The sequence below is a fragment of the Sus scrofa genome, chromosome X (assembly GCF_054392235.1).
Source record: "Sus scrofa isolate SSC_HxYL_T2T_F1_AM1 chromosome X, Sscrofa_HxYL_maternal_Yorkshire_Landrace_v2.0, whole genome shotgun sequence".
Lineage (NCBI taxonomy): Eukaryota > Metazoa > Chordata > Mammalia > Artiodactyla > Suidae > Sus > Sus scrofa.
The window spans coordinates 42,825,228-42,897,316 of NC_139401.1; the positions used below are offsets into that span (position 1 = coordinate 42,825,228).

The 72,089-nt window shown below is 44.0% G+C and overlaps 1 protein-coding gene, 1 long non-coding RNA gene and 1 pseudogene across 3 annotated transcripts; 2 read left to right on the forward strand and 1 right to left on the reverse strand.

The window, feature by feature from the left end:
- Positions 1-5,015: 5,015 nt before the first annotated feature.
- Positions 5,016-32,718, reverse strand: NDP (norrin cystine knot growth factor NDP). 2 transcript variants are annotated; one of them, XM_021079373.2, is made up of 3 exons: positions 32,420-32,718; positions 17,636-18,016; positions 5,016-6,324 (listed from the first exon to the last, which is right to left on the reverse strand). In XM_021079373.2, exons 2-3 carry the CDS (start codon positions 17,807-17,809, stop codon positions 6,097-6,099), a joined length of 402 nt encoding a protein of 133 aa, XP_020935032.1. In that variant the 5' UTR covers positions 17,810-18,016; positions 32,420-32,718; the 3' UTR covers positions 5,016-6,096. The 2 variants fall into 2 exon arrangements, with proteins under 2 accessions (XP_020935032.1, NP_001106528.1); NM_001113057.1 differs by lacking the exon at positions 32,420-32,718 and having other exon boundaries at positions 6,097-6,324; positions 17,636-17,809.
- Positions 32,719-33,115: 397 nt separating this feature from the next.
- Positions 33,116-35,884, forward strand: LOC146394567 (uncharacterized). Its single transcript, XR_014835349.1, has 2 exons — positions 33,116-33,373; positions 33,964-35,884. It is a non-coding gene; the product is annotated as an uncharacterized LOC146394567 (long non-coding RNA).
- A 19,467-nt stretch (positions 35,885-55,351) lies between these two features.
- LOC100621560 (polyadenylate-binding protein 1 pseudogene) lies at positions 55,352-58,560 on the forward strand (annotated as a pseudogene).
- The last annotated feature ends 13,529 nt before the right edge of the window (positions 58,561-72,089 follow it).

Sequence of the window (72,089 nt, forward strand, 5' to 3'; positions counted from 1 at the left end):
AGGTTAAAAATGATGCTGATGCTCACATTTAGTCCTTAATCCATTGTGAGTTTATTTTTGTGCATGGTGTTGGAGAATGGTCTAATTCCATTCTTTTACAAGCAGCTGTCCAGTTTCCCCAGCATCACTTATTGACGGGGCTGTCTTTTCTCCATTGTGTATTCTTGTATCCTTTATCATAGATTAATTGACCATAGGTGGGTGGGTTTATTTCTGGGCTTTCTCTCCTGTTCCACTGATCTATATGTCTGTTTTGGTGCCAGTACCATCCTGTTTTGATTATTGTAGCTTTGTAGTATAAGCTGAAGTCAGGGAGCCTGATTCCCCCAGCCTTGTTTTTCTTCCTCAAGATTGCTTTGGCTATTCAGGGCCTTTTGCGTTTCCATGCAAATTTTAAAATTTCTCGTTCTAGTTTTGTGAAAATCGCCATTGGTAATTTGATAGGGATTGCACTGAATCTGTAGATTGCCTTGGGTAGTATAATCATTTTGACAACACTGATTCTTCCCATCCTAGAACATGGTATATCTTTCCATCTGTTTGTGTCATCTTTGATTTCCTTCATCAGCATCTTAGAGTTTTCAGAGTACAGGTCTTTTGCCTCTTTAGGGAGATTTATTCCTACACCTGAAACTAACACAATACTGTAAATCAACTATACTCTCAAGAAATGTTTAAAAAATCATTCTTATGCTGGTAACAACCATGACGATGACAGTGGTGCCACACAACTCAAACTGCTCCAAGGAAGCCATGTCTAACTCAACAATTTTAAAATAAAATATTCAACTTAACATGTATGTGTAATACTAGGATATTGAAGCTCTTTGGAAGAGTACAGTCAAATACGATAGGGTTTTAAACTCCTAAGCACAGCTTTGGTTTCAGATATAATGTGAAATGTATTTATTTTCTCCAAAAGTTTGTATTCGAAGAGTATATTCCTTTAACGTTCTATTGCTTCAAGGCCCTGTATGCTTTGTGTCAACAAACTCTTCACACTCTGGATTGGTAGTTTGCTAATGAGAACTGACAGATACCAACACAAGATGGTTTGGTGGTCCTATCCTTCTGCTTTCAAACTCTAGGAAAAAGGTAAAGAAGGGGTTCAGGAAGAGTGGAAAAAAAAAAAAAAGCACAGACTTTAAGATCAGAAGACAACCTCTGGTTTCTTATCTGTGAGATTTTTGTAATAATTCACTTACCTCATAAGGATGAGATACCATCTGTGCTAATGTTATACCAATATAATGTTATTACTGAAAGACACAGCCCCTCGTTTTTAAAATTGCCACCTTAGGAGTTCCCATCGTGGCTCAGGGGTTCATGAACCTGACTAGAATCCATGAGCGTGTGGGTTCGATCCCTGGCCTTGCTCAGTGGGGTTAAGAATCTGGTGTTGCCGTGAGCTGTGGTGTGGGTCACAGATGTGGCTCGGATTTGGTGTTGCTGTGGCTGTGACATAGGCCAACAGCTATAGCTCCGATTCAACACCTAGCCTAGGAACCTCCATATCCCAGGGTGCGGCCCTAAAAAGGCAAAAGACCAACAAATAAAATAAAATAATAAAATAAAATAAAATAAAATCGCCACCTTAAAACCAAGCACACAAGCTCATCTGCGTTGTGGATCATGTCTCTATGTCATCAGTGTTCTTAGTAGAGTCCTCTCTCACCCTCTCTAGATTGAGTACATGAGAAAAGGAAAGCCAAGGTTCTTTCACGTCCTTATCTCCAGCCTTTAGCATTCTAGTCCACACATAGTAGGTGCTGGTACATAGGTTTAAGTGCTGCATTTAAGGGAAGCAGAAACTTTGTTGATTTGAACCCTAAATGTTATGGGTCACTTGATGAGACAAGATGGCTTAGATGCACTTATTTCCTTTTAGAGACCAATATAAGATGTAGAAGTTACTCTTGCAGGGTTGGTACCCTGGAGTCAGAGCCTGAGATGGAGCTTGTGATGCAAACTATTTATTAGGGATTAGCACCTGTGGAAGATGAGGAGCGAGGCAAGCATGGGCAGAGCGAGAAGTAGAGCTGACCCGCCTCAGCCAACTCAGTTGGACAGCTCTGGAGGAAGGATTGCCTGCTAGAATAGTCTTTCATCAGACCCAGAGGGCCAGACCGTTCTTATTCCACTTACATCAGTCACTGGCTGTGAGCCACCTCTGGAAGAACATGCCCTTGGACAAGGTGACTCTGCAGTTGAGGCAACAAATCCTTCCTTGGTGGGGGCAGGTCCATGTTCACCATGGCCACCAAATTGTAAATGTTCTATCTACCACGTGAGCAGATGGCATTCATATTCAAGGGCAAAGAACGTCTTTAATCAATGAGAAATTAGGAATTACATTCATAACTGTGTTAAAGAAATTACCCATATTTTCATAGGTTTATGGTAGAATATACCAAACTATTTCATTAACAAAGCAAAGACTTCTGGGGAAGCGTTGATTTGTTGGCAGGGGATGTCATTTTGTCATGAAATATTGTCCTCCAGCAAGTAGTTGCTAGGTACCTGTTTGCACACTGAAACAGGCATTACGAAGCCTTAGTTTCAACATGCAAACACTTCTCCAGGGGTGTAATGATACAGCTGTAGGCAGAACCTCTCCTTCCAGATCCAAGCCTCTCCATTATTCTAGCTCCTAAAAGGAACAGGCATGTCTGTCCACCAGGATGTTGGCTGTGCCCTGGGATCAAAGCATCAGCAAGACATGGCTTCCCCTTCCGATCCAAGCCTTCCCATCCACCTGTCCCCCACGCATTCGGTGTTCCCTCCTGGGTAGCTCTCTTGCTCAAGTGTGTATATTTCCAAGGGGCCTGAAGAAATGACCAAAGGCAGACCTGTGCCTTCATTTCTCCAAGGTCACAAGGAAGATTTCAACTTATTCCAACAGTTCCCCAGTCATCATGTGTAGGCAGCCTGTTCTACCTAATAGAGAATCACATGTTGCGTGGATTAGCAAACACTTGAGTTTAGAAGAAAACTGACTGCTATTTCCTCAGGGCCAGGAAAAGTTCATTTGTCCTTCATTCTCAGCTTCTGGGCAAAGTTCAGGAGGTTACATGAATAAAACAGAAGTAATTGGTCTGGGAAATTGAGATTTCAAGAAAATCAATTTGGTCCATAAACCTCTCCGTTTTCCATTTCAGTATTGATTCATTGTTATTAAATGCTTATAAATAATGAGGGTAAGATCAGTTTGCAAGAGGCTTGCCCTCCCCCATGGTGGATTATCACACAGATTTTTCAGATGTGAGCTCCTAAGATTATAACATATTTTAACTTCCCTTTATTCATGCATAGCAAATGGGAGAGACATTCCTACCGCATTCCAGGACTAGTGTTTTAACTGATCAATGTTTTCATTGGGTTTTCTCGCAATCCTTAGGGGTAGACATTAACAGAAGGCTAAATATGTTTAATTTTTTAAAGCTATAACATAAATTCCATAGTAACTTAATATCCAATCATGTCCAAGTTCCCTCAGTTCTCAGGGCTATTTTTAGGTCACTAGGAAAGCGCTAACTCTTCTCCCTCTTTCTCAGCCTTGATATGCCCCATTCGACTTTACTCTAGTCTCACCGTACTTGTTTTCCAGCCCATTCACCATATTCAGCATCTAAGATTCTGAGAAGAGTGAGGCTCCCTTCACTGGCAAAGGGAAGGGAAGCACTCATGGCTGCGGAGAGCAGGAAGTCTGGGTTCAAGTTCCAAAGTCAAGACTAAGTGTGGGACTTGGGGCAAGTTCCTGGGTTTCTGCAGGCCTCCATTTGCTCATCTCTTTAAGGAAAGAGGAGAATGGAAGCTTTTCAGTAGCTCTTCCGATGCCACTATTAATAGAGAATCTATTCTATGATTCTCTCATGTTCCAAGCATATTCTGCTTTTTTTCTACGGGGGAAGCTTTGACTATAGACCATGTAATAGGACTCGAAGAGAATATTTTCTATGGCTTCTGGGAGAGTTTGGAAAACATGAGTCATATAACTGCCCCCTCCGGTCCCAAATCAGTAGTAAGGAAATAAATATTGGAGTTTGGGGCATAGGACTCTCAAAGCAAATTGAGTTTTCAAAGCCAGGAGGAGCTATTTTAAGACTAGAAGTATTATTTCCACTTTTTGATTAGTGACATAAAAGAGCAGTTATAAAAGTAACCAGCCATTAATACTTTCATTATCAGTTAAGAATCATAACCATTTAACTTTAGGTATTAAGTTTAATTCTTTTTTTAATGACAAAATTTCTCTCCATGTAATTGTCTAAATTACCATTTCACATTTGCCTTCAGAATGGGGAGTCCCTCCAATGTAGTGGACTGGCTGGCTCTGTCACCATGAAGGTTAAGATCAAGGTCAAGGTTTAACAGTATTAGTTTCATTCTGTTGCAGAGCCACAAATACAAATTTAACCCTGCCGGCTTTCTAAAAAAAAAAAAAAAAAAAAAAAAAAAAAAAAACATGTGTGAAAGCTATGCCAAAGAAGATACGAAACCATCATCTCTACAGGAAAAGTAATTCACAGGTCGGCTGCACTAACAGTGGGGTGCACCATATCTCCGGTGAACTGAGACGGCGTGGTGTCAAGGTTGCCTTGGAAACGGAGTTGCCAGTCTGGGGTGGTGTGGAGAGGCCGGAAGTGGACATAAGCCCTCTGCTAGCACCCTGGATCGCTGGCGTGCCAGTGGCACAGGCACCATTGTTTGTGAGCTATTTGTTCTCCTTCTGGATCTTCAGACTTCCTTTATGGCTACTGATTGTCTTCTGAGAACCGTGCCGAAGGAAGCCAGAACGCATCAGATTTTGTGCTCATTCAATAAGCTAAATTCTGAGGCAAAAAGCCAAATTCCATAAGCTTCCACCATCCTAGTGCAGTGATTTCAAAAAACACCCCCGCCCTCAGAAACCTGATCTCCCTCTATGTCTGGATCCCCCGCCAACCGACCCCCAGACACGCGTGTCCTCAGAGGATGTTGAGGAGTGGAAAAAACAGACCCTTACACAGGCAAAATTTTGACGATACTCTCTTTTTATTTCAAAACATGGGCATAACTCAAATTTGGAGCCTCCAGGACCAAAACATATTTGAACCAAATGTTCAGAAGAGGAGCCAGGCCACCATTTTCGGCAGCCAGTTTCACATGGACAAGTGGACGTTAGAGAATGATGCTCACGACATGGCTACAGCTAGAGCACACCCACAAATAGATTCGTACTTGGTTGTCTAATTTGCATGCATGAGTATAGTGCATTCTCCATGCCACTAATACATATATGCCTTTTGCAAAGTCAGTGCAGGATCCGTATTTGTGCGGGTCTTTCAAAGTCTGCTCCCTTATGGCCTTTTACCATAATCGATCCAAGAGAGCCTCAAGGGAACCAATTCTTTCTGCCACTTTGCCTTCCCCCAAAGTCATTTCTGAATAATAATTATGGCTATCAGGAGTTCCAGCATCGCAGAGGAGAATCTGTTTGTTAGTTATTTTAATGTCAGTTAGCTGGCCGTAAGTCATCCTGGCTAAATATCTCCACATGCTTGGTGCCTGGAATTTGAAATTGGTAACTTTTAGCAGCAACAGCAACCTTAGACGACACGACCAGATTAAAAAAAAAAAAAAAATTAAAAAGCCGGATGATGTCCCAGAACGAATTGGGCTTTCCTGCTTTCCAAAGCAAATGAGTCCCTAATCTGTACCAAACAGTGACAGCCTGACCCACTCTTGCATGGGGGCCCACTTTTCCCACTAATGCGGAATTGTTGGAACCCCAAACAGCATTCAGCGCCAAGGGTAGGGGTGGGGGTGGGGGGGTGGGGAAAAATGCCTGAATCTGAAAAGGAACCAGAAGAAATTGTACCAGGGAAAGGAGATAGGAATGGCAAACAAGTTCCCAGAGTATCTCTGTCAACAAGCATGTAGAGTCTTTATTACTAGAATATGCAGAATCCCCCCCGGGGCGGGGGGACGGGGTGGGGGGATTGCTCCATCTTTTTTTGCCTTAACCCTTGTCTTGCCAGTCCTTCCCTTGGCTGGGTGAGCTGCCTCAGCGAGCGGGGGAGGCTGTCCCATCCAGAAGCCACTCGGCAGCCGGCCTCAGGAGCTGCACTCCTCACAGTGACAGGACAGGATGTACCGGTAGGTGGCCGTGAGGCGCATGCCCCCCGAACAGCGCAGCCGCAGTGCCTTCAGCTTGGAGGTCTGGGGCCGGCAGCAGTGACAGGAGGAGCGGAAGGGCTGCTTGAGGACAGTGCTGAAGGAGACCAAGGGCTCGGAGCGCGACGCCTGGCTGCAGTGCCCCTCACACCTGGCCAGGAGTACCATCTGCGGAGAGAAAAGAAGGGGTTACCCCCACAGGGGAAGCCAACACCCGAGCCAGCTCCCAGCACAGCATCCCTCAAAAGGCCCTAACACTCCTTGCTGGATGAGGCCGGGGGCTCTCAATCCCCGTTGCACTTCAGAGTCACCTGGCAAATGTGCTTTTTATTTATTTTTTATTTTATTTTATTTTTGGCCACACCCCAGGGCATGTGGACGTTCCCGGGCCAGGGATCGAACCCATGCTCCAGCAGTGACAATGCCGGATCCTGAACCACTAGGCCACCAGGGAACTCCAGCGAACTTGCTTTAAATGGCAGCACTCAGGCTCCATCTCAGACCAATTGAATTAAAATCCTTTGGCGTAGAGCCCAGGCTTTTGCGGCTTTCAGAGCTCTTTAGGGTGATTTCAAAGTGCACGGAGGGTTTAGAACCACTGGACAAGGCCCACCACCAGGATGTGCAAATGAAAACCAAAGAACCAAAAAATTTCTCCTGACAGGTGGCAGCTGACCATTGGCCCAATGCCAGTGGCACCAGCCTCAAAATGTAGAAAGTCATCCCAAATTGCAATCAGGGAGTAGACAAAGAATAATTACAGAAAAAGAAAAAGGAATTTGGAGTTCCCATCGTGGCTCGGCAGAGATGAATCCAACTAGTATCCATGAGGATGCAGATTTGATCCCTGGCCCCACTCAGTGGGTTAAGGAGCCGGGGTTGCAGTGAGCTGTGGTGTAGGTCGCAGACATGGCTCAGGTCCCACGTTGCTGAGGCTGTGGTGTAGATCGGCAGCTGCAGCTCTGATTCAACCCCTACCCTGGGAACTTCTGTATGCTGCAGGTGCAGCCCTAAAAAGCAAAAAAAAAAAAAAAAAAAAAAAAAAAAAAAGAAAAGAAAAGAAAAGGAATTTGTTATGTGCAGGGAATTACTAAGGAAAAGGAATAAAAGAATGTGGTTTCCAAAAAGAAAAAGAAGATAACCTAAATGACACTTAGGAAGAAATACTCTGGGCATTACAACTTGACACAAGAGAGTGAAATAGAAACTGGGTGTGTTTGGGGCCCTGGAATCACACTTCTGGGCTTATCCACTGAAGGAGCCTGAGATTTGTGCAATCGCATTTTCAGAGCCATTTAGGGCAAATATTCGTATGCATTCATTCTGACCATCTCCATTTTCAAAGGTAGGTTAAAGTGATGAGAAAGCTTGGGCTGAAGGAGCAGAGGTCATGTGTTCTTTATAGTGACTCTTAATGTGGCTTTAGGAAACAGACTCCTTTAAGAATCTGATGCAGGTGTTTCTCTTGTGGCTCAGCGGTTAATGAATCTGACCAGCATCTGTTAGGTTACGGGTTCGATCCCTGGCCTCGCTCATTGGGTTAAGGATCCGGCATTGCTGTGAGCTGTGGTGTAGATCACAGATGTGGCTCAGATCCCGCGTTGCTGTGGCTGTGGTGTAGGCCGGTGGCTACAGCTCCGATTAGACACCTAGCCTGGGAACCTCTATATGCTGCAGGTGTGGCCCTAAAAAGAAAAAAAAAAGAATCTGATGCAAACTACTGGAGTTATCCCCAAAGCAATCAACATAAGCACCCACTTTGTATTTTGCATATAGACTAAAAGGATGGAGCAGAAGCCCACTTATATATCACATACAGAAATCCCGGACTCCTGGAGTGGCAGTCATGAGTAGGGTAGGGTGGGTAGCTTGATTCACGAACCTATATAACCTTACATACTGGGACACAGAAGGTAGGGGAAAACGGAGATTATTACCCTATGTGTATGTGGGAGGGTCTTACTTGGTGAATTTCATATTAAATGATGGAGAAAAATTGGCCCTCTAATTCCAGAACCCACAGCCAGAACATAAAAAGTGAAACTATCCCAATAAAAGTGTAAAAGATATAGAAATAGGCATGAAACCACTGGACTTTTACTTCATGGTATTTTGGGAATTAAGAGTTATTACTGCAAACTTACCAGCTATGATCTCTGACATCATCATCTAGGACAGAATTTAATACCCAAGAATTAGAAGAAGGAAACTGCCCACCCATCTTTCCAAAAGGAAGAGACGATGACTTCTGGTAATTATAGATCATTTATGAACAGCCTTATCGGAAAAGATGCTAGGATGACTCCAACAATCTCTTAGCAACTAACAAGACAAATATGAGGTATTAGGAAACAACTGGCAGGCTTGGTGAAGAATAAGTTGGACTAGACCTACTGATTTATTTTCTATGAAAGATTATAGGGGTTTTGATTCTCTCCTCCCTGCCCTTTCCTTTGATAGGGAAAATAAACCTGATCTGCAATGGGTTTTTATTATTGTTATTATTACTTTTATTCAAGTACAGTTGATTTACAGTGTACTGTCAATTTCTTCTCTACAGCAAAGTGATCCAGTGTGTGTGTATATATATATATATACACACACACATTCTTTTTCTTATATTATCTTCCATCATGCTCTATCCTAAGAGATTGGATATGGTTCCCTGTGTTGTAGAGTAAGACCTCACTGCTTATCCATTCTAGATGTAATAGTTTGTATCTACTAACCCCAAAATGAGATGGTGCCATAGGTCTATATTACATGGACCACGTTCTTGGTGCCCAGACCATCCTACTAATGAGAGAGAGTTCAAGGTCTTCTCGGTCCCTTTTCCCCACCCCTGCTGGTACATGGGAAGACCTCCTTGACATCCCACTTTGGAGTGATGTTAAATTTGCTCATCTTCAATGTAGATCCTTTTTTGGTGGATTAAGCAGTTATTCAAAGAAACACTCCCCAAATGGAATCTTTAGAGAGCCAGTTTCGGTCTGAATGGATATGGCTAATCTGTGCCAACAGACTTCATTCAGAAGCGCAAAGACATAGTCAAGCCTCATACCCAAATGATACTCAAACAGGTGAACCAAATGCAGACCTTGAATGACCAGGCAACTAGCACTGTCCATAATATGAGCAAGTCAGCAATCTGGGGCCATTTGTAGAAGAACTAATCTAAGAGCGATTTCACTAAAAGTCTTCAAGGTCTCAAGCTCCACCTTCAGCTCATTCTGGAGGACAAGAACTCCAGCCCTGAAGACTCTGGGGCCACCTCCAATGGGTCCTCTTCCTCAGGAGCTGAACTTTCTGGGCAAGGAGAATGCCCGGACAGGTACAATAAATGCCTTCAGTGGCTGTCCCCAGCCTTCAGCATTGAATCCAAAATCCTGAATAGCCATTAAGGCCCTGCATGACCTGGATTTCACATATCTTTCCAATCTTACGGACAACTATTCTCATTTTTATCACCCACTCTCTATTCGGATCAAGCTTCATTACTTAAGAGTCCATGAAACTGCTCTGAATTTCCCTGCCTCTTGCTTTGCTCATGTCTTTCCTCTCTCAAGAATGCCCTTTTCTCCTGGCTGTACGTAATGAAATCCCATCTATCCTTCATTGTCAAATTCAAATGCCCTCTCTTCAAAGAAACTAGGAGAACAATTATCTGGCCCTTGACGTTCTCTACACACAACGCAAATCCCCTCTCTGGGAGATTCCCAGTACAACGGACTGTTGAACAACGTGGCAGGGGCAGGGGGATGTCAAGCGCACCAGGTCTTCATGTATTTAAAAATCCACATACAATTCACAGCTGGCCGTCCCCATCCATGGTTCCATATCAGCAGATTCAACTAGTCACAGATTGTGCCATCCTGTAATATTTACTATTGAAAAAATAACCACGTATAAATGGACCAGTGTAGCTCAAAGCCATGTTGTTCAAAGGTCAACTGTATATAGATCCCATCTAAAAGCTGGAAGCAACATCAAAATCTAGCCCTGTTTTGTGTATGTGTGTTGGAGGGGTAAAGCAGGGAGTTTGGAAAATAAGATCCATAAATGAGTGTTGCTGAGGAACGGAACACCTCAACAGCCTCAGGTTGGCTCTTGATATGCACAGTTTAGACTCTGCCCTGCCTCATCCATGTTACAAATTTAATGAACAACTTCTGACCTCTTCCAGACCAGAGCTTCTCAAACTGTAAGGGGTGTGTACATCAGCTGAGGATCTCATTAAAATGCACATTGTGCTTGAGTGGTTCTGGGTGACGCCAGAGGTTCTGCATTCCTCATAAGATTCTGGTTGCTATTGGAACTGCTGGGCTAACATCCATACTTCGAGTAGCAGAGCCCTGGACCTGTTAAAATTTGAGAGGCTCTGCTCTAGATGATCACTAGATAGCGATCATTTAGCTAATAATAGTGAAGGCAGCTGTTTATTGAGTGCTTACAACATTTAATCTCCTTTCATTCTCTTCTCAGTCCTATGTGAAAAGTACTATTATTATCTGTACTGTTATTACAGATGAGGAAACGGAGGCTTTAGAGAGGTTTTTTTGTTTGTTTTTTGTTTTAGTCTTTTTGTCTTTTTAGGGTGTGGCATATGGAGGTTCCCAGGCTAGGGGTCCAATCGGAACTGTAGTTGCCAGCCTACACCACAGCCACAGCAATGCCAGATCCAAGCTACATCTGCAACCTACACCACAGCTCAGGGCAAGGCCAGATCCTTAACCCACTGAGCGAGGCCAGGGATGGAACCTGCAACCTCATGGTTCCTAGTCGGATTCATTTCCGCTGCACCACGATGGGAACTCCAAGGCTTTAGAGGGTTTAAGCAAATTGCCCAAACTCACATATCTGGTAAAAGGCAGAGCTGAAATCAAACCTAGATCCATCTAAAACCAAATCTCTGGTCTACGCCACTATAATATCCTGCCTCCTGATATTAAGATGGTTTCCTGATGGTTATGTGCCAACTCACACCTTAATCTACTTTGACCTGCCTCTGGGAATCCTAGCCATGTCATGACCCCATGAGTCTGATCTTCTTCTTTTGGGCTTCTTGAGACACATCATCACCTTCTCCAATCTTAAAGCAGAGCTGAATCTTCTAAGAATGATGGTAGTTCTAAATAATATCTCCTCCACTGTCCAGACTCTTGCCCAGCTCCAGGGACTTCTAGCAGTTCACTGGACAGTACCACACACTCTCTAACTCCTTAACCAACTGATTCTTCAGTTCAATAAATCTTTGACACCTTCGAACATCAATTTACCTGCCCAAACACGTTGGTGCTGGTTTATGGTCAATGCACATTTTTAAACTTGGGTGACTTGGCTGTATTTTCTTAACATGGGAGGACTCCTCTGCATTTTGTGCTGTGCTTAAATGCTCTTAATGGAAAGCACACACACTGCTCCAATATCTTTTTATTTTATTATTATTATTTTTTTTTATGGCCACACCTGTGGCATATGAAAGTTCCCGGGCTAAGGGTCGAATTCGAGCTGCAGCTGCCAGCCTATGCCACAGCCACAGCAGTGTGGGATCCAAGCCGAATCTGCAACCTATGCCGCAGCTTGCGGCAATGCCAGATCTTTAACCCACCGAGCAAGGCCAGGAATCTAACCTGCATCTTTGCAGACACTATGTCAGTTTCTTAACCCACTGAACCACAACGGGAACTCCCACACTGCTCCATTATCAAATCAAGAAATGAACTTTTTTGGACAAAGGACCCACATGGATCTGCACCATTAGAGGAGTGAGTTTGACAGGTGGTTATTGCTCATATAACTTTCTATTGACTTTTCACAGCTCAGGGGAGTGACAGATACATGTTATCTGCTTTGGGTCCAGTTTAATCTTTGCTCTCTTATGTTCCCCCAGACAAGTGGCTTGATGTCAGGAAGCAAGGCAACTTCTCCAGCAGCCGCTTTGTATCCCCCCAACCTTGGAGTCACTTGACTCCAGCTGGATGTGAAATCTAGTCCCTTCTGACACCAACAGAGCTCCTGGGTTCAGAGTGTTTGCTCAGGGATAGACTCCTTCGTGTTCTAGTCAGATTTCCATGTGCCAAGGCTAAGGGTAATGAAAGGTCCTTGGGTAATAATAAAGGAATAGTAATGAGGATGATGTATAACATGTATTGAAAGTTTCCTAGGCTCCAGGCCCCGTGCCATGCCCTGCATGGGCAACTCGATACCTAACAACCTTTTCAAAAGATAAACTCTCCCCACTTCACATTAAAAGGCAGAGGCTAAGTTACCACCTGAAGTCACGTACAATGGAAGGGCAGGATTCTGAGCCAAGACAGCCTGATTCCTGAGCACCCTGTCCTGTCCATGGTGCTATACTGTCAGGCTCTGAAAGTCAGCCTTTGGACTGATGCTCAGTCAGCCCCGGACAAGTTCAGGTTACATTGTGAGGTCTGTGGGCAGCTGCATTTCCTGGGTCCAGACCAAATATTGCACGTGGAGACCTCAGGCTCTGCTGTCTCTGGTGACCTACCACGGTTCTTAGACAGTTCGATCTGTTGCTGCAATACACGACTGTCTCATGAGTGAGAGAAAACCCAAACACAGGTGGTTTTCATCACCCCTTGTTGAAAGACTCATCATCTCTAAAGCCACTTTCCTTTCCTGTCATGTGGAGCCCCCATGAATTCCTGGCTCCAGCCATGATCTCCATGGATATCAGAATAAAGACCCACGTGTCCCATCCCAGAACAGAGCTTTGGCTCTTTTACCTCGAGCAAGTGAGAAACACATTTTGTCTTTTTCTCAGTAGTGAGCACTGTGCATCCCTTATTCCATGGCAAGTTCAGGTTACATTGTGAGGTCTTGAAGCACCCCCCCCTTTCTCCTTAGGAATATGATTCACCTCTGCTTTTCCCATTCCTCATCTCACCAGCACCTTCAATAAATGCCTATTTAGCTCATCTCCAGAGACCCAGGTCAGCCTCCAAAGAAAGGGTCTGTGCTAGGCTGAGGGCATCTGCAAAATGACCACCAGGGGAAGGAAGTGGTTGTGGGTGATGGCGGGAACTCTGGTAGGGTGGGTGGGAACTCCAGCTGGAATCGGGCCCTTTCACTCTGGTTGCAACTCAAAAGGACATGAAGAGACCTTTGCGTACAGAACACGTCCCTTCTCTCTCTCCTCCATTTACTTGTAGGCATCATGACAGCAAAAACACAGCCTGTGTTTTCTCGTACTTTTGTGCCTCAGGAACCCACTACAGTGCTCTAATATACAAGTTTGTTCCTTCTTAAAAAATCAGGTCATATCTGTCCAGTAGGCAATTGTGTTATAAACCCAGGGTTCCCAACTCCCCTCATTTCTCCTACTGCACTATGAGCTTCGCGGGCAGCACTCAGAGATGGTTTGGGAACCCTAAGCGCCCGGTTCCAACCTTGAGGCTCAGCCCTTGGCATGAAAGGTCCCCTCTCCCCAGGGAATTTCCCTAGGCTTTGTCCCCCGAGCTTTCCTCCTCCTCCTCTTCTGTGGCCACCTTTCAAGTTCCCCACCTGCTCCCATGGACCTTCAGAGTTCAGACAACCATATGCCCTAGTTTCCTGCTCCTAGCGTGGGGCCACCATCTGCCACTCCTCACCCAACCCAGACTTCACAGGCCTGCCCTACCGGCTCACTTTCTCAGCTTTGGTTGCTGAAAACCTGTCCCTGGCCCCAATCCAAAACACACCAGCTCCAGTCCCCCCTCCCTCCACCCACCTGGGAAGGGAGGTCAGAAAGCAGGATCTGTTTCTCTTTGACTTTGAACCCCCCCCCCCTTTAGCACCCAGCACAGTGGCTTACATCGACTTCACTCTTCTGCATGCTTCCCCCACCCCTGCCAGGTTTCTGTGTTTAACAAGAACTGCAGTGAGGTTCATTTTCCTAATCCTTTAAGGCCATAGGAGATCCCAGTAGTTACTGAAATAGAAAAGTGAGTCTAAACACCTGTCCAGTTTATAACTCCATCATCAAGCTCCAACTATCATTCATTAAGGTCTATTTCATGCCAGACACCACACTGGATACGTTACAAATATTATCACCAATACTCATATCCAGCCACACCTTTAGGAAGACAACATTAGCTTGATTTTATGAGGGAAGAAACTGAGGCCCCCAAGAATTACTCCACTTCCCCCTAAGTCACCCATGTGGCAGATTGTGGAGCTGGAATTTGAAACCAAGTCTCTCTCACTTTAAAGCCTGGGACGCTGCAGTTCCCTTAAAGATTCCCCAGATAGCTTATTTCCACGAACCACTCTTTGCTTTTTTGCTCTACCACCTTTGCTCAGAATTTCAGGGGAGATTTTCAATGCAGCTGCCACTGCCAGAATCCTTTGTACCCAATCCTAGGAGGTGTTGCCACTGAAAGCCACCAGGTGCCTTCTCAGTGGACCACTGTGGCCAGTCTTTTCTGCCTGACTCCATCTCAGCCCTTTCCTGAATTGCTAGGAGATGGGTAACAGGCCCCTAGGGCGGTCCAGCTCCAAGTTCAGAACTAAGGGAAACAGATAATGGAAGGTTCCCAGAAAAGCTTTCATTACTATGTCTGTTTTTTTACCAAGATTGCTGAATATAGAGCATTATTTTCAGCAGACCAGAAGTTGAGCCCTGACTTCTAAGTAATGGCTTTTACACTCTATTTGCGTTCCTCCAATAGGAAGAGCCAAGTGAAAGATGAATGAATTGAATGAAATGAATGCAAGATGAATTTTGTTTTGACCTTGCCCACGGCATGCGGAAGTTCCCAGGGCCAGGGCCTGAACCTGCACCACAGTAGTAACCCGAGCCGCTGCAGTGATAACACCAGATCTTTAACCCACAGAGCCACACAGAAACTCCCAGGCTCAATGACATGGAGCAGTTGAGTGAATACTTCTTTCAGTTGTCTGTTTTCCTTACAAATGGGAACGAGAAAGCCTTCCAACACAAATTTGGCAGCAAATGGTCAGATCATATAGTATGAAGTGCCTGACACATAGTAGGTGTTCAAGTGGATGCCTTCCTTTCCCTGAGCCTGGGTCCCATGCTCCCTTTCATCTGTCTTCCAAAGGCAGACACTGGATAAATATAAGTTGGAAAGCATTAACAATTGATAGGCAAACAGTAGTCAATAATGGCCTTTGAACACAATGTTGAGGTGAAATTTTTTGCAGACAGGAAAAAATTCTCCTCTAGTCTCCTCTTTGTAATAGCTCCCATTGGTCGTTTTTGATGCACAGGCTAGGTGTTTTATCCCAAGTCTGTAAAGATGAATGATTTTATAAACTGAGACCCATGAGAGAGAAGACTGGCCTGAGTCGGTGAGAATGAAGCATTATAGAATATCTCAAAAGGAAAAAAAACTGTTTCTGTTCCTGGATACACAGGGAAAATCTAATCCAGAAAAGGTCTGGCAGGGGGAGGCACTGAGATTCTGCCAGGCATATTTTATGGCCAAGAAGAAAGGTTTATAATCACAAGCACCATTTACATAAAACTATTGCTATATTTGGGATAGTTTGGGATGTTTGAAAACAGATTGTTCCCATGAAATCACAAACATTTCTCTGCAATTACAATTTTGTGCTACTTATCATGGTATTCTGGAAGAAACAGAGGTGAACAAAGGTAGACTGAAGTCTGTTTCCAGGACTCATGCTCAAGCACCATGAGTTTGTTGGGTTCGGGGTAATGACATCTCTTCTTTGACCTTTCCTTAACCAATGAGATCATTGCTAAGGTGCTCCTCCATCATCTCACCAAATCTTTCTGGATTGTTCTGCAGTTTTTAGAGCTGCTCCAGTTTTTCTGTTCCTTCCTATCATTACCTTGACACTTGCTTTGAAATAATTTTATTTCCCTTTTTAAAAAAAGAATGGTGATTATGGAGGACAACTCAAAGGAGGAAGAAACCATCCATGGAATAAGACACACTAAATACTGGTGCTCCCTGTAGGGGGAGCAGAGGAGAAGGTAATAATTGCTCTAGTCAACCTCACTCTGGCCTACGGTTTCTGAGCAATCACAGTTGTAAAAACATGTCCTGTTTTTTTTCTCAGTTTGAGGGTTTTTGTTCCCTAAGAAGGGATTTGCAGTCTTGTAAAAATTTTAAATTTATCTATTTACTTTTTTTTAGTTCTACAAGTACAAATAAGAGCCAGGAAGTTTGGGTTAGAGTGATTTAACCCAAATTCTGATCTCCCTAAACTAAAACAAGCCATCATCATTGACCTCTACGCAGAGAAGTTATGAAGATTTTAAAGGCCAGACAGAAGTCATAATGTTTTTAAATGGAGGGTAGAGCCATTAGCTTATATGGTCTCAATTTTAGCAGTTGATATTTCCAAATCTTCTTAATTATACTGGTAATTTAGAAAATACTTGCCATATGAGAATCTTTAAGTGGTTTTAGTCTCCGGGCTGAAAGTGAAAATCTCTAAGGATGGGCTAAACAAATTCTTATTTACCAAATGTGGGCAAATTTCATTCATGTGACTGTTGGGGGCCAGTCACAGTCATGAGAATTCTTCTGAGTCTGTTTTTCCCTACTACGTGCCTTCCTTCTGGGTGGCCCATGAGGCTTGCCACTCTTGGCGGCCTTCGAAGCATGTTCCTTCATACACCCTGTCTCAACACTGAGACAGCACTTTTGCCTGTGCAAAAAACATACAACAAACTCCATATGAGAATGACTTGGGAAATCAAGGTAAAAAAAGTAACTTATCAGAGTTAACTAGCATCCATGAGGACTTGGGTTCGATCCCTGGCCTCAATCAGTGGGTTAAGGATCTGGCATTGCTGTGGCTGTGGCGTAGGCCGGCGGCTATAGCTCTGAGTGGACCCCTAGTCTGGGGAACCTTCGTACACTGCAGATGCAGCCCTAAAAAGACAAAAAGACCAAAAAAAAAAAAAAAAGAGTAACTTATCGAATTACCATTTATCTCCTGAAATCATTTTAACATAAACAAGGCAGGCAGAGAAAGGCATGGACCAAGAAGCTCTTTGAAGAGCCCCCCAAGAAGTATGTTTCACTGCTCAATCATATTTTTTGTATCTCCTTCCTCTTTACTACTGGTGGAGGTAGAAGAAGTTACAATAACCCATAGGTGCCATTTTTCTTTCTTGAAAAAGGATACTACCGCTCATCAGTTTCACAGCCGGGGACGAAACGCACCGCACCGCTCCCACCTTGTGTCTGGCAACAATTTTATTGTGAGAACCTTCCAGCCTTTCTTATTGGCTTTGAGCAGCCTGCAAAGAGAGGCGCTGTCTGAGCGGGCACGTGGTCAATTGGGCAGCTCTACTGACAAAAGCTCAAAGCATGATGGGAACCCGCCAAAGCATGATCCTCTGACAAGCTCTGTGGTCCAGCCCGCTTGCTCAGGTTTGGGCTATGACCATAGTTCTCCATTCTCTGACAAAGGACTATGGCGTCTCCTATTTCGCGAAGTAAGGCTACTCCCATGGAGATCTAGATCTTACCTTTGAGCTACACTTGTACAACGGGTGACTGATAGAATCGACATAGTGGTGCCTCATGCAGCGTCGAGGATCCGAGTCCATCATGAATGAGCTGTCTGTTTTGCTGTCTGTATCTCCCATTAGTGCCAGCAGGGAGAGCATAGAAAAGGATGCAGCTAGTACATGATTTCTCATTGTTGTCGGGGAAAACTTCTCAAGAGGAACAGCAGAGGGAGGCAGAGGACTAAAAATTGGAAATGCCTTCACCTCCTAGGATCCAGTTCCTTTCAAGGAAAGGGCAGGATCTGGTTGAAGCTCTCTGGTTGTCATTGTCCTTTGTGTGCCGGAGTTTTGTCTTAGTCTTTGCACTTGCAATCGATCATCACAGTATCTGCCGCACAGCTGGAATGGAAACAGAAATTATTTTCCCCAGAAACATTTACCCAGAACAACTCATGGAACTCTAGAGGTATGGAGTCGAATTTTTCCACATCATTTTGAGTGGAGAAGATTGGTTTCTAGAGTGTCATTAGCATAAGCTGTCATCCATTTCACGCCACCCCACCCCCCAACCCCCATAGCTTACGGTACATATTTGCAATCTTTTGGAGGTGGACACAATGGTTCAATGGAAGCCCATGTTGACTTTAATCGCTAGAGTCCGTGTTCCTGGGAGCAACCATAGTTTGAACCCATAGTCAAGGTTAAACACGTGGTGCTGGCCACAGCAATAACTGAATTGGGTGGCCTCATCCTTATGCTTGGCTGGTGAGAATGGGAGGGTCTCTTCCGTTCCTCAGTGAGCTTTGGTGTCAATGTCAGCTTACGGGGCCAGAGAGAAGGCAAGTCAGCACTAACAAACACAGGCCACGTCCCACAGGAAGGAAGTACATTTTCCATGTCCAAGTCCAACCCACCCATCCACCTAGTTTTCCACTTCTGCACTCTTGGGCTCATCCTGTTTTTGTTTGAAGCCCTGTGCCACCCAGCATCCATGCCAAACTGCATCTGAAATACACATCATGCTAACCGGCCTCCAGTGTGGTTAAGGCAACACAAGTGTATTTGCCAATAGACTCACACATTTCTGAAGAGCCTTTGTAGCCCGAGCACACGGTATAATTTGGGAAAGTAAGTGCTTGTTGTAGCAGATACTTATCATTAAAGTAGGATCATGCCATAACTGAAATTTGCTTTGTTCTTTTAATCATATACCTCTTAGACCAAGGACTTGGGTCCAGAGATCTCTTCAAATCATCTCACTAACCACCGTCCCCCACCCCCCTGCCAAGGCATGGCCAATACTATCACACTGGAAAACAGAATAGCAAAAATAGTTGCAAACATTTGAGGAAAATTGGGGGACCTGACATTACATCTAAAGCAAAGCATGATAATGAAAACTTCAGAAAGACTTGCAAAGGTATTTCAGAGAAAAGTTTGATTATTTTGCTTCATACTACAACCTTTTTTCCCCCTTGAACTTCCTATTCACGGACAGTGTGAATAAACAGGGCAAAGCATTGACAAGATGGAGATTAGAGTTCAAGTCCAGGAGTTCCCTGGTAGCTCAGTGGATTAACCATCTGGCATTGTCACTGCTGTGGCTCAGGTCATTGCCATGGCGCAGGTTCCATCCCTGGCCCAGGAATTTCTGCAAGCCATGGGTGCGGCCAAAAAGAAAGTTCAAGTCCATTCAAGTCAACCAGTCTTGCTCTAGCAGAGTGGCTCTAGACCCTTTTAACTTCAGTTAGCTGTCTTTCGAGAGAGGAGGAAGGATCCGTAAAGGAAAAGGGTCTGTGACATAGGGCTGTTTCAGAGCAGAGCAGCTCTGGAAATGGATGTGTATTTCAGGGAAGCCCTATAAATTGCAGGAAGGGCAGGGAGTGGTAATGACAGGACCACCTGGCCTCTAGTAGCTGGGAGGTCTTTTAAAGTGTTCTGGCCCCGGTTTCCTCATCCGGAGAGACGTTGGAGCAAATGGCATCTGCAGCCCCTCCCGCTCTACAATGCCAACATTTGAGATACGTTTGGATTCAGTTACCCCCCATGTGCAGAAGATAATCCTCAAGTTGAGGAGCTCACATTTTGATGCAACGTTGCCCCACTTTCCTTTATGTGCATGCTAATGGCCACATCTCATGAAAATGGGTCGAACCTGAGCCTAAAGCTCCACATCAGCAAAGCACTCAGAAGAAGATTTTTGTTTTCTTTTCCGCTGCTCAGTCTAGGTTTTCCTACGCACGCTACACCAAAGGTCAGCAAGACTTGAGCTCAGAGAGCCAGCACTTTCTTGGGTTCCATGTTCAGAGGCTGCAGTATTACTGACCATTTCCTGAGTTTCAATATGACTCTGTTTTCCCAAGTGGCTATCTGTCTCTTTGAAGCCTTAATTAGTCTCAGAAAGAGAATTTATTAGATTTCTCCTTTCACCACTTCAGTCTACAGATATTTCCCCCAGGAGTCAATAGCAAAGGGATGAAGGGGAAAGCAGACATTCCAGTCCTGACCCTCCCTCCTCACTGCCGGCAACTTCTTTTCGGAGCCATGGTCAGGAGGCGTGGTTAAAAAAGAAAAGCAGGAGTTCCCGTCGTGGCGCAGTGGTTAACGAATCCGACTAGGAACCATGAGGTTGCAGGTTCAGTCCCTGCCCTTGCTCAGTGGGTTAACGATCCGGCGTTGCTGTGAGCTGTGGTGTAGGTTGCAGATGCGGCTCGGATCCAGCATTGCTGTGGCTCTGGTGTAGGCCGGTGGCTACAGCTCCGATTGGACCCCTAGCCTGGGAACCTCCATATGCCGCTGGAGCGGCCCAAGAAATAGCAAAAAGACAAAAAAAAAAAAAAAAAAAAAAAAAAGAAAAGCAAATGAAAGAAAAGCATGCCTAGCGTGATGGTAAAACCAAACAAGAACATCAACAGCAAAACTCTACTCTACTCTGTATGTGTTGGCATTTGCAGTAGAAGGTGGGCAGCCCTCACTCATCTAAGGGAATCCCTTATCAAAGTACTTTGAGATACTTTGTTCAACCAATGTGCTTTACAAAAATCCCCAAATCTGATCATACACACTGTCGGCAAGCCCGTGGGAAAACAGACCCATTTTGGAGATAGTACAGTAAAAATTGATACAAGTTCTGTGGAAGCCAATTCGGCCATCTCTGTTAAAAGTGAACATGCACATAATTTAAACCCAGCAATTTCACTTCTGAGAACTATCCTTCATGTGAGATCCCACAAGCATATGGTTATGCACCACAGCCTTGGTTGTCACAGCATGAAATTGCAAATCAGCATGAAATATCCATCAGTAGGGGACTAGTTAAATACAATCATACAACATTCCTACAAAGGAGTACTATGCAGCTCTCTAAAAGAGGAAGCAGAAACTGTATTGACTTCTGTTCAAACAGGGAGCAATAAAATATATATTTGTATTTATTTGTATTTACATAGAGAAGCTCATCAGACAGTAAGTTACCTGTGGATGTGGAGGACAGGCATGGGAGAAAGACTTTTCACTGTATACTTTTTTTTAATTTGTAGATATTTGAACTTGTGAATGTCTTACCTATCCAAAATTTCTTTAAAACGATGATATTCTCTCATTTCAAAGCTTGGCTTTCAAAGTTAATGGATGTTTAATGTCTGTGCCAATTCGAGTCTTTTAACAGTATTATACCTTTATTCCTCATAAATATAGGAAGAAATGCTAGTCTCTTAGTCAAACAGTCTTCCAAGGGGACCATTTTACTCTTCTGCACTACTGCCACCTAGTAGCAACATTTTGAATTGCAAGCCCAGTTTTAAAAACTTTTCCTAAAAGGTGAATAATTTTGCAAGCAAATGGTGTGAAGTTTATACGATAAAGAGCCAGCTAATGTCACACAAAGCATAACTTTTAATATCTAATTTTCTCTCTAAAGATGATAAGCTGAACCCCGAAGTAGTAATAAAGATAAAGCATAAAAGAATGACAGAGAAATATTGCTTTACCACTAATAAGAAATCAGCTTTTCATTTCAACACTCATAAAGCATGATACGTTTTGTTCAGGTGTTGTGTGAAACTCTAAAATGAGAATGCAAGCAACAATGTAAATATGCCACAGAACTCACAGACCCCTCAAAACCTAAAGGTGCCATCCTTGCAACGTAGGTAACCTGGGGATCCGGATCCGTGCCTTAGGTGCTCAGATTGCATGAGCCAACACTGTTGCGCTATGCTGAAGAAGAAATAAACAGAACGCTCGAGAAAAGAGTGCCAGAGTGACGTTAGGTCAAGTTGCCTTAACATTGTGTTGGGTTAGGTAGGGTGGGGGTGGGGAAGCGCTTACCAAGAGGAAAATCAGAACCGAAGGAAATTCACACCACTCCCTTTTATGGCACCCGCGGCGGTATCTCTGTCTGTCTCGTAGGAGCTTCTGTCGTTTTTCTCAAAACGAAATGAATTCGAATTTGCTCTCATTGTGTGAAAAGCACGTAGCAGGAAAATCGAAGGCTGCCTGTCAGGACTTAGAACCTTGGCCCAGCCAGTGATGGCTCGAGTGAGAAAGCGACTCTCTTGCTGAACCCCGGAGACCCGGGCGTGCTCCGTGCTCCCGGTTGAGTCTCTGAGCCCCGGACTTGGCCGATGTACAGAGCCCACGTTCTAGGAGCTCCGACGCGGAGCCTCTGCCGGCAGGAGAGGCACGTAGGCTGGCGTGCCCGACTTTGGAGCTACCCTCCAAACGATACCAGTGGAAAAGAACAACTGGTGCCCAGATTTCCCCACCTGTCATCCTCAGCGAAATAATATAGCAGAGCTTACAGAGGGCCCAAGCCTCCTGGGTGAGAGATGGTGTTGTGTCCGCGGATCAGCTCACTCTTGGGCTGACCTTCTGCCTGGCAAAGGGTAAAGGGCTGATTTCACACCAGTTATTCCAGCACCCGGCTGAGACAAGCGGCTTGCGCCAAGCGTGGCCTTGTTCTTGCCCTGCTTGCCAGACAAGGGAGGGCAATGCTCAGTGTCTGTATTCCCAGCCCCACCCCACCCCCGGGCTGTTTTCAGTATAATACACATGCAGGTACCGCCTCATGTGGCTTTCTTCTGCAAATATATATTCACCGCATATTCTCTGAGCACCCACTATGTATCTCCTTTTGCTCTAGCAGAAAAGACTTAAGGGTCAGGGGAAAATATGGGTCCTATTCTAGTTCCCTGTTCCAGCTCACGTCTTCCACAAGCAAAGAGTCTTGGCCGGTTGTCTTCCGGGGTAATTTTTTTTTGGACGCTCTGATGCACTCGCCTAACATCTAATCCATATGCAACATCCATTGCATCATCTCTAAGAAGATCAAGTGAAGCAGATAAAATAGAAGGACTTTGGAATGACGTCAGGGTGCCAGACAGAATTATTTGATATTGACTCTGATCTAAAACAACCATATCAGGCACGGGTGAGGTAAAGATGGCAGGACACGGAGCCCCTCTCAGAGGAATTGCAAGAATAAATAAATAAAAATTAAATCAGGGATTTAAATGTGGAAGAAAGCTTGCCACTAGATAACACTTCCTACGAGGATTAGAAAAAGCAAGAAAGTCCAAGTCTAATCACAGAGTGCGAAGTGCTAAGTAGCCCCTTCCCAGGAACTCAAAGAATTCCAATGGGATCTAGTCAACCAGATGCCTTGGAGAGTAAGTCAGATGCCTCTTCCCAAGGCACTTAATTTATAAACTGTAAACAGCATGTTGGATTTTATAAAGCATCCCGTGAGCTCCATGAATGGTTTTTGATATTATTCTTCTCTGGCAGCACATCAGTGGCAGCCTAGAAGCCAAGCCTGGGCTGACCCAGAGGCAGCCGTCCTGGCCATAAATGCTGCCAGCCCTCTAGCCTGCCGGCCCCAGGTATCTCAAAGGATGGATGGGCCGCAAGGTCAGTCGGGAAGGGGCAGCTCCCCTTTCTGACATCTCACGGTGTCTGTTGTACAATCCGAGGTGGGGGAGTGTGGGAGGTGATGTCTGTCCCCCAGGGGTGCCATCTTAGGAGAAAGACGACATCCTCGTGAGGCGACAACAGGTCTCCAGTCTGGGATCATCGGTTTTCTCCCAGCCTGCATCACTAGGCAAGCGTGGCCAAACTCAGCAGTGACGGTGATGGAGGAAGGAGAGAGATGGGAGAAGGAGAAATAGAACCCTGGGCAAGACGCAATAAATCACAAGCCTGGGGTAAAGCGGGGCGTGAAAAAGAAGGATGGGGAAGAGAAGTGATTCCTGGCCAACTGTCAAGTGGCCCCACCTTGTGTGTGTCCTTGGATTGAATAGTTTTACTGTCTGGGGGGAGGGACTAGTGTGGGAGGACTGGACCTTGAGACTGACTGAAACTTACAATTCTGATTTTCAGGAAACCCCAAGGAACCCTCTCATCGTGACCCAAACTCCCACTTACCTACTGCTTTCATCTCTTCCTCCCCCACACTCATTTTTTTTAAGCCTATGTTGTTAGCATCCCGTGTCCCGGAGCTTTGCCTTCATTTCTCAGAAACACTGGATAACTATCCTACCGCCCTCTGAAACCAGCAGAGCATCCTACCGCTGTCTGCTCTGGTGGTAGGAAGCCTGACCTGAGGAGGCCGGCTCGGAGCCCTACCTTCCCGTCACAGGCTGTGCTCTTGAGAAAGTCACTTGCCTTCTCTGGGACTCAGTTTGCTCATCCACCGAATGAACGGATTGGTCTAGATGTTTCTCTGGTTCTATCCATGTCTTACCTCCTCTACCTCTACCCAGGTTTCTCAGAGTACCCGTCTGCTTTGGTGCTATATATTCCCCAAAGAAACACTATGGAAAGAGTGCCTTTCTTACTCAAGAAGCTAATGATTATAGAAAAGTCCAAACAAGTTCTAATGTGGTACCTGAGCCAAAATGTGAAGACCAAGCTGTAAGAATTGGGCCCTTGGTGAGGCCAAATTGGTGCCCTGAAATAAAAATAGCCCTTAATAACCAGTTGACTTGGTGTTCAAATGTACTAAATGTGGTTTATAAATTAATAACAGAGTGTTAATAACAGGAAGCAGTTAGCGAGGAGATTTAACCAGTTCCTATTTCTCTTCAAGCTGTCTTGAAATGTGTAGTGTTTCTTTGTAGTCTCCACCAAATGGGCAGAGGAGAAAGGCTAATGGTAGTCAATTACGGTAGAATTAAAGCTCTTTGATTTAATCATGATGATGACAGTGGGGCTGAGTTCAACCCTCTTTGCACCTTTCCCTGTGAATGACCCTTATTCCTGAGGTTGAGCCACAGATCCTCGTGCCCTACCCGGTGGGACCATTTGTGATGCTCTGGTTCAGGACAGAAGAGGAAGATTGGTTAGATGAGTTTTCCTCTCTGCGGCTGTGGATAAGAGCAAGGCACTCTGATTGGTACAGGGCCAATGGAAACTTTGTGCTAGGGTTCCTGAAGCTCTGGGCTAGGACTTGGGTCTCAAAGAGTTGCCCACTGGGTATGGCTCTTGGATCCTGGGCTGGGCTTCTCGGGGCTTCTACGGTTTCTATGGAAAGACTCATTCTGAGTTCTTAATCGTGGACATAACCAACTGACTTTTCGAGAACAAACCTTGCGTAAATTGGAAACGACCGCGTCTGATTCCCCATGTGTCAAGAGGCTGGATACGGTTGAAGACATTTCCTCTGGGGGTTTGGATTATTTCTGTAAGTCTATCACTCCACTAAAAGCTGTGACTGATATAGTGAGGCGCTGTCAGAAAATGCTTAGGGGTGGCCTTTCTGCAGTGCCAAAAATCAACAATCTCCCTAGATGTGGAGTCCCCGTCCATCCTTTCATCAAGAGAGAATAAGAGAATAGAGAGAGGGAGCCACAAAAGAAGTAACAGAAGAGAAGGGGGAGGGATTATTTTTATGTTTAAAACCTACCACTGGCCTTTCAATGACCGCAGACGAGCACGATTCCAGAAAGGGAAGGTTCCCTTCCTTTCACCCACACCCTCCCAGGAAGGGGGTTTCACGGCCACTCTCTTTGGAAAGAAAGGAGGGGAATTTTAACATACCCAACGCAGGGGCACGCGAAGGTACACTTCCCCATGGGAAAGAAGAGCTGCCCCGGTGTTCCGGAGAGCTCCTGGTCTGATATAATTTGACCCTTGTTCTGCCACTGGACTCCAGGCTATGGAATGGCCTTGGGAGACGAGAGGGGGCCAATGTTAGTTAGCTCAGGGGACAGGCTCCCTTTTACCCCGGAGCCTAATGAGTGTGTTGGCTTTTCTTCAAAGTGTCCAGCAAAGTGTTTCCAAAGCTGCATTTGAATCTCCTCACCCGCAACAGCGTTTTGGAATGGGGGCTAGTGATGTCACCTAACAGCTGTAGGGCCCTTAGTTAGAAATTGGGCATAAACAATAGGAGCAACTCAGTATTTCCATTCCCCATTCAATTTGCCTTTTCTGCCCAACGAAGGGACCTGAATCCTGAATTCCAGCTTGTTCCGATCCGGCAGGAGCCCTGGTGGACCCAGACTCCTGTCAGAGGGGCAAGGTTAAAAGCAACTCACAGAGAAATCGCTTTCCCTCTACTGCGAGTCATTGTGAACCCACTGGCCTTCGGGTTTTCTGTTTGTACTTGGCTTTGCTTAAGCCGCGCACCCTCGAGCTACGTCTTTGGATGGCTGGTCCTCCAGTAATACTTCTATTCTGCTGCCTTGGATGTCAAGCCTCAGAAGAAAATTTTAAATGCTGAAAAGCAGTAATTTCCCCTGATTTGGGGGAACTCCCCAGAAATGTATCAAGTCCTCAAATGTTGCCTCGTGCTTTAAAGAAAAAGTGGACTTTGATGAAGACTAGGCTTTCTTTGCCTCTTCACATCCACGTTAGGAATGTGTGCGCCTGCATTTTACTTAAGAGTCCAGGAATGGGGCTATTTTTTATTTCACTTGAGGAGCTGACCTCCTTTTCAAGTAAAGAAAGCAACGTCAGAGTTCAAAACCCTCTTCCTGGGAGGGAGTAGGTGACAATAAGGGAAGCGTCCCTCTCTGAAATGGTGCTGTTTGAAACTCTCCAGTGCCAGATGCTGAACATCAAAAATAATCCTTCCTCTTTCTCTTTTGTTACTTCTCCCCCGGTCCGCTCTTTCCCTATTTTCATTCCCTATTGATGGAAGGATGGGAGGGGACGCCCATGTTTAGGACTATTGTTGGTTGGGGACACTGCAGAAAGGTCACCCCCCCGGAGCATTTTCTGACAGCTCATCAACTTTCGTGAATGTATGAACCTGTTGCCCTTTCATTTTTAAAGGATATGGCAATTGGTTGGATCACGACTTAAAAGAAAACGTTGGGATGGAGCCAGGTCGTGGGAGGGAGAAACACTGTATGAAAAACAACAACAACAACAACAAAACCTTAGCTTTTGAAGAAAAACAAAAAGAGAGACCTATCTACGGCAAAGCCTACAGAACTGAGCTGAAAGCTATGAAGTCCATGTTCACGTGCAGATTCGGACATGAGGGTGAAAGGGACTTGAATTGGATGGATTTCTGGTTCTAAGCATGAGGGATGTATTGCCGACTAAAGTTACCCATTCTTTGAATTTTCTGAGTCAGCAGTCTTTTGAACAAGAAAGTAGTTGTCCCAGACTCTGACCCCCCCCCCCATCCAGGGTGTTACATTCTGACTCTTGAAAATGGGTCCGGGGGTGTGATTCTCAGTAATGAGGGTTCACCCATCAGACTCTGAGACCCTCTGCTGAGGGAGACAGGAAGCATGAATGGCAGAGAGCAAAAACTATTGCCAGCCATGCAAGAAAAAAGCTCTGCAGATGTGAGAGCAGCTGGCATCAGAAATAATGCCATCGGCACAATCTTCCTCCCCAAACTGAAACGTGTGGGTGTGTGAATCTGCAGCTTGCAAGAGGCAAGGCGGCATTCGCTTCGTACCCGCCTCTCCCACCCACCCCGCTGCACACGCACAGGGGTCTCGGCCGGACTCCTCACCCTTTGTTTTCTCTGGGACTCAAACATAAAAAGTTTATGGTCGCTGATCTGAAGGGTGAGGAGTGGGTACGACCAGCTGGAATGTTGCCACTGGCAGGGGCAGACAGGAAAATAGGAATGCTCTTAATGTCCTCCCAAAGAAAACCTTTGATGGACAAAAGAGTGGTTGTATTTTTACCCTCTCTCTTCATGCTGCCAGGCGTCTTTAAATAGATCCTCTAGCCTAGGGACTTGTATGGAATAATTCATATTAAAACCCAAGAAGTGGCAGAGGAGGGGAGCTGGTTCTTTCTCCTCTTTCTTTTCTTTCCCTTCTTTCTTTTCTTTTTTTTCCCTCCCCCTTCTTGTCAAGCTAACAGGAAAAGACTCATTTTAATTCAGCTGTGTTCAATTTTTTCCTTTGGGGGCTCTTCATGAACTTTAGCTAATTCGGCAAAGACTACCCAAGCCCCCCCCCCGCCCCCCGAAAACAAAAGGCATAGGAAGCTGTCCTGTAGATCGCTCCTCAATACATTTTGGTCCCCAGGACATCAGCAGCATCTTGTGAGGATGCTGCACGGAGGGGGTTACATGAGGCTCTTAAATGGGAGTGTCTAATCCTTCCACGGGCAAACTCCGAACCCCATCCGTTGTTCTGCTGTTAAAAGAAAGAAGAAGAAAAAGTCCTGCCCATCTCTCCGGCCCCATGCACTTTTTAGCTCGGCCCAACCCAGGATCCATTTCTTCCTTGCTCCCTTTCACGAAACCGGGCCTCCTGGCTGGCCAAATTCAAAGCCCCATTTCTCCTTCTTTTCCCTTGGGAAAAGGCAAGGATGGGAGAAGGACACGGAGAAAGGGAGCGGGGCAGGGCCCAAGGATCTGGGGAGCTTTGTTGCAAGTCCCTTGTCTTGCTCCCTGAAAGAGAGAGTAACCACATTTCTGTCCATGTAGGCCGAAGTGCATCTAGGCGTTCCCATAGCACTCCCACCCCCGGCCCTTTGCTGGGGATGTGCGGGTCACTGTGATGGTATGCTTGTCCCTGCCAACCCGGGTCACTCCGGCCCTGCTCTCAGCAGCCTAAAGGGCAGCTGAGCCAGGAGGCTTGCTCCTCTCTGCGAGTGGGTTCAGGCTCGGGGCGCTCCAGAAAGACACCACCCCCCCACCCCCGCCCCGATCCCATCAGCCCGGCAGCGCTGCCAGCAATGACATCCTGGGAATACTATGGAGATGGGGACACCTCGGGGGCTGCTGTCCCCAGATGGAACAGGACCCCGGCTGTCTGGAAAAACAGGCAGAGCAAAGAGCAGGCTCACAATGGAAGGCTCGCAGGCAAGGGAAAAGGGGGCGGGGTGGGAGTGGCGAGAGCAGAAGCAAAGAAAAGCCACATGCCACCCAGGAAGATTCCAGGGAGGGCCGGAGGAGGTGGTGGAGGAAAGACTTGCCCAGGAAACAAGTACCCAGACATGGCACTGCCAGTCTAGCTGGATTCTTTTCTGAATTAGATTATGCGAAAGAAAGAGGGGAAATATATAGCCTGCCAGCTGTTCAAAGGCTTACAACCTTGCTTTTATTGTCCGGGTAAGTTGGTGAGGTGGGGCATCAGAGGAATTCCAAACATACCATCCCCGAGAAATTTTAATATGTTCCACAGTGTCATACACGAAGAGGAAATGACAGCTGATCCCAGCCAGGGCAGGCCACAGCAATCTGGGCCTCGGAGCTCACCCACCCTCCCCTGGCCTGCCTTCCCTCCTCTGCTCTAGCGCTTCTCCGTCCTGCCACCTGCTGCCCCATCCCTCCTGCTCCCACCGGGGCTCAGCCGGGAAGCCTGGACAAAGTCGCCTGAGCTGATGGTCACGGGAAGAGGTGAGGATGGGCCGGAAGGTCTCCGCTGGCCAAGAAGCTGAAGGCTGGCTGGGATGAGTCAGGAGCCCCAGGGAGTCAGAGGCATTTTAAGTCACCCAAGGGGAGGGGGGGATTATCTGCTGATAAGGACCAACTCAAGGACTGATGATGCTGCCTTTCAGGCTTTTTTTTTCCCCCCAGGAACCTACCCAAGTCAGAAAACACAAGATCAGATTCTTTGAAAGCATCGCTGTCAGTGGCTTTGATGGAGACTTGGGTTGGGGGAGCGACTTCCGGTTAACTTCTTCCCAGGGGCCTCTTGAATTTAGGCCCAGGCCCAGAGGTCACTGGTCTCGATCTGGGGGGCGGGGGGGGGGGGGAGAACAAGTAAGTGCTGGGAGATGGTGACTGCCTCTTCCTCCGTGCATGTTTCTAATTCAATGATTCATCGAGTGGCCCTGATGTCAGCCGCTGAGTAGGTGACTCACAGCCGTCCCCACGACAGACAGCACGTGGTCCTTTCCACAGAGTGCTCCAGGGAGCAGAGAAAGGATAAAGTGCCCTTTTTCCAGGCTTCTTCTACCCAGGAGGGAAAGATCTGGGCTGCGCTAGCTGTGAGTGACGTGTCCCCAGGATCCGGTGATAAAAGCCTAAGGGAAGCCCTTTTATCAAATGGAAAGAGAACCCACTGATAAGCAACAATCATTTCCAGTAAATCTGGGTACCAGCAGATATTTGAAAGGCTTCTTTATAACAAGGACCTCATTGACCAGTCTACCCATTGGCAAAGTCCATTTCCGTTCCCAAATCGAACAGGGGGTGGCAGGCGGACTGAGCAACAGGGTGGGGGACAATGTCGCATTCACCTTTGCGTCCATCAGGACGCGCATAACTTAGGAAAAGAATGATGGAATGAATAATTAACCAATCAGAACAATAGCACTTGAACTGCGAGTTCTTAAACTACAGGAAAAATTGCCGGCCACCATTGGTGGCTGTAATTCCAAGAAACGCGCCACATTTTTTCAAAGGCTGAGGAAAACAAATGAGTTGGAAATTGCTAAATGTATTGAAAAATGATTTATTTTCCCCTTGACAGTCTCATTGGAACTGGAATTAAGATTGAAAACTCCACAGACGTGTTTCCATCTCTGAGTGTCAGCTAGGGGTACACGGCCATCAAGAAGGCCTCAGTGGCCCTGATGTCAGTCGCCGAGTGGGTGACTCACAGCCATCCCCATGACAGATGGCACGTGGTCCTTTTACCTGAATGGAATGTATTTTAAAGTAAATGATGCAAACACGGCCTTCTGTATGCAGATACTCTCAGAGACCGGTCTGCATAATAGTCTAAGAAAATTGCTTTGATTCAGCTAAATCCTTTGTCAACAGCAGTAGCTTCAAGTTGTATGACAGTATAGAGTCCATGGTATCTTTTCAGGCTTTCTCGAATAAATAGTGCCTATCCCAGAGGTGTAAACTAGCTCCTTCAAAAGCCAGGTTTTCGTTCAACAATGCTCGTTAGGCTAATTATTAGAGAAAATCAGACAAGTTCCCCAGAAGCCACGTTCCCACTCCATGATGAAAACTGGTCACTAGGACCCTAAAGTTTACATTCAGAAGCCAGACTGGTGAGAAGCAAATGCGCGGGTACTGGCATTTGGTCCAGCCACACCTTTGAGAAGCATCCTGCAGTCCCCACTGTATTTGGTAGACACTTAACAGTCAACTCTGTATTGGGGGCATCTCTATATTTTCAGACGCACCTGGTAGGTAATGCTCGTGTTGGAGCGATCTGCCAGTGCCAGCTCCTTGTAATTAAAAGACACTAATGTCATAAAGGAAAAGGGATATATTCCCAGCATCCATATCCACCAGTCATGACAGCTACGGAACACAGACCGTGGGATTCCCATCTTGACAAAGAGCTGCCTCTCTTGCACTTGAACCTCGGTGGAGAAGGGTGTCTCCCTCTTTCCCGCAGGTTAATCTGGGCTCCTGGATTACAATGAGCCTCAGTTACAGGGCGTTCTGAGTCATTAACATTCTGTACACAAACTTCCCATCCCCCAAGAAAGAGTTATGCCCAGGCCTCCTACAGCCCAATTGTGCCTTTAAAGAGCGAACTTGTACTCAGGAGCTGAAAAGAGCCCTAGGGAATATTCCTCAGGTGTTTGTAGGAGTCACTCCTCCAGGTCCCGGTCCCTGTGCTGGTGGGAGCATCCTTTCCCCGGGCACTGCCTGCACAGGGTAGCATCGGTCTGGCTGCAGGGACAAGCTGATTACTAAAAATAACCTTTTGCAATAAGGCCAAGGCAAACAGCATGCATTTCCTCGGACTTTTTTTTGCCCAATCAAAAATCCTATAGTAAAACCCATCCTCCTCTCTGCCCCGCGCTCCTGACCGCATCTATGGCTTGCACGTTAGGGGAAAGAGCAAAGGAACAGGATTCCTGCAAAGCGTGACACAGAAAGCTAGAAATAAATGTTGCCTATTGTTTGAAGTCATTCTCAGCACTCCGGCAGAGCCCTGGCAGGAGATCAGCAGCATACATAAGTAGTAATAAAAGTAAACAGTGCGCTTTTAAACTCGCAGGCTTGCCCGCGCTAATAGTGCCCCCATTGTAAAGAGGGATGAGGGCGGCGGGGAAGATACTGGGGCTCCAGGAGTCCATGTCGGCGAGGAGCGGCTTCTCAAGTCTCCTTTCACGGGGTCAAATATAAGAACCATTACAAAGTTACATCGAACTACGCAGAGAGTTTGAAAATCCAATCTCTTTCAGTCAAACCCAAAGAGATTTTTTTTCCAGCCTCTCGGTGAGACAGACTTCAAAGACCCGTTCATTTACAAAACACAATGCTAGCACGCTACAGATTAATGCAAATTCAATTAATGCAAATTTAAGTGGTATTTAAAGGTTGTCTCTTTGTCTGAGAGGAGGATGAAAGGCTCGGTTTGGAAAGAAGTAATTTCCTAGGCAAGCCGTCAGCGCTGTTTTCCTGCTTACCTTGGGGGAAACGCAGGGCTCCTTTCTCCCCAGACTTTTCTGAGAGCTAGAAAGAGGTCCTGTTACTTCCAAATGCTTTTGTTCTTCTGTCCCTCTGTCACATGGCTTGCCTTTTATATTTGCAACACACAAAAGTTAGGACTGTTGTTTAAGCGACACAGGGAGAGAGAGAGAGAGGGAGAGAGAGAGGGAGAGAGAGAGAGAGAGAATGTCAAATGGAAAAGTGCCATTGCAGTCATATATCAATCAGGCGTGCGGCCGCGGCAGCGCACTAGCAAATGGGAATGCCACGGAAATGCGAGGCTCCTGTTATTGGGGACTCAGCCGCTGCCCACCGCTCGGCTCCCTTCCACCACCCAGCATCTTACGATGGGAACAGCACAGAAGTAACAAGGGCAAGGAAGTCCCCCCCCCCGCCCCCCAACCGCCTTCTTCTTCTTCCTCTCTCTCTCTCTCTCTCTCTCTCTTTTGTGTGTGTGTGTGTGTGTGTGTGTGTGTGTGTGTGTGTGTGTGTGTTATGGAAATAATAAGGGGCTAAAGAATATTCAGGATTTAATTCTTTGGCCAGCCTGGGGCTGCCGTAAGGAGATGCCCATCCGCAATAAAGACACAGACACACAAGGACAGGGTGGCATTCTGTTGAACGAGTCAGCAGCTGACCGGGATGAAGTTGAAATTCTAAGTAAGAGGAGAAACAGGGGGATCAGAACGGCTTGGGGAAGCAAGTGCAGAACGCTGTTTTATCGCGATGCATGTGGGTGGCGAGAGTTCTTTTCTGAGTTGTTCATCCATTACATGATTTTTGAGCAGCAGATCCATGATTCAGTCCACCACGGTCCTTGAAGAAGCGCCTTCTCTGGCATCGTTTAGAATAAAACTCCAGCTCTGATTTAGACACAACAAGAACGTTGGGCGTCCTTGACTCCTTCAGATATATGAGTGTGAGACTAACAGGTGAGGCCAACCCACAGCAGCACAAACTAGTAGAAAAATGACAAAGTTAACTATGTGTGTGGGCTAACTGCCTGCTCGCTGGATAATACTGTTATGAGCCGTGGGAATACAAAGGGAAATATTTCATAATTCTTGCCCTTAAAAGCTTAAAATTAAGACAGAAAACATCAGCAAGTGTGTGTGTGTGTGTGTGTGTGTGTGTGTGTGTGTGTGTGTGTGTGTGGAAAATACAAAGAACCATGGAACCATTTATAAAAATTGTTTATGTCAGATGAACCCAGCCCCAGAATGTTTTTTTTTTCATTAACACTCATGAAGAACTAGACTGAGACTAGAAACAAGTCATAGAGTAAATACGTCATAAAACTTAAGAAGAAATTTCTCGCGGGAGCGCCATATAATTATTGATGCCGAGACTGCCATGTTCAGCGAGATCACATTGTTTATTATTCATTCATAAATGGGTAATCACATTATTACTGTTTCACCGAAGCTTTACTTCAGCCACTGATGTTTACAAGAGAGGTCTTCAATTTTTCAGTTTGATCTCCACCGTTTTGTAAGAAGCCCCCTTTCTTTTGCTTTACCAGGAAAACTCTTGTCTACCTGGGAGCAGCCAGTCACAAACAGAATCCACCTGCAAGAACAAAGGATAAATGACAAGTTCAAAGCCTTGCAAGAAAACCTGGCACTTGGCCAATGATGATATTGGCTGAAATGTCTTAAAAGCAGAAGATCAAAAAGCAAATGGAAATTGGACCTTAAAAATGGAAATAATCTGAAAGGGGAAATGACTTGTAGCTGAGTAAGAGCCATGGAAATAGTCACGAACATTCTCTGGCTCAATTTTGCGGGTCAGATTGAGAGGGTGGATAAACCCTTTGGCCACCAACATTTTCAAATATCAGAGCCTGGCGTCCACCTTACCTCTTCATTTCTCCTAATAATTTGGGTTGTTTTTTTTTTTCTTCTTCTTCTTCTTAGCATAGGTTCACCGCTCTGCCCTGCTATCTTTTGCCTTTGGGGTCTCAGAGTCGCTCTATCTGCTCTGAAGTAACATGAAAAGGTGTGGTTCTTCCTGGTTGGAATTTTCCAGCCTTCTACAAGCTGCCCTTCTGCTAGAGCAGAAGAAAGAGTCAAAATTGCAAACACATTGACTCCTTGGCCACGGAAGACAGGCTCTCTCCCAGATGGAGCCCCACCGCTTCCTCCAGCCGTTATTCTGTCAGGGGGTGGCGAAGGCTACCATCTGCTGCCCCTTTCAAGACAGGGGCTCGCCTCCGCCCCTTGGGCTCCAGATGACCTGTTTCTGAGCCTCTCAATAGGTATCTGGCAACAGCAACTCTTTTCATCCCATCACCATGCTTTTTAGAAAGGTTACTGTGCCACGTGTGGTTACTTTACTAGCCACGGCTAACAATCCTGAGAAAGACGGGCTCCCTTAGAGTTCCCATCGTGGCTCAGCGGGTTGCGAGCCTGACTAGTATCCATGAGGATGCGGGTTCGATCCCTGGCCCCATTCAGTGGGTTAGGGATCTGGCGTCACCATGAGCTGTGGTGTGGGTCGCAGAAGAGGCTCGGATCTTGCGTTACTGTGGCTGTGGTGTAGGCTGGTGGATGCAGCTCTGATTTGACCCCTAGCCTGGGAACTTCCATGTGCTGTGGGTGCGGCGGTTAAAAAAAAAAAAAAAGGCTCTCTTTACATTTCTATTTATGCCCAAGGGGATGAAAATACTCCCACTGTTATTTCATCTGCACTCAGGATAAGAAGAGTTTGGAGAAGGCGTCTATCGGCTAGATGGGAAATTCTTCAAGGGACTCTCCCGACCCTTTTATTTCTGGTTCTGTTTTTGGGTTGCCTCTCTTCTTTCTTGGTAGCCCTAGTGGATATTTACAGGGATCGCCCTGCATCCAAAGACCCCTGGAGGGATGGGTAACACCAAGGCAGGTGGGAGGCCTGAGGGGAGCAGGTGTTTCCTCTGCCCTCCTCAGAGCCGCTGGAGAGCCAGGTGTGACCAAGCCAGGCTCACCAGATGTGCCATTCTGGCGGAGTGATTACGACCCGCGGACATTCAGAGGTTGTTCCCTATGGTGGCACTGGAATCGAGACCCGGAGGTTACGGCAGCCAATGTCAAGGGCAACAGAGCCCAGCCATGTGACAAAGGGTGTCCCAGGGACACAGAGTCCATCCATGACGGCATTCTGAGCAGTCCGGTCTTCCGGGCTGCATCTGTGTTTGTGACCATTTTATGAGCAGGGATCTCCAGCTTTCCTGGTGATTCTGTGAATTGCCCCCCATCAGCACACATACAAAGATCCTGCCAGTAAATTCCATTCTGTTTTAATTAGCTAGAAACCATTTTCGAGGTTGGCAACCAGGAGTCCAGACCCAAACACCGCATTTTCCAAATTTAGGTAAACTAACAACATTAACATACAAACGGAAATGTAGTCTCTACTTCCGCCCAGCTGCTTTCCCAAACAAATAAATGGTTTTAGATTCATTGTCAGTCTGCTGTCGTCTCTGCTACAATGTTTTGGAAGTAGGAAATGCCTAGGTAGATATATAACTAGATCCATAGTTTATATATATAGTATATACACACTTATCACGATACCCACTTGAAAGTCAACGAGGAGTTCCCGTCGTGGCTCAGTGGTTAATGAATCCGACTAGGAAGCATGAGGTTGCGGGTTCGATCCCTGGCCTTGCTCAGTGGGTTAAGGATCCGGCGTTGCCGTGAGCTGTGATGTAGGCTGCAGACGTGGCTCGGATCTGGTGTTGCTGTGGCTCTGGTGTAGGCTGGAGGCTATAGCTCTCATTGGACTCCTAGCCTGGGAACCTCCATATGCCACGGGAGCGGCCCTAGAAATGGCAAAAAAGCCAAAAAAAAAAAAAAAAGAAAGTCAATGACATTTGACATGATATCTACACAGATACAGATGGAATGTGTGCATGTGTGTCGGGGGGAGGGGTATGTGTGTGTGTAAAATCCCAACATACCAGCATAGTCTGCTAGGCATGATTTACAATTATCTCTGGGAACAGTAATCATTACCATGCTCATGAATATAATGGTATTCTTTCCAACATATCTATTAATAATAATAGTAACTATTTATAGGTGCTTACTCTCTGCTGGGCTTTGTGCCAAATAGTCTATAGGTATTATCTCTTTTAGAGAGGTATACAGTAATCCTCTATGGTAGACACTATTATTCTCTATTTTGTAAATGGAGACACTGCAGCTCTGAAAGGATAGGTGATTTCTCTGTGCTTGACTAAGCAAGCAAACAGCAGGTATGAGCCCTGACTTTCTGGTCTTTAAAAGACCATGACTTAACCACTATTTCATGCTGATCCTATCCAATAGAAATTCACTGAACAGTGCTTTTATAGTAATGCTCTATTATTTCTGGGAGAAGCAAATAAAAGTAGGACATAGATCCAGTTCTTAAGGTGTTCGTGCTACTGTAAGGAAGAAAGAGATGTTCGCTTATGAAGACACTGCGAGCTATAATGTGATGAGAGTGGTGCACCCAAGAGAACTCATTGGGTCTGGGCTTTGAAGGCACAGAGTTGGAACTAGAGGATAAAGATGAGTTTGTGGAGTGACACACAGTCAGACTTTTGGCTGAGCCCAAGCTTAGACTATGGTGAGTCAGGAAGATATGGGGAGCAGGGGAGGAGCCAGGCTAGGAGCTGTGGCCAGATGAGGTTTAAAAGAAGAGAAGAGAGCAGAAAGGCAGTCTGAGACAAAGGAGAGGTTTTAAAAGTGGAAGAGCAAAGATAAGTAGCATGGCAGGGATGTAAATAGGTACTTTCATTCATTCCTACAAATATTTGTTCACTTAACAAATATGCTTTCAGTGTTTCCTACCTGTCAGATGTTGTTCTCATTGGGCTCCAGCATTGGATAAGACAAACAGAGTTTCTGTGGTAATGGTGGGGGAATGTATTCATAAGGGCACTTTCAAAATACTAACAAAACTTGAATATCAGTGGCTTAAAACATAAGGGCATTTGTGGTGCTCGATCAGGAAGTAATAGTTTTAGGGTTGGTACAGTAGCCGTGGTATCATCAAAAACTCAAGCTCCTGGCATTGCCAGCCTGCTCAACATTGTTGGTGTCCGTTCTCCTCTAGCAGATCAATTCGTGGGCACAAGATGGCTGGTGGAACTCAGAAAGCATATCTAAATTCAGGAGTCAAGAGAGAAGAAGAAAAGAGCTTGCTTTTTGTCTGCTTTTTTAATCAAGAGGAAAATCTTTTCAGAAACCCCAAGGGCTTCCCCTTGCATCCCATTGATCTGAACCTGGCCACATTCCCAGGTAATCGGTGCAAAGGAAAACACAATGGTCATGACTGGCCTGAGCAAATCATGATCCATGCCCTGGGGCTGGGTGCAGGGCAGACTAGATATAGTCAGATTCTTAGTGATGAAAGAGGATGAACAGTAGGGTAGATAACCAGTAGTATAACCAGTGAGAGACAATATAAACACCAGCTGACTTCAGAGTAAGACAAATACTGTGAGAAAAATGAAACAGTAATGAGCTAGAGAGTAACTGACGTAGTTCAGGAAGAGGTCACTCTATTAACTCCAAGTTAATAGAGTGACTGACCAGAGTTAGTTTCTCTTGGACTTGACATTTGAATTTAAATGCTAAGAGCCAAGCTGGCAAGCGGAAATACCAAGGCGGCTGGAACAGAGTGAGAAAGGCAAGTGAGATGTTGGTCAAAGATGAAAGCAGAGGCCATATGTATTACATAAAGCTTTATCGGCTAGTGTAGGGAGTTTGGGGTTTTGTTGTTGGTTGAATTGTGTCTCCCAGTAAGATATGTTGAAATCCTAAGCCTCCGTACCTCAGAATATAACCTTATTTGAAAATAATGAGGGTTTTTATAGAGATAAACAAATTAGTAAGTTCATTCAAGGGGGGGGGGTCTCAATCTGATATGATTGGCATTCTTATAAAAAGGAGGATTTTAGGCACAGAGGGAAGAAGATGCCAAGACACAGGGAGAAGACGGTCCCGTGACTGGAGTGACGCAGCAATAGACCAAGGAAGACCTATGATGGCCCACCAACGAGAGAAGCTGGAAGAGACAAGGAAGGATTCTCCCCTAGAAAAACATGGCCATGCTGACCCCTTGATTTCAAACTCTTGGCCCCCAGAACTCCGAGACAACACTTTTCTGTTGTTTTAAACCACCCAGGTTTTGGTACTTTGATATGGCAGCCCTAGGAAACGAATACAATTTTGTTGGCAAAAGGATAGGAGTTCATTGGTGAGTTTGAAATGCTGATTTGCATTTTTAAGAAACCCTCTGATTCATATGCAGATGGATCACAGGGCAGGTGAGGAGGTGGGAAGTGACAAAGAATAAGAGGAGAGAGGTCACTGAAGCCTCCCAGGGAAGAGGAGGCGGTGGCTTACACTATGGTTGAAGTGGTTCAAGTGGAGTGGATAGATGTGGGATGTATATGGGGGCTAGAATGCACAGGACTCGCTTCTGAATTGAATCTGGGAGGTGACAAAAAGGGAAAACTCCAGTCTGGTTCCTGCCTCATGGTGGACTGAGGGAAGAGCAGGTTCGGTGAAGGCTAGGGCTGGTATCTTCAATTTCGAATGGCTACAGTTTAACATCCTTATAAGACATCCAAGTTGAAAAGTAGCAAAGATGATGTGGTAGACAAACTTCAGGGGCAATTTCACAGCTGGAAGACATTTAAATGGACATTGTCAACCTATGGAGGGTATTAAAATCTAAGTGGCTGACTGGGATCACTGAGGAAGAGAGTCTCGCTGAAGAAGAGATGTGTTGCGTGAGATTGAAAAGAAGCGATCAGAGAGGAAGGGAGGAAAATCAGGATACGGGGCTGTCACCAGCAAGGTAACCATTTTTGTTTGTTTTGTGTTTTAATTATAGAAGGTTATTACCTAAAAGTAGAGACAGGAAACTACAGCATTAGACCAGTGCTTCTCAATTTTAGAATTAGCTAGAGAGTGAAAAAATGCCGATGCCCAAGTCTTGCCCAGGTTAACCCAAATAGATCTGTGGTGGTGGACACTGGGCATTTGATATTTTTAAAAGCTCTCTTCACTTCCTCAAAAAATTAAAGATAGGACTACCATAGGACCGGCAATCCCACTCCTAGGTATTTATCCAAAGGAAATAAAAGCAGGATCTCGGAGAGATAGGTGCACCCCCAAGTTCCCTGTGACATTTCTCTCAGTGGCCAAGATACGGAAGCAACCTAAGTGTCTGTCAATAAACAAATGGATAAGGAAGATGTGGTGTATATACACAATGGAATATTAGCCATGAGAAAGAAAAACATCTTGCCACTGGGTACAACACTGATGCAATGTGAAGACATGCTGAGATAAATCTGACATGGAAAAATCGCATGTACATGTGGAATCTAAAAAAGCCAAACCCTTTGAAACAGAGTCGAGTGGTGGTTATCAGGGGCTGAGGGGTTTGGGGAAATAAGAAGATGTTGGTCACACAGTGCACACTTCCAGTCATAAAAGGAACGGGTTATAGTTAACAATACTGTACGATTATACTTAACAATATTGTATTATATTCTTGAAAGTTGCAAGGAGAGGAGATCTGAAATGTTCTCACTAGGAAAAAGAAATGGTAAAGATATGATGTGACGGAAGTAGTCATTTTGCAATATAAAAGCATACATTCTCAGACCATCATGTTGTGTACCTTAAACTTACACGATGTTATCTGTCAATTATAGTTCAATAAAGCTAGGGAAAAGAGAAGAAGAAGATGAGGAATATAAATGAATAAATACATAAGTACATAAAGTCCCCTTTTCAACATCAAAGGCACAGTGTATTCAATAATTAATTTCTGAGTGGGACTTCATTAAAATTAAAACTTCTGCTCCACAAAAGACAATGTAAGAGCACGAAACCAAAAGCCATGGACTGGGAGAACATACTTGCCAAAGACGTAATAGATAAAGGACTATGACATAAAATATACGATTACACCTTAAACTCAACAATTAAAAAAAGCCAACAACCGCGTCAAACAATAGGCAAAAGACCCGAACAGATGCCTCATCAAAGAAGATATACAGGAGATCCCATCGTGGTGCAGCAGGAAGGACTCCGACTAGCAGTCATGAGGTTGCAGGTTTGATCCCTGGCCTTCCTCAGTGGGTTAAGGATCTGGCGTTGCTGTGAGCTGTGGTGTAGGCCAGTGGCTGTAGCTCCGATTCAACCCCTAGCCTAGGAACATCCATGTGCTGCGGGTGAGGCCCTAAAAAGACAAAAAAAAAAAAAAAAAAAAGAGAGAGAGAGAGAGAAAGATATACAGATGGCAAGTATAGGAAAAGATGTTCCACCTCATAGGTCATCAGGGAGCTGGAAATTAACATAACAATGAGATACCACTACACACCTACTGGAAAAGCCACACAATCCAGAACACTGACAATACCAAACATTACTGAGGATGTGTAGCAACAGGAACTCTGATTTATTATGGGTGGGAATGCAAAATAGCATAGCCACTTGGAAGACAATTTGGCAGTTTCTTGCAAAACTGAACATACTCTAACCATATGATCCAGCAATTATGGTCCTTGGTATTTACCCAAAGGAGTTGAAAACTTACGTACACACAAATATTTATAGCAGCTTTATTCATAATTGCCAGAACTTAGAAACAACCAAGATGTCCTTCAGGAGATGAGGAGATAAACCGTGGCACATCCCAACCACGGACTATTACTTAATGCCGAAAAGAAATCAAGCCATGAAAAGACATGGAGGGATCCTAAATGCATATTTCTTTACAATTTTATATGTCAGTGATATCTCAATAAAGCTGAATTTTTAAAAATGCATCTTACTAAGTAAAAGAAGTCAAACAGAAAAGGTCACATACTCTACCATTCCAACTATAGGACATTCTGGAAAAAGCAAAGCTATGGAGACAATAAAAAGATGAGTAGTTGCCAGGGGTTGGGAAGGGGAAGGGATGAATAAGGGGAGCACGGAGGGTTTTGAGGGCAGTGAAAATACTCTGTATGATATTATAATGATGGATACATGTCATTATACGTTTGTCCAAACCCATAGAATGTTCTCTAGTTTACATTAGGGCTCCCTCCTCTCAAGAGGGAGCCCTAATGTAAACTAGAGACTTTGAAGGATAATGACGTTAATGTGGATCCATCAGTTGTAAAAAATGTACCCTCTAGTACAGGAAGTTGATAGTGGGAGAGGCTATGCATGTGTAGGGACAGGAGAAATATGGGAACTGTATGTACTTTCCACTCAATTTTGCTGTGAACTTAAAACTGCTCTAAAAAAATAAATCCGTTTAAAAAAACACCCATACGACAAAATGGCATGCTCCCTTCTCCCTGCAAAAATATGACCCAATTAAAGGAGATAGCCTCAGGGGGAAAAAAAGAAAACTCTCCAGGTGATTTGAAAGCACAGTCAGAGTCTTTGGCCATTATAAAGGTACCCCGTCAATCAATTCAATAAACAATTTTATAATGTAAATTCAAGCTAATGAACCACTAGATATGTGCTAATTTTAGCTAATGATCTTTTTTGGCCTCCTTTCCACCATTTTATGAGCATCTTCAAAGCGTTGAGAGGACATCTTTTACTTACAACATACTGTACATCTCATCAAAGGCATAACTCACGACAATCTTTGGTTTATAAAAAGATGACGAAAGAAAAAAGACTCTCAGCTCTAAATTTAAGCACCTTTTGAACTGTATAAAAATCACTTTAAGAGCAACATTGTTAGTGTAACAGAAAAACTAAGATTTTTATCTAGCCTTTTTCTTTTAAAATACATCCTTCTGTCTATGAGTTACCCCATAAAGATAACAAAAATTATTTTATACACAAAATTAAAAAGGCAAGGACTCAAGGCCATCCAAAGAACATTTGAGAAATAAAGGACTTATATTTAAGGAGGAAGCAAATCCTCTAACAAAACGTGTTGTCTTGCTTCATTATGGTTCGAAAATGACCCCTTCTTTAATTAGGCGAGTAATCAGACTCTTAAAATCATCAATGCTCTGCCACACCCCTGGGGGTGCTCCATGCTAGAGGTCAAGGTCCATTTCATTTCATAGGTCTTATTCCTCACCCCACAGAACCCCTCAATCGTATCTGACACAAAAGAGCAACTCTTCCCTCAAAGTCTTCCTCCTCTTAATTTGCATCATGTTGTGGGATCCACTCCTCCCTGGGGAATCTTTTCCTTCGGTGGCTTCCATTCTCTTCTCCACTACCCCCCCCCCCCCCAGTGCTTACCTAGTTCATGACTCAAATGGTACCTCGAGGTCAACTTCTGTTCTTAGCCTACTTTTATTTTATTTTAAATTATAGTTGATTTACAATCTTCTGCCAATTTCTGCTGCACAGCACAGTGACCCAGGCATACATATATATACATTCTTTTTCTCATATTATCTTCCATCATGGTCTATCCTAAGAGACTGGATAGAGTTCCCTCTGCTGTACAGTAGGACCTCATTGCTTATCCATTCTAAATGGAACAGCTTTTAGCCTACTTTCTGAACCTTAAAACAAGAATTTCCACTTACTCCGGAGAACTCACCATTTAAATATTTCATTGGCACCTCTCACTGGGTTACCAAGTCCAACTGATTATCCTCTCCTTTCATGCTGCTCCATTTTTTTTTTTTTTTTTTTTTTTTTTTTGCATCCTTAAGCCTGTTGCACCACAGTGGCCCCAGCCTGGAAAGTCTTATTAACTCTGCAATTTGGGGAAAGTTGTTAACTTCTTAACAACCTCAGTTACTTCATCTGTTTTATGGGTAAAGAAAAACAATTTAAGAGGCTCGGTGTGAAGGTTCTTTGAGACAGTGAGCTGACATGGCTTTAGATTTCAAAGATTATTGCTCTGTGTCGTCGTTAGACAGAGCCCTGCTGGAGAACACCTAAGGAAACGGTGAACTCAGCCACAGCTATAAACAGGCCCAAGTTCTTTGACTCCCATATTATGATGCCTATAAAACTACTGGCAGGCTAGGAAGTAATAACTTTCTCCATAGTGAAACAGAATGGTTTCAGTCATATTTGAACTTCAATTTCTTATGTCCTTGCTATAAAATAATAGACTCTACTGTCAAATCTTATTTTCTCCAATTCTTAAATTTCATAGTCCTGAAAAATATTCACTTCCTTTAGTATAAAAGGTGACATTCATGTAGAAATAAAGCATTTTTTGATTAACTTTGCATGTTTCAGCGATCGTGGACAAACTCCATTCACTAATAGCTCAACAAATTTGTGTTAGGTCCGTTTTAATCCTACTTAAGGTTGATTTCACACAGAAAGAATTATTGTAAGAGTTTGTACTGACCGCTTGTAATTAATGTATGCTTTTGAAAGGATGAATGGCTATTGACTGGATGTTCAAAGAAAGATTATATTTTTTGATCTGCTCTCCACCACAAATGACACCTCTCATCATATTTGACACTTCTGTACGTTTCCCAAAAGAATTTTTTTCACATATTTAACAGTGTGTCTTCCCCAAATTTATGAGTTTTTCAATTAAAACTCAATTTAAAAGATGTATTTGGTGGTTTGAGTCAAGAAAACATAATAGGTTTAGAGGTAGTCCACAGTTGTTCTATGCGATGAATAAAAGCAGCTTCATTGTATCCACTTACTTACTCCGTATTTGTTAAGCACCTATTGAGGGCACAAAATCTTGCTTTTCCTTACCTAATGGATGAATAGTTAGAGTTTCAGAAACAGCCTCCAGCGTTCCCAGATAGCCGAGAAATGATCTTCAGAACTTTTTAGTCCCACTCATTCATTTATTCAACAAATAATTTTTTAGCAGTGCCACACCCTGTTTTAGGCCTTAGAGAGAAACAAGGCAGACAAAGTCCCAGCTCTCATGAAGTTGAAATTCTATTAGGGAGGCAGACAAGCTCTTAAATAAATATACAATATGCTTTCAAGTGATGATAAATACAATGACGAAAATCAAGAAAGGATAAGACAGGAGTTCCCGTCGTGGCTCAGTGGTTAATGAATCCGAGTAGGAACCATGAGGTGGCGGGTTCGATCCCTGGCCTTGCCTAGTGGGTTAAGGATCCGGCATTACTGTGAGCTGTGGTGTAGGTCACAGACTCGGCTCAGATCCCGTGTTGCTGTGGCTGTGGTGTAGGCCGGTGGCTATAGCTCCGATTGGACCCCTAGCCTGGGAACCTCCATATGCCACGGGAGTGGCCCTAGAAAAGACAAAAAGACAAAAAAAAAAAAAAAGCAAAACAAAAAACAAGAAAGGATAAGACAGTCTAAAGCCAAGGAGCATGTTACTTTTGGAAATGCACTCAAGAGGAAGTGACATTTGAACTCAGAGATCTGAGTGCACAAGAACGGTATGGAAGGGCTAGAAGACCATTCCAGGCAGAGGGAACAGCCTTGGAATGGGAGCAAGTTGAGCATGTTCACAAGGAAGGATGGAGGCCACTGTGGCTAGAGCAGAGGGAACAAGGGCAAGGGTAGAAAAAAATGAGGCAAAGGTCGAATCACATAGGACCTTGTAGCCATGATAAGGCATATACAGTATGTTCTAACTGGAATGAGAGACCACTGGGGAGGTTAGAACTAGGTGGTGGCATGACCTGATTCATGCTTATAAAAGATCACCTTGGGTCTTTTGTAGAAACAGGCAGTCTGGCTAGGAAACCAATGCAGTGAAACCTAGTTGAATTCTGACTATATTTTGGAAGTAGGGCTCTTGCAGAACTTGATAATGGATTGAATGTATGGTTTGGATATAAAAGAGAAATTGACGAAGACACTTAGGTTTTTGGTATGAGCTCGTGATTAACTGATGTTCTCATTTAACGGAAATGGGGAGGATTAAAGGATGGATACAGTGGATGGGAAAGGCAGAATCGGGAGTTCTAATTTGGACATGCTAAAGCATCTGTTGTGCAACAAGTACAAATGACTTGTTGGCACATAGACCAGACCTGTAAGAACATCGTTCATTGGGAAAAACTCAAGAAGACAGGACCAGAGTAGATATGTGAGTTCCCTATTGCCCCTCATATTCTGGGGTAGCTTCACCACAGATGCCAGATGTGGGAGAGGGACCTGATTTTCGGAATGTGGGGCTTTTAAGTTGAAGAGTTAGGGAAGAACCAGGATCTTCCCTGATAAAAGGAGGGAAGCAACATAACACAGTAGAACCATGCTCCTTCCCTAGCCTGCCAGCATCTCTTCTAATGTTGTGGAAGTAAGAGGAGACTCCAAGCTACCTGATGCAGCTGTATGACAAAGAAAGCTAACAGCACAATTTGCCACACCATTGCTCATGACTGGAGAAGTATCAACCTCTTTCAGGGCATGCTGGGAGGGCTGTGGTCCAAGCCTTGTGGTTGACCAGGATGGATTGCCTTAAGCGCTCTCCTTAGCCAATTTCTATGGAGATTTTCAGGAGGCCAATTCCTTCGCTACAGGAGATAATTCATGAGCAAATTAACACTTACCTCTTTGTAAAAACTTGGATTGTGTTGGTAATAGTGGAGTGATGAAATGTGGTTGGATTCTAGAAATATCTGCGTGTAGATTTCCCAAAGAACTTGCTGGTGGATTGACTTTATGATTTAAAGAGAAAAAGAGCAATTAAAAAGTATGCATAGGTTTTTATCCTGAACAACTGATTTAATCATGTTGTGATCAACAGAAATAGGAAGGCTGAAGGAACAGGTAGTGGGGGTCAAGGTGAAGTAAAGAGTTTCCGATCCGGAAATGCCTGACATCCAAGGAGATGGGTGGGACAGCACCGGAGTTCGGGGAAGAGACCTGGATGGAGGATATACATTTTGGAGTCATCAGTATAAAGGTGCCTTTTAAAGCTGTTAATGAGCCAGGCTTAGTTCACCACATGACAGGCAGAGGAATCAAGAGACAAGTTGCGTTGGGGGCAAGGAATAGTGGCTTTAATTGGACAGCCGGCAGACCAGGAAGATGCCACCAAAAGACCATCTTACCCAAGTTGGAATTCAGGCTTCTTTTATACTAAAAGGGGAGGGGGTGTGGCTGGTCCTTGGACGTTTCTTGGTGCAGGAATCCAGCTGTCTATGTAGGTCTGATCACGATAATTGTTATTTTCTGTCCTGCAACTTTTTATCTTTATATTTTTCTGTCCTGCAACTTTTTATCTCAATATGGATGGAAATGTGTTACACCTTTAAAGCTCAGAGGGTTGAGAATAGACTCTCAAGCAAATTTCAGACTATAGGCGACACACTTGTACAAAGGTGCAGAGTCAGCAAGACTAAGCATACTCAACAGAACAAAAGGAATAGACCCAATATGGAATCAGGTTTGCTCTCTTTTACAAAGCCATGGGACTGGATCAATTTAGGAGCAAATATAAGAGAAAAAAAGGACCACAAACTGGCAAACTGAACCCTGCCTGGGTTATGTCAATATTTTTAGAAGCCTGGATCAGGTCTAATGTCTGCTTTTTCCAGGCAGACTCTTGGTTGCCTACGTCCAGAAATGAAGGAATGTTCGAGCACAATATAATCTCAAAATAATACCTGTGATTTACAGTATAAAGCAGGCCCGAAGTAGACCTGAAGTGCATTGTTCCAAGGTAGCGGGTGAATATTTGCATACAGATACAAAACAGAAACATGAAACTTTAAAAGCATGGCTTTCTTCTCACTCTCCTAAGGAGAGTCTGTAGGTTTAATATAAACCTACTTGGCTCACTCTTCCAGAGTCTTCAATTAAAATTATATAATCAATTCTGGAGTTCCTGTCATGGCTCAGTGGTTAACAAATCCAACGAGGAACCATGAGGTTTCGGGTTCGATCCCTGGCCTCGCTCAGTGTTAAGGATCCGTTGTTGCCGTGAGCTCAGGTGTAGGTTGCAGACGAGGCTCGGATCCTGTGTTGCTGTGGCTGTGGTGTAGGCTGGTGGCTACAGCTCCGACTCGACCCCTAGCCTGGGAACCTCCGTAGGCCGAGGGTGCAGCCCTAGAGAAGGAGAAAAATAAAAATGAAAATAAAATTGTATCAATCATTTCAAAGCTTTTGAGCAGGGTTTGTGTTTCTTTTGAAGGCAGCATTTTATCCTATCTTTAACACGGCTGTATTTTACTCTCTTCTCCTCCCAAACTATAGAACTATTAAATCTTTGGACATTCCCCTCACAGGCTATGTCTATTTTCTGTTTCAAGTCTAGGTTTCTAAGACCAATGTTTCAATTACAGAGCAATGATGCTTCATACATGGCTATTCCGCTGCATACCACTCATATTCATTCTTACTCTAAGGAGAAATTATCAAAGGAATTTGAATATGCCATTGACCTTCCCTCAACTTTTGGATTTTAGCCATTTAGCCTAAGATAAACGAACTTGACTTTAAACCACAATTAGTAATACTTAATCAGAAACCGAAAGAGTCTTAGTTGCTAGGAATGAAACAACAAATGCCCAACAGTGAAAATTTGGGAACCATTCTAGTTCTTCTTTGTTTTAGCGTATTTCCTTCCTTCCAAACCGAAAGAGCTGTTTTTTTTAAAAAATAAAAAGAATTAAAATTTAATATATTGGATTCTAAAGTTTGTCAAGAATAATATATGTATGAGAATATCCAAGACATTTCTGGAAAATAAATAATGAATAATAAAATGGGGAGCAAAATATCTATTACTCAATACTCATGTACTCGCCTACATTTATTTTTTTAAAAATAATATTCCTTTGGAGTTCCCCTCGTGGCTCAGTGGTTAACGAATCCGACTAGGAACCATGAGTTTGCGGGTTCGATCCCTGGCCTCGCTCAGTGGGTTAAGGATCCGGCGTTGCCATGAGCTGTGGTGTAGGTTGCAGACTCGGCTTGGATCTGGCATTGCTGTGGCTGTGGTGTAGGCCGGCAGCTATAGCTCCGATTGGACCCCTAGCCTGGGAACCTCCATATGCTGTGGGTGCAGCCCTAGAAAAGGCAAAAAGACAAAATAATAATAATAATAATATTCCTTTGTATGGGTATACTGTATTTAATTTACCTATTTATTTATTTATTTTTAGGGCTGCACTCACGCCATATGGCAGTTCCCAGGCTCGAGACTAAATTGGAGCTGCAGCTGCCAGCCTCACGGCGAGGCTGGATCCTTAACCCACTGAGTGAGGCCAGGGATCGAACCCATATCCTCATGGATACTAGTCGGATTCGTTTCCACTGAGCCACGGCGGGAACTCCCCTCTTCTACATTTCTCAACCCCCTTGGTGCTGATGGAAAGATGTGACTAGTTCTGGCCAATGGGCAGAAAAAGTATCACTTCTGAGTGAAACCATTCAGGATCCCATGCACAAACTGTTCGATTCTCTCTTCCTGTGCTTCAGGGACCTGGAGGCCATATACTGAGATCGTGGCATCACAACACAGAAACAGCCTGTATCACCAGATCTCCAAATGGAAGACAACTGGCCTGGAGAGCTGCCAGACCGCTAGCGGAGTTCCTATTAGTGTGACCTACGTAATTGTTGTATTAAACCACATGGATTTGAGTTTGCATTTTACCATGGATTCTCTATGTGTACATTGATATGAAAGAAAACTTTCCTCAGAGTTCCCTTTGTGGCTCAGCAGTTAACGAACCCGACTAGGATCCATGAGGATGCGGGTTCGATCCCTGGCCTCACTCAGTGGGTTAAGGATCTGGTGTTGTCGTGAGCTGTGGTATAGGTTGCAGACACGGCTCAGATCCCGTGTTGCTGTGGCTGTGGCGTAGGCCAGTGACTGTAGCTTCGATTCAAACCCTAGCCTGGGAACTTCCACAGGCCGTGGGCCTAAAAAACCAAAAAAAAAAAAAAAAAAAAAAAACCAAAAAATTTTTTTACCTCAATAGATATGGCTAAACAGATCCATGAAATGTAAAAGGGTTCATTAATAGACTCATGTCTATTTGGTCTATTTGGAAGTTTAATATGTGACAATGACGTCTCAAATCAGTGGGGAAAGATGGATTACTGGTGTGTGTCTCAGCTAAGAAAATTACCCCCAAATTTAGTGGTTTTAAATGACAATAATTGCTTATTATTTCTGGTAGATTTGATGGGTCAAGAATTCTGATAGACCATCACAGAAAAAGCTTATCTCCACATTGTTCATGATGTTTGGGGCTCAGCTGGGCAGCTCAAAGGCTGAGGGCTGGCGCTCTCGAAAGGCTCATTCCCTTGTGTATCTGAGGCTGACGATACTGGCCGTGAGCTGGGGGCCTCGTTGGGACTGTCAGCTGGAAGCCCCACGGGTGGCCTCTCCAATAGCCTGGACAGCCTCACAACATGCTAGCTGGGTTTTAAGGCTAAAAGCAGCAAGAGAAAGAGCTCTCACGCCCTATTGTGACTGAGCCTCTGAAGCCACACAGCATCACTTCTGCCATATCCTGTGGATCAAGGCAGTTACAAACCTTAGCCGTATTTGAGAGAGGGAACACAGGTGCCACCTCCTCAGGGACAAGAGTCCATAGCATATTGTAGAAGAATAAAGAACGGGATATAGATAGAAAGATATAGAGGTATATGTATACATATATAGCAGTCACCTTTGGAAAGTACAATCTGCAAATGGTTCTTAGTTGAAGCTCTGACACCACTTTTGGACAAGCTGAATGTATTCCCTCCTACTGTAGAGATAAGAATACAAATATTTTCTTATGTAACAGGTAGGGTTTGAAACGCTAATAATTGTATAAAGAAGAGATGCAGCAAATAATCTTTTCTAACATTAAAGACATGATTTTTGGTAGACGTTCCTCAAATTACAAACTAGTATATAGACTAAATTTCTTTTCTTTTTTTTTTCCTGCCATTTCTAGGGCCGCTCCCACCACATATGGAGGTTCCCAGGCTAGAGGTCAAATCAGAGCTGTAGCCGCCGACCTACACCACAACCACAGCCATGCAGGATCTGAGCTGCCTCTTCAACCTACACCACAGTTCACGGCATTGCCAGATCCTTAACCCACTGAGCGAGGCCAGGGATCGAACCCGCAACCTCATGGTTCCTAGTCGGATTCTTTAACCACTGAGCCACGCCGGGAACTCCTAGGCTAAATTTCTATATGCATTGTTTTATTTAGGTTATCTTGTACTGTTGGAAATAACTTAGTTTGGGTCCTTATGGAGATATTTTTTAATGTCCAAAGCCTTGAAAAATCCCAGTCTAAAGATATTTTTGTCAAATTACATGACGTCGGGCTTCAGGTTTTTATTTCCCCTGTGTCTATGCACTGTCATAAATGACAAACAATTTGCTAGGAGAGTCTTGACCTTGCCTGTGATTTTCACACGTCTCACCCGAAAGCAAAGGTTACGATGGCTTTCCATTCAGGCACACATTCTTGTGAGATGGTTCCTCCCTTTACACCGGAGGATATCAACCCTACCCCCAGCTGACTTATCAACTGATTTCTGTATAAGTATTCCAACATGGGAGCTCCCGCTGTGGCACAGTGGGTTAAGAACCTGACTTCAGCTGCTCAGGTCTCCGAGGAGGCGCAGGTTCCATCCCCAGCCCCGGGTAGTGGGTGAAAGGATCTGATCCAGTGTTGCTGCCCCAGCTGTGGCTCCAATTCAATCTCTGGCCCCGGGGAACCTCCATATGCCATAGGAGAAAAAAAATTCCAACGTGGAAGAGCCGACTGTGGCAATCTTTTTTTCTTTTTTTTTTATTATTATTTTTTTCCCACTGTACAGCATGGGGATCAAGTTACTCTTACATGTATATATTTTTCCCCACCCTTTGTTCTGTTGCAATATGAATATCTAGACATAGTTCTCAATGCTACTCAGCAGGATCTCCTTGTAAATCTATTCTGAGTTGTGTCTGATAAGCCCAAGCTCCCGATCCCTCCCACTTCCTCCCTCTCCCATCAGGCAGCCACAAGTCTCTTCTCCAAGTCCATGATTTTCTTTTCTGTGGAGATGTTCATTTGTGCTGGATATTACATTCCAGTTATAAGTGATATCATATGGTATTTGTCTTTGTCTTTCTGAGTCATTTCACTCAGTATGGGAGTCTCTAGTTCTATCCATGTTGCTGCAAATGGCATTCGTTTGCTATTTTTTATGGCTGAGTCATATTCCATTGTGTATATATACCACATCTTCCTAATCCAATCATCTGTTGATGGACATTTGGGTTGTTTCCATGTCCTGGCTATTGTGAATAGTGCTTGTTGCAGTCTTAAACTCTCTGTTGCCCTGTTTTAAACTTCATGTTTGTCTGAAACTGGAGGATTCCTTGAGGGATACAGAATCCACCCTGCAGCAAGCCAGCACAGTCATTGCTCTGCCCAGATGTCCTCGGATACCTTTTAACAGTGTGTACCCCACTCCCACCCCTGCTTCTGCAACTCCTTTGGCAAGGACCCACCTGGGGCCACTGGAGCCACTTTGCCCACAGGCATGAGAACAGGAATTACCAAGGAACTGACCTCACCCTCACCTTACCCTTGGCCCCCACAGTCCTTAGCCAATAATTGATGGGCACAGGAGAACAAAGCCCAGTTTCTTTGCCCCGGGATCAGGCTGAGGCTAGGTCACCACCTGAACCGCAGCCTCGCTCAGCTTCGCCTTCTCCTCTGTCCTCCTCCCCCCACGCCCAGGCCAGTTTCTCCTGAGAACACTTTTTAAATAAATCACATGTCCACGAGTCCTCAAATTAGGGTCTGCTTATGAAGAACAGACCCTAAGACATTTTTTTTTTTTTTTGGTCTTTTTGTCTTTTTAGGCCTATGCCCGCGGCATATGGAGGTTCCCAGGCTAGGGGTCTAATCGGAGCTACAGCCGCCAGCCTACAGCACAGCCACAGCAACACCAGATCTGAGCCGTGTCTTCAACCTACACCACAGCTCATGGCAATGCAGGATCCTTAACCCACTGAACGAGGCCAGGGATTGAACGGAATCCTCACAGATGCTAGTCGGGTTCGTCTAACCACCGAGCCACGAAGGGAACTCCCCTGGTGTAGCTCTAACGAATCAGAATCTACATACCAATGAGATCCCAGGAGATCTGTATGCACCGGAACATTCCAGAAGCACTTTTCTGAGAAAGAGTCTTGTGAACTGGTTCAAGAAGTGAGACATTGGAATAGACCAGAAACTGGAAGAAATCACAAACCTTGTCAAAAATGAGTTACTGAGTTATTTTCCTTTTAATAATATTCCAAGGCTATTTAAATAATTACAAAGTAGAGAAAATGATGGAAAGTTTCCAATTCATTTTATGAAGTTAGCAAAATCTAATATTAAAACCTGATAAAGACTGAACACTCAGAGAGAAAGCTTATTAAATAGTCTGGTGAATATAGAAACAAGAACCTTAAGCATAGCATTGGCAAATTGACTCCAGAATGAAAATAAAGGAATAGTACAGCACAATGAAAAAAGAGTTTATACCAGGAATGCAAGGGTTATTTAATATTTAAAAATCTACTAACATGATTTATCACATCCAGGGAGAAAAACCAGATTTTCAGTAGATGTCCCCAAATTAATTAATAGATGATAAAATTAAATATCCATTAATTGTAAGTATATATAGTAAACTGGGACTAGAAGAAAACTTTTTTTTTTTTTTGTCTTTTTAGGGCCGAACGTGTGGCACAAGGAGGTTCCCAGGCTAGGGGTCGAATCGGAGCTGTAGCTGCCGGCCTACACCACAGCCACAGCAACGCGGGATCCGAGCAGTATCTGCGACCTACACCGCAGCTCACGGCAACGCCGGATCCTTAACCTACTAAGCAAGGCGAGGGATCGAACCTAAAACCTCATGGTTCCTAGTCAGATTCGTTTCCACTGTGCCACGACAGGAACTCCCCAAGAAAATTTCTTCACATGGTAAAAGACATATTTTGCAAAGCAATAATTTACATCATTCTGATAGGCTTTTCAACTGAAATCAGGAATAAGATAATGATGCTTAAAATAATCACTATTCTTTGTTTATTTCTTATAAGTTCTAAACAATATAATAAAACAAGAGGAATTGGAGGTATAGATACTAGAAAGGGAAGAAAACTAGTGCTATTTTCATTTTTTTTTAACCTATCTTAAAACCTCAAGAAAATAATTCATGAAAATGTTAAAACTACTGGAGTTCCCGTCGTGGCGCAGTGGTTAACGAATCCGACTAGGAACCATGAGGTTTCGGGTTCGGTCCCTGCCCTTGCTCAGTGGGTTAAGGATCCGGTGTTGCCGTGAGCTGTGGTGTAGGTTGCAGACGCGGCTCAGATTCCACGTTGCTGTGGCTGTGGCGTAGGCCGGGGGCTACAGCTCCGATTGGACCCCTAGCCTGGGAACCTCCGTATGCCACGGGAGTGGCCCAAGAAATAGCAAAAAGACAAAAAAAAAAAAAAAAAAAAAAAAAAGTTAAAACTACCAGGAAGGGGTGGATAACAATATAAGTATACAAGTATCGATGACTTTTACACAGTAACAAATAAATATTTCATCACAAAATGAACAACAAAGCCCATACTTTCAAATGAGCTTAAGAAATGTGCAATATTGTGTAAAGAAAATTAAAAAATATTTCAAAAAGTGTTCAAAGTGGAGAAAAACACAGTATTTCTGGACAGGAAAATCCACTATTGTTGAAGTGTTAATTCTTCCCAGTTTACTTTATAAATGTGATACGTTTCTAATTGAATCCAATACCAACTGAACATTCTTGCAACTTGACAAAATGCTTTTAAAAGTTTATCCAGAAGAAAAAACATGCAAGAATAACCAAGAACGTTTTAAAAAGAAAAATGAGAAGGGATGCGAAACCAAATGTTGAAATATATTATAAGGCCACAATAATTTGAACAATGTGGTATGGGCACAGGACTAGGCAAACAATTCAAGGTAAGCAACATAGAAAGTCCAGAACAAAGGCAGCACTATTTAAGAATTTAGCATGTGATAGTAGTGTCATTTAAATGATATTTCCTATATAATTTGACTAAATATTTGTGGAAAAATTTACTCCATTCTATTTTAGAAGAGATTTTCAGCGGGGCTAAAAGTGAAAAGGTTTAGAAAAAATAAATGAACTTTCCAGAAGAGAATATAGACACTCATTTATGTAACCTCGGAGTGCAGTAGGATTTTCTAATCCTGACACTGAAAGCAATGCCATTTTAAAAAGTGGTCTATTGGGGAGTTCCTGGAGGGGCTTAGTGGAAATGAATCTGATTAGCATCCATGAGGACAGCAGGTTCGATCCCTGGCCTCGGTCAGTGGGTTAAGGATCTGGCATTGCCCTGAGCTGTGGTGTAAGTCGCAGACTCAGCTTGGATCCTGTGTTGCTGTGGCTGTGGTGTAGACTGGCAGCTACAGCTGCAATTCGACCCCTAGCCTGGGAACCTCTATATGCCCAGGGTGTGAGCCTGAAAAAGCAAAAAACAAAGTGGTCTACTTGGCCCGTTCTTCTCAGCAGTTAGTGCTGAGAGTGTGCAGTGTGTGCTCTGGGATCGGTGCACACATTTATTATTTTAAAAATCTTTAAAAAAAACCCACCAAATTTACCAAAAATCCACATCTCCCCCTTAATCCACATCTCCCCCTCCAGAGACTTTTATTTTCTTCCTTCCTCATTTATAAAATAACCCTGAGAAGCGGCTGAGACTGACCTGCCCACCTGCAGCCCTGCAGCAGCTCCAAGAAAGGAGCTAAGAGACCCAGGAGGCCTTCCCGCTACCTGGACCCGACACCGCCACCTTCTCTCGCCCACCAGCAGCCAGCGGCAAGCAGATCCACTCCATTCTGTGGCCACTGTAGTTTTCGATTCCGGTTGATTTTTGTCCCTTTGTGCTTGTCCCCGCTCCCCCCCCCGCCGCCCCAGCACCTGCTGTGGTCCTCTCACGGATAGGTCGCAGCCTGTGGCCCTGCGGGCAGCTGTGCCAAGATGGACCTTAGCACCCCAAGCCACCCCATGGCCTCGCTCTACATGGGGGACCTTCACAGGACCTGCACTGGGAAGCGACCGAGGCGATGCTCTAGGAGAAGTTCAGCCCGGCCTGGCCCATCCTCTCCATCCGGGTCTGCAGGGACGTGACCACCCGCCACTCCTTGGGCGCGGAGGTGAACTTCCAGCAGCCGACGGACACGGAGCGTGCTTTGAACACCCTGAACTTTGATGTTATAAAGGGCAAGCCAGCACGCATCCTGTGGTCCCTGCGTGATCCATCACTTTGCCAAAGTGGAGTGGGCAACATTCATTTAAAACACTTGGACAGATCCATTGATAATAATAAAGCACTGTATGAGATGTTTTCTGCTCTTGGTAACATCCTTTCATGTAAGGTGGTTTGTGATGAAAACGGTCCCAAGGGTTATGGATTTGTGCGCTTGGAGACACACGAAGCAACTGAAAGAGCTATTGAAAAAAATGAATGGGATGCTTCTAAATGACGACAAAGCATTTGTTGGACGAGTTAAGTCTCTTAAGGAATGAGAAGCAGACCTTGGAGTTAGGGCAAAGGAGTTCATCAAAGTTTACATCAAGAATTTTGGAGAAGACATGGATGATGAGCTCTTTAAGGATCTCTTTGGCAAGTTTGGACCTCCCTTGCCTGTGACAGCAATGACTGATGAGCGTGGACAATCCGAAGGTTTTGGATTTGCAAGCTTTGAAAGGCATGACGATGCGCAGAAAGCTGTGGATGAGATGAATGGAAAGGAGCTCAGTGGAAAACACATGTATGTTGGTTGAGCCCAGAAAAAAGGGAAGGGCAGAGGGAACTTCAGCACAAATTTGAACAGATGAAGCAAGATGGGATCACCAGAGACCAGGGCGTTAACCTTTATGTGAAAAATCTTGATGATGGTTTTGATGATATATGTCTCCGGAAGGAGCTTTTTCCATTTGGTACAATCACTAGTGCAAAGGTTATGATGGAGGGTGGTTGCAGCAACGGTCTTGGTTTGGTATGTGTCTCCTCCCCAGAAGAAGACTGAAGCAGTTACAGAAATGAGGAGTTCCCATTGGGGCTCAGCGGAAACGAATCCAACTAGGAACCATGAGGACACAGGTTCGATCCCTGGCGTGGCTCAGTGGGTGAAGGATCCGGCGTTGCCATGAGCTGTGGTGTAGGTCACAGACTCGGCTCAGATCCGGTGTGGCTGTGGCTGTGGTATAGGCCGGTGGCTACAGCTCCGATTTGACCCCTAGTCAGGAAACCTCCATATGCCACAGGAGCGGCCCAAAAAATGGCAAAAAAAAAAAAAAAAAAAAAAAAGACAAAAAAAAAAAAAAAAAGGAAACTTTGAACCTTATGTACCGAGCAATGGTCAGGTCTAGCAAAGGCAAAATGGCAAAAGTAGCAGAAAAATCACAGCCTTTGTGCCCAGTGATGGTTGTGTGAACTTCATTGAGGAAAATGACGAATTCTGGTTGCTGGATTTGGTCGCAAAGGTCATGCTGTTGGTGACATTTTTGGAGTCCGCTTTAAGGTTGTCAAAGTAGCCCGTGTCTCTCTTTTGGCCTTTTACAAAAGCAAGAAGGAGACCAAGATCATAAGTTTTGATGGTGAAAGCAGGATAGTAATAAGTTTTCATATGCCAAAAAAAAAAAAATGGTCTATTTGACTACATAAAGTTGCTAACTCTCCTAGGCATAAAGGGAAAATAATATATATTAAAAACTTAGGCATGTTGTGCTTTTCTATTGGAAGAACATAAACAAAATTGGGAAAACATCGCTCCTACACATGAAGTAAAAAAGAAATAAATATATACAATAAAGAGCTTTTGCAAATCAAAAAAAGATTGAAATTGGCAAAGGCCATGAATGTGTAATTCACAAAACCGCAAAGCCGATCATTTTATCTTTAAGAAAACTTTAGCTTCTTTGATAATAAAGGGCAAATTAAAACAACAATGAGGGATGCATTGCCTTTTGTGTACCAAACTGACACGAATTAAATAAAATGATTATATACAAAGTTTTGGTAAGTGTGCAACAACTTGAACACAGCTGGCCTGAGTGTACATGTCGTAATATTCTGCACTGCAAAGTGGTCATTTATATTTGAAAACTTTGAAATGTCGACCATTGGTCTCCTGGGAATTTGTCCTAAGGATGTAATTATAAATTTTTGCAATGATTTATCTATTAGTATGTCCACAGTATCATGTCTTATAGTAGCCAAACTTGGAATCCAACTAACTATCCAGCAATAAAGGATTGGCTCAATAAATAAATGCCTTTATCTAGTGAAATACGTAGAAGCTATTAAAATATTTTAAAGGAATGTTTAATGGCTTGGGAAAATGTGTATGATATACAGTTTAATTAAAAACAGATTGGAGAATAACACGCAGTTTGAACCTTTTGTTAAAAATTTTATTCATGCATAACATAAAACAGGAAAAATATACACCAGAATGTTAGCAATGATTTTTTTTTTTCATAGATGCTGGGATTTTAGGTTATTTATAATGTCCTTTTTCTGCTTACTTGCAAGTTGCATGTTTTCATCCATGAAAATGTACTCTTATAATTGGAAATTATAAATACATTAAAATTAAAAAAAATTTTAAAAAGAGAAACAAGCAGTCTTGGGTGCCTTATGTTATGTCATGGCACATGTATGTCATGATACACAGTGTCTCCTTCAGGGTGACATCCAGGAGAAATTCCTGTCCATTCTCCAATATCAACCAATGATAATCGGTCCTGATCTGACTACTTGGCCTGCTTTTATCTGATGGACCCTGTGAACCATGTAAACTAGAAAGCTTGGTGACAAAGTACGTCCACCCCTGTAAACAAGGGTATGAATCTATGTCACAAGCAATGGTTCCAATTAAGAACATTGTCATCTTGTCCTTAGTGTATTCCAATAAGTCAGCTTAAGTGTTTCCGGGGAAAATGCAGGATGTGTATAAAATAGTAAGTACACCCACTAAGGACCCCGAAGCAATAAGAGAATCCCCCAGCATGCGAGAACCACAGGGCCCAGCAGAGAAGGGTCAGTGCTAGACCCGCAAGAGAACTCATCCCTAAACAATTGTGGAAGAGTAGATCATTCATGCATGCAACTGACATTAACTGAGGTCTCTTATGTGCCAGATACTGTTCTGGGTGCTGAGAAGCCATACAGTGAAGGATGAGAAAATTGTACAATTCCAGCTATTATGGGCTGAATTGTGTTTCCTCACCCCCTCCCACAAATTCATGTGTTTTCATAGTCATATATACAAAGTCCTAATCTCTGGAACCTTAGACTGTGACTGTATTTGGAGATAGGGTCTTTTCAGAAATAATCTAATTAAAATGAGGTCATTAGTGTGAGCCCTGATCCAGTACGATCAATGTCCATATAAACAGGGAAAATTTGGACACGGACATCCAGAGAAGGAAAACAATGTGAAGACAGAGGGAGAAGAAGGCCATCTACCAACCAAAGGGAGAGACCTGGGACAATTCCTTCCCTCATAGCCCTGAGAAGAAACCAGCCCTGCCTACCCCTTGATCTAGGACTTGCAGCCTCCAGAACTGTGAGACAACAAGTTTCTGTTGTTGACGTCATCCAGTCTGCAGTACCTTTTTTTTTTTTAAGTTTTATTGAAGTATATAGCTGATTTATAAAGTTGTGATAATTTCTGTTGTACGACAAAGTGATTGGGTTATATATGTACACACATCCATTCTATTTTCCCACATAGATTATCACAGAATAGGGAGTTCCCACTGTGGTGCAATGGAAACAAATCCGACTAGTATCCATGAGGACATGGGTTTGATCCCTGGCCTCACTTAGTGGGTTTAGGATCTGGTGTTGCCATGAGCTGTGGTGTAGGTCGCAGATGTGGCTCAGATCCGTCGTGGCTGTGGCTGTGGTGTAGGCCAGCAGTTGTACCTCCAATTCGACCCCTAGCCTGGGAATGCTGCAGGTACGGCTCTAGAAAGCCAAAAAAAAAAGAGAAAGATTATCACAGAATACTGGATAGAGTTCTCTGTGCTATACAGCAGGTCCATATGCCTCAGGGTGCATGTGCCAATCCCCAAGCCCCAGTCCACCCCCCCCACACACAATCTGTCCCCTTTGGTAACCTTAGGTTTTTCAAAGCCTGTGAGTCTGTTTCTGTTCCGCAAATAGGCTCATTTGCATCCTTTTTTTTTTTAGATTCCACATATAAGTGATACAATATGATGTTTGTCTTTCACTGTCTAACTTCACTTATCATCTCTAGGTTCATCCATGTTGCTGCAAGCGGCATTATTTTCATTCTTTTTATGGCTGAGTAATATTCCATTGTATACATACCACATCTTCTTTATCCATTCCTCTGTCAATGGACATTGAGGTTGCTTCCATATCTTGGCTACTGTCAGAAGTGCTGCAGTGAACATTGGGGTGCATGTATCTTTTGGAGCGATGGTTTTCTCTGGGTAGATGCCCAGGACTGGGATTGCTGGATCATATGGTAGTTCTATTTTTCAGTCCGTAGTACTCTTTGCAGCAGTCTTAGCAAACAAAATCACCTGCCGTCGGGGGTGGGGGCGGATAAGAAACAAATAAGCAAGCAAGCAAACAAACAAAAGTACAAACTGTGGACTATCAAGATAGAGGATTCAGGAAAGACTGCTGTGGGGAAGTACAGTTGAAGCTATAACCTGAAGGATGAGAAGGAGATGGTCTGTGAAGATGGGAAATCATCCCAAGTAGAGGGGTAGCACACATGCAGGTCAAGGGCAGAGGGATTGAGCTGGTTTGAGAATTTAAGAATCAGGTGAGGGTGAATGGGTCCCATAAGGAGGGCACTGACAACAGACAATGGGAACCTACTCAGAGTCTACTGTCTCTTGTGTTCAAACAGGTGTGGTGAAGGGTCATGAGTTCTCAGTCCCCAGTGTGGGCTCTGTCTCTTTTTTTTTTTTTTTTTTTTTTGTCTTTTTGCCTTTTCTAGGGCTGCCCCCGCAGCATTTGGAGGTTCCCAGGCTGGGGGTCTAATCGGAGCTGTAGCCGCCGGCCTGTGCCACAGCCACAGCCAAGCGGGATCCAAGCTGCATCTGCAACCTACACCACAGCTCATGGCAACACCGGATCCTTAACCCACTGAGCGAGGCCAGGGATCGAACCCGCAACCTCATGGTTCCTAGTTGGATTCGTTAACCACTGTGCCACGACGGGAACTCCCGGGCTCTGTCTCTTATTACTGACCTGCGTTTTTCATTGAGTCCTCCAATGTGAAAAATCTTTTCGAGGGAATCCTTCTACACTTTTGGTGGGAATGTACCTTGGTGCAGCCATTATGGAAGACAGTATGGAAGCTCCTTAAAAAACTAAAAATAGAGTTACCATATGATCCAGCAATCCTAGTCCTAGGCATATATCCAGAAAAAACGAAAATACCAATTCGAAGATACATACATCTCAATGTTCATAGCAGCACTATTCACAATAGCCAAGATATGGAAGCAAACTAAATGTCCAGCAACAAAAATGTTGTGTGTACACACACACACACACACACACACACACACACTTGCACACATATGGTGGAATATTACTCAGCCATTAAAAAGAATGAAATAGTGCTATTTGCTATTTGTAGCAACGTGGATGGACTTCACACTGGGTGAAGTAAGTCAGGAAGAGAAAGACAAATATCATATGATACCATTTATATGAGGAAACTAAAAAATGATATGGATGAACTTATTTCCAAAACAGAATAGAGTCACAGACATAGAAAACAAACTTATGGTTACCAAAGGGTATAGCGGGGTAGGGAGGATAAATTAGTAGCTTGGGATTAACATACACTATACATCAAAGAGACAGACAAGGACTTACTGTATAGCACAGGGAACTAAATTCAATATGTTGTAATAATCTAGAATGGAAAAGAATCTGAAAAAGAGTATATAAATATGAATCTCTTTGTTGATCCTCTGAAACATTGTAAATCAACTATACTTCAATTTAAAAAAATCTTTTCGGGAGTTCCCGTCGTGGCTCAGTGGTTAACGAATCTGACTAGGAACCATGAGGCTGCGGGTTCGATCCCTGGCCTCGTTCATTGGGTTAAGGATCCAGCGTTGCCCTGAGCTGTGGTGTAGGTCGCAGATGCGACTTGGATCTGGCGTTGTTGTGGCTGTGGCATAGGCTGGTGGCTACAGCTCCAATTGGACCCCTAACCTGGGAACCTCCATAAGCCACAGGTGCAGCCCTAAAAACACACACACACACACAAATCTTTTCAATCACAGATGTATGAATCCAAAAACCTGGTGATGAGAATAGAAAAATCTTTCAGAAGTTATTCTTAATTTCGGTAAAAGTGTGCTTCATGATACTCATCCTCTGTACTTTTCAAACCCTTTGCCTCTTCCTGAAACCTCCTTGTGCCTCTTACACTTGTAGGTTGCTGCCTGATCCTGATGAAATGCATGAAGGAGGGCGGCCACCAAGTCAGTGCTCAGCATAAGGAAAGTAAGTGGAATGACCATGACCCCATGGACACGTGTGGATGGAAGTTTGCACCTGGGAACTTCTCGAAATAAATTTCATTCTCTTCATGTCCCCACAGTCATCCATCAACCCCTCGAGTTCACTCATCCAACTATACATACCCCTCTTTCTGTTACTGAGGACACACCATTTCATTTTGCCATGAGGTCTCTCAATCTCCCCATGCAGCCATTATCCAGCCCTTGGGCAGGCAGGCACTTAACTCAGCTCTAATAGTGTCCTGACTCAGAGCAAGATTTTATTCTTATCACTAAGTCCCCCAAATCCTTATATGCTTAGCAGCGAATGTCTACCCTGTAGTTACTTCAAAATTGATGTTTACTGTGCCATAGGTTTGTCCTTTAAATCTGTAGATTGTTTTAACTCGTGATTTTGAGCAGATTTCTGCATTGACTTTACATGCAGTACAAAGACAAGACTAAAATGGCTTCAAGATAGCCTAGTTAAGCCAAAGCTCATTTTTAAATAACCTAGCGAAAGTCATTTTTCTTTTTAAATAAGTCAAATAGAAAGGAATTCTTTAAAAAGAAAAAAAGAGAGATCTCAGAATATTATGAATATGCCGTGCAATTTAAAATTTAATAACACAGCTTGGTTCTCTGCTAATCCTTTTGCACATGTCTACTGTAGACACATGGCTTTGAGAGCCCATCTAGAATACTAATAAATAAGTGATGGTTGAGCACAGCTGATAGAACTCTCAGTCACCAGCACAGCTTAAAAGTCAGGTTGATTTTGAACATACTACCTTGCCAGTTCCTATTCGAATGCTAATATTATGACTCTTCACTTTTCATGTGCATGCTTATTAAAAGCCAAATAGACCTCCTTCCCCCCAGGTATGTGGTGATGGGTACAAAGCCCCGGGGACCAAGAGGAAGTCTTCTCTGGGTCAGTGACCATTTTCCAACATGACTTTAAAAGTCTTACGCTTCTTGGTCCACTCCTACAGTCTCCATATATCCAGCCCTGTTGAGAATTCAATAACTTTGAAAGAGCCGGGAATGTTACTGGATGCCCTCCCAACACCAACACGTGGGAATTTCCCGACCGACACAAGAGCCTTTTCTCAACAGGCGTTTTCTTGTACTTCTCTATAGCTTTCCATACCGTTGATCATCTCCTCTTGAAATCTCCGCCCCCAGCTTCTGTAACACCCCTTTGTTACAGCAATCCTTCTACAATGGTAAACATGCCCTCCATGGCTGCATCTTGTTTATTCCCATCTCTGTGGTTCAACATGGCCTCCACTAGATGTGCCTTTCCACTGATTTACATGTTACAAACCAACCAGATCTGATGTTGCTGTGGCTGTGGCATAGGCCAGCAGCTACAGCTCTGATTCAACCCCTAGCCTGAGAACTTCCATATGCCATGGGTGTGGCCCTAAAAAGACAAAAAGACAAAAAAAAAAAAAAAGAAAAAATACAGTGTAATAACCTGTATGGGAAAAGAATCTGAAAAGGAATGTATATATGGATATGTATAACTGATTCACACATAAACTGACACAACACTGTAAGTCAACTATATGCCAATAATATTTAAAAAAATAAAATAAAAATAAAAATCAATGTTTCAAGAATGTATATATATATAGAACTGAATCACTTTGCTATATAGCAGAAATGAACACATTGTAAATCAATTATAGTTTAATTTTTAAAAATAATTAAAACATTAAAATATACAGTTCACTAATGTTAAGGATATTCACATTTTTGTGGAACCAGTTTCCAAAACCTCTTGATCATGTAAAACCTAAACTCTGTACCCATTAAAGAACAACTCTCCATTCCCCCCCACCACCACCAGCTGCCAGCCATCATCCTTCTACTTTCTATTTCTATGAATTTGGCTACTCTACGTGCCTCATATAAGTGGAATCATAAAAGAAAAAAAAATTAATGTTTGAAACTTATGGCAGAGACAATAGTTTGAGAGCAAAGACCTGAGTGCCAAGAGTACAGTCTTTTCCCATTTAAAAGGAGTTCCCGTCATGGCACAGTGGAAACGAATCGGACTAGGAACCATGAGGTTGCGGGTTCGATCCCTGGCCTCGCTCAGCGGGTTAAGGATCTGGCGTTGCCGTGAGCTGTGGTGTGGGTCGCAGACGCAGCTCGGATCCCAAATTGCTGTGGCTGTGGCGTAGGCCGGCAGTACAATGACGTGAGCTGGACAAAGCAAAGAGTCAGGGAAGGGAAGTGGCTTTTGCAGGGAGAGAGAGATGAGTATGGCACCTGCACTCCCTTTCCAGTTGGAGTAAACTCTCGTGAGAAGGTTCCCCGTGTTCTCCTCTATGGAGTGAACATGGACAAGCGACCGTGGCTCTTGAAGTTTGAGATGTCCAGGCAGAAGGACCTGCAAGGTCCCCATAAACCAGCATGGCCCAAGAAGCCATTCTACGTCTTCCCAAGCAGAGAAGTAGCTGAGAGAACAAGGGTGGGACTTGAGTATTTTAGTTTGGATAAAGAGGAGGCTAGGGACCAGCAGGCATCATTGACCAGAAGCCAGATGGAAATGTCTGGGCAGGTGCCAAGAAGCACAAATGCCAGTGTTGTGCAGGGACCAGTGGGAACAGGCCCACCCTGCCTCTGTTGCTGAAGTTCTTTCCCCCCAATTTGCCTCCTGCGGAGACTGCTGGAACTTGGCCACCACCCCAAAGACCCAAGCTGAGAGGGAGAACTTTGGAAAAAACCAGGAAAAGCCTGGTTTGACTCAATGTATGTGAGCCTAACTACGGTTGAGTTTCTTTTACCGAGCAGAATGGAAGCTAGAGACAGTAGTTATAGAAAAGAGATTTGGGAAACGACAACAAATCAATACAAGGTGTGTGTTTTGGAGACTGGGGTTTAAGACTAAGGAGCGTTACTCACTGCTATGCAACAACTCCCAAACTAAGACAGTGTTTTGTTTGTTTGTTTGTTTGTTATGTTTTTGGTTTTCCTAAAAAGCATCTAGAAGACTTCAAAATGCCTGATAAATAATCTCTGAATGACTGAACCATCAACTGAATAATTCAAAATTAGTGGCTATGTAAAGATTAAAACAGCAACATCCAGAGGTTCTGCATATCACCCAAAGATGAAGAGGATGACATTTAAAAACTAGATGTTCTCCCCTCTTATAACCCACTCATTAGTCTACTCAAAAAACAGACTTCTCGGAGTTCCCGTCATGGCGCAGTGGTTAACGAATCTGACTAGGAACCATGAGGTTGCGGGTTCGATCCCTGGCCTCGCTCAGTGGGTTAAGGATCTGGCGTTGCCGTGAGCTGTGGTGTAGGTCGCAGAGGTGGCTCGGATCCGGAGTTGCTGTGGCTGTGGCGTAGGCTGGTGGCTACAGCTCCGATTAGACCCTTAGCCTGGGAACCTCCATATGCCGTGAGAACGGCCCAAGAAGTGGAAAAAAAAAAAAAAAACGAAAAACAGACTTCTTATTGCAGGGAGACGAGGGGATGTAACATATGCCATCTTAGTCTTAAATCTTAGCCTTAGTCTTCTACTTTTACGGACGTCATAATGCCAACCTTGGAGAGATGAGGGCACCCCGAAGGGTTATCTGAGCACCTGTAAGGAAAGATCTGTTCATTATCACAGTCATGCAGTAGAATGTTTTGATGCAGATGAGTAGGGAAAAAAGACAGCCCTGGGGGGATTAGCGACAACAGCATTACAAGGGGGACAATAGAACAATCCTGTAGAAATCTGCCATGCATATCTGCTTATAAAAAATATCTGTGTTATGAAAACAAGGCTTTAAAGAACCAGTGAAAATATCCCCCTGCTGGTCTAGCGCTTTCAATCTCTGGCCTGGGAACTGAAATCCCAACATCAAGCCATGGCACGCTACAGCCAGAAATAAATGAAATGAAATCAAAGCAAATACAACATCCCATTTAAAATCCAGCATATGATTGTGACAAATGCACCACTCTCGCTGGATGTTGATGGTAAGAGAGCCTGTGGGGGCAGGGGTTACACAGGAACTCTCTGTACCTTCTTTTTGTTTGTTTGTGTGGGGTTTTTTGGTTTGTTTTCCTTTGAGTATTTAACATTTTTTATTATTTTTATAGTGTCTCTGTACCTTCTGCTCTGTGTTGCTGGGAACCTTAAACTTCTCTCAAAAAAAAAATTGTCTATTAAAAAAATAAAACCACCATCCTAAATCTGTAAAAATCATAAATGAGTGGTGGCCAGAGGCTTGGACGAAGCAGGAACAGGGAAAGATTGCCATTTGAAAGGGTCCGGCGTTTTCTCTGGGGGATGATGAAGATGCTTTGGTACTGGATGGAAGCCGCGGTGGTGCAGCAATGTGAACATACAAAAAGCCACTGTTCAGAATGGTTTATTTCGGAGTTCCCATCCTGGCGCAGCGGAAGCGAATCCGACTAAGAACCATGAGGTTGCAGATTCAATCCCCGGCCTTGCTCAGTGGGTGGGGGATCTGGTGTTGCCGTGAGCTGGGGTGTAGGTCGCAGACGTGGCTTGGCTCCTGCATGGCTATGGCTGTGGTGTAGGCCGGCAGCTGTAGCTCTGATTCAACCCCTAGCCTGGGAACCTCCGTATGCTGTGGGTGTGGCCCTAAAAAAGAAACAAACAAACAAAGGTTTATTTCATGTTATGGGAAATTTCACCTCAATTTTGGAAAAAGCCACCCTACAGAAGATGAGTGTCTTCCAACACCCATGGCATGGAATGAGAGTTTCCCAGCAGGGTCCTCGAAAAAGACTTCTGTGATCCAATTTGTTTTGAGGCGATGCATGTGCATCCTCTTCTGGGTTATCCTCCTCTGCCTCGATGGATTAAAAGCTTTGACTTGTCCTGCAGGAGAGCTCTTAGTGTTTGTTTGCTCAAGGACCCTCCTGCTCTGCTCTCTGCATCATCTCTGATCACATCACAGAGAGCCCATTTTGGGAAATAACACTTTAGACCTTTCTAGGAAGAAAACGCCCCCAACTCATTCTTGTTTCCATTGTTCTAGGAAAAAGGTTTTTACACAACAATTTTTTTCTCGGTATTTGCGGAAAACCACTCATCCTTTAAGCAGAAATAACCTGATTTCTGAAGTCTTTTGATAAAGCTCAAGACAACAATAGGTGGTCTTAATAAACCTAATTCTATTATTTATTTTATTTTTATTTTTTTCATTTTAGGGCCACACCTGAGGCACATGGAGGTTCCCAGACGAAGGGTCGAATTGGAGCCGCAACTGCTGGCATACCCCACAGCCACAGCAACGCGGGATCTGAGCCCTGTGTGTCTGTGACCTACACCACAGCTCATGGCAACACCAGATCCTTAACCGACTGAGTGAGGCCAGGGATCGAACCTGTGTGCTCACGGATACTAGTCAGGTTTGTTAACCCCTGAGCCATGGCGGGAACTCCCCCAGTTCTAAATGAATGATGAGAAGTTAGAATAATAAAGGCAATACTGCTCTTTACCGCCACACGGTTTGTAGGCAGGAATGCCACACTAGGAAAACTTATTATCCCAGCCCTATATAGATCAGCTAGCCATATAATTTGAGCCTTTATTCATTCGCACAAATTGCATTTTCCGTATACTTCAGAAAATATGACACAGTATGTGGGCACATCTAAAAGAGCTGACTTTTTAATAGCAGATATAAAAATGTCCAATACAATGGCAATTTAATAGAATGAAATGGCCCAAAGCTATTGCTTCATTGCCAGCAAATGCATCCTCATGAATCTCCTCCACTCTAAGGCCATTTCCAGATTCCCAAAGAGTTGATTTAATAATAATTACCACCAATAAGAATGTGGGTGGAATGGAATCGACTAATTTACGACTGAAATCAGTCATTCTCAACCAGGCCAACTGGGACACCGTTGCTGGGGGAGCAGGGGAGGGGGGGCGCTCCCTTCTCCCAGACAGATGCGTGGGACTCTCCAGGAGGGATGTCTCTTTAAAAGTGAATGATCAATATGATAATTACAGATTTGATTTTAGGCACCACAATTAACTCACTTTGAAGATGTAGTCCCAGTTAGAAGGGTGTGGGGTTCCTCCACTGGAGACATACATCAAGAAAAAGTGGAGAAACACAAAAAAGCACATTGTCTCGAGGCAGATTCAACACAGACAGCCTATTTCTTCACCCCCCACATCACACACGCAGTTTCCTGAATGCCCATGTCCCAAATGTCCCACTGGTCTGGATTTCCCCGATCTGCGTGTGAGTGGGTGGGGTGTGCGAGTTACAGGAAAAACAGCATCCCAGGAGCCCATGCTCTGACTCAGGCTTTCCCTAGATGTGTATCTGGTTCTGAACTCCCCAAATTCCTGGCTTTGGCATCTAGGACCACCTGTCCTGCTCTTCTGACTCTGCAAAGTCACAGCACCAGGAGCAAATAGGTAACTATTGCCTGGAGGGTCGGGGTTATAGGAACATCTCTAGTGTGTCTGTCTGCTTCAAAATACCATCATGCTCAAGCATATACCATACTTACACATGCAGGCACCCCCTAACACACACACACACTGGCCCTGTTGGCCATGTTTATACTAGCCGACCCTTTGCTTCTGACCACTGCTGATTAGATTATGGCTGCATAATTGACCCTCCTGGGCCACTTTCTTTCTCCAAGGAATTTAGAATTGAGGCTCAGAGGTACTGGTCATTGTACTGGAAGCTGAGATTGCAAAGGAAGGAAAGGTTGCACTGAGAATATCCTATTTGACCCTGAATGTCTGAAAAATCAAAGTCATCCTGGAGAGAGAGTGGGGTCGGGGGAGAGAGAGAGAGAGGGAGAAACAAAATAAAGAAAGTCAGTTTAAGAGATCGTATAGCCTTGGAGGGACAAAGGAGCCCTGATGGCTTTTCAGGTCCTGGTTCAAGGCCCTCCTGTATTCTACCTTCATTTTTTCATTTCTGAGATGCCTCTGCATTGTTATAATAAATCCTCCTTATACATTTTGTTTGACTGAAAATAGCTCATGTAATTTTCTGCTACTTGCAATCAAAGGATCTGTCACTAAAAATTAAAATTTAAGGCTCTGGGAAAGATTCCCTGGTGTTCTCCTTACTTGCTGCAAGTAATAAATCCTTCCACCTCCCTCCCCAAATAAAATAAAATAAAATAAAATAAAATTATTGGTATGTCTCAAAAAACATGATCCCACTCCTGGGCATATATCCAGAGAAAACTATAATTCAGAAAAATACATGCACTGCTATGTTCATTGTAGCACTATTCACAATAGCCAAGACATGGAAACAACTTAAATGTTCATCGACAGATGAATGGATTAAGAAGATGTGATGGATGTGTGTGTGTGTGTGTGTGTGTGTGTGTGTGTGTGTGTATAAACACTACTGACCCATAAAAAAGAATGAAATAATGCCCTTGCAGCAACATGGATGCAATAGAGATTCTCATACTAAATGAAGTAAGTCAGAAAGAGAAAGATACATACCATATAATATGACTTATATGTGGAATTACAGGTGAACCTATTTACAAAACAGAAGCAGATTCACAGACTTGGACAGACTTGTGGTTGCCAAGGGGGAGGGGGAGGGCGGGATGGACTGGGCCATTGGGGTTAGTAGATGCAAAGTCTTACATTTAGAAGGGATAGACAGTAAGGTCCTACTGTATAGCACAGGGAACTCTATCCAATCTCCTGGGAAAGACCATGATGGGAAAGAATATTTAAAAAGAATGTATATATGTACATCACTGAGTCACTTTACCGACAGCAGAAAATGGCATAACATTGTAAGTCAACTATACTTTAATAAAAAAACATGAAATTTTTGTCATGAATTTCACCATTTATATTGGGCTGTAGCAGTTTTTAATGCACATACAAAAGCACTTAACTCAGATGCAAAATCACTAATATTACTCAATTTATATTTTACAGTTTGTTACACATATATGTATGTTGTTCTTAGCAGAAGAGGGGACATGCTGTATGACGTTAATGTGTAACACAACATGTAACCAAACATGTAATATAACATATTTCTAGATTCCAAAGATTAGGACATGGACCTCATCAAGGGGCCGTTATTCTGTTTAACACAGTGAGTACCTTGGCCGCTGTACATAGCTGGGTTCAGCTTTCTGACAGCTCAGTGATCTGAGGATAGTCAGGCTTCTTACACAATGGTCAGTTGGCTCTTAGAGTGAGGCTTTCCAGAAAAGCCTCACTGTGCCAATGTTTCTCAAGCCTCTGCCTGTGTAGTGTTTGTAGATTCTTGCCTTTTTTGTCATAGATTAATTGACCATAGGTGCATGGGCTTTCTATTCTGTTCCATTGATCTATGTATCTTTTTTTGTACCAGTGCCATGACATTTTGATTACTACAGCTTTGTAGTGTAGTCTGAGGTCTGGGAGGGTGATACCTCCAGCTTTTATCTTTTTTCTCAAGACTGCTTTGGCATTTGGGTGTATTTTATGGTTCCATATGAATTTTTGGATTCATAAATATTCATAAATAAATTTTCTAGCTCTGTGAAAAAAAGCCATGGGTATTTTTGACAGGGATTGTTTTGAATCTGTAGATTGCTTTCACTTCGGGATGGGGGACTGGTTATCAAAAAGACTAAGCCACGATTAGAAGATTAGGACTTCTAGCCCTACCTTCCATATTCCAGGAGAAGAGAGAGGCTAGAGATTGAGTTCATGATGGATCACACCTACCAGATGAAGCCTCCACAAAAATTCCAAAAGCATGGAGTCCAGAGAACTTCCAGGTTGGGGAACACATTCACGGGCTGGGAGAGTGCTGTATCTAAACTCCACAGGCACAAAATCTCCTTCACTTGGGACACTTCTGAACCTTACTCTATAGATCTCTTCATCAGGTTGTTCTTTGTAGCCTCTAAAATAGCCTTTGTAACAAATTGGCAATAAGAAGTCAATGGTTGTCTTGAATTCTGTGAGCCACTCTCCAAATTATTGAACCCAAGGAGGGGGTCATGGGAACCTCCAAAATGCAACTGAGTTGGACAGAAATTGTGAGTAACCTGGGGATCTACTATTTGCAATTGGCATCTCAGTTGTGGAACTGAGCCCTTAAGCTGTGGGGTCTGTGCTAACTCTGGTTAGGGTCAGAACTGAATTGAATTTTTTCCAGCTCGTGTCAGAGAATTGGCCAATGTGGGAAAATCTCCACCCATATGGTGTCAGAAACATTCAGTGTGAGAATAAAGGAAACCAAAGTTTTTCCCAGACACATGAACACATGGATTCTTATTTAACAGTTTATAATCCTTTACTATCATTGTTTATTTTAAACTCACATTGCCTCAGAATAGCCAATGGAAGGCCTTTCAAGGTAGTTCTTGAGTCCTCTTGATCTGTCTCCATAGTTCTTTGACCATTTGTTGCCTTCTAGCATTAGATGTTCCAGACTCAGAGTTATCACTGTGGCTCAGCATGTTAAAGACCCAATGTTGTCTCCATAAGGAAGTGGGTTCGATCCCTGGTCTTGCTCAGTGGGTTAAGGATCCGGCATTGCCGCAAGCTGTGGTGTGGGTCACAGATGTGGCTCGGATTTGGTGTTGCTGTGGCTGTGGTATAGCCTGGCAGCTGCGGCTCTGATTTGACCCTTAGCCTGGGAACTTCCATATGCTGCTAAATAAAAAAAAAAAAAAAAAAAAAAAAAAAAAAAAGGAAAAGAAGGAAGGAAGGAAGAAGGAAAAAAAGATATTCCAGACTCATCTTGTACTTTCTCTGCTTGACACCTGAAATCACCTATTTCTTAAAGAAGTCCAGATTTCTTTTGGGGGATAGAAACCAAAGCTCTCATGCAAGGTATACTCAATTGATACTACAATATAATTGATTCCAGACCCTCTCATTGGACAGAGGTAGTAAATCAATGTATGTATATACATATGAATATGAATATACATTATTAAAAATACATACACATAAAGCAGAATTTTTGGAGGGTGGGGAGTGCACAGAAGAAAAAAGAAAAAAAACTGAGATGGGCAGAATAATGATCTGCCAAAGACGTCTATGACCTAATCCTCAGAAATTAAATATCTTGGGTCACATAGCAAAGAGAAATTAAAGTTGTAAATGGAATTAAAGTAGCTAATCAGCTGTCCTTGAAAAGGAGAAATGATCCTGGATTGATAGGTTGGCCTAATGTAATCACAAGAATCCATAA

Excerpts from the sequence above, each read along its gene's own strand:
- NDP (XM_021079373.2), bottom strand. The coding sequence starts at position 17,809 with ATGAGAAATCATGTACTAGCTGCATCCTTTTCTATGCTCTCCCTGCTG. Across the intron at positions 6,325-17,635 it reads TGTACAAGTGTAGCTCAAAG|ATGGTACTCCTGGCCAGGTG; the intron begins GTAAGATCTAGA and ends TTCTCTCCGCAG.